At 37.3% G+C, this 72,089-nt stretch overlaps 2 protein-coding genes across 4 annotated transcripts; one reads left to right on the top strand and one right to left on the bottom strand.

The window, feature by feature from the left end:
• Window positions 1-19,027: 19,027 nt before the first annotated feature.
• LOC100791478 (wiskott-Aldrich syndrome protein homolog 1) lies at window positions 19,028-49,123 on the top strand. 3 transcript variants are annotated; one of them, XM_014775556.3, is made up of 9 exons: window positions 19,028-19,271; window positions 19,354-19,486; window positions 21,736-21,853; window positions 39,177-39,421; window positions 40,420-40,575; window positions 40,685-40,841; window positions 45,781-45,920; window positions 45,996-46,031; window positions 47,613-49,123. In XM_014775556.3, exons 3-9 carry the CDS (start codon window positions 21,775-21,777, stop codon window positions 48,435-48,437), a joined length of 1,638 nt encoding a protein of 545 aa, XP_014631042.1. In that variant the 5' UTR covers window positions 19,028-19,271; window positions 19,354-19,486; window positions 21,736-21,774; the 3' UTR covers window positions 48,438-49,123. The 3 variants fall into 3 exon arrangements, with proteins under 3 accessions (XP_014631042.1, XP_025984194.1, XP_006579831.1); XM_006579768.4 differs by lacking the exon at window positions 19,354-19,486 and having other exon boundaries at window positions 19,029-19,271; XM_026128409.2 differs by lacking the exons at window positions 19,354-19,486; window positions 21,736-21,853.
• Window positions 49,124-65,529: 16,406 nt separating this feature from the next.
• LOC102662058 (protein MAIN-LIKE 1-like) lies at window positions 65,530-66,903 on the bottom strand. The gene is made up of 4 exons (XM_014775988.1): window positions 66,706-66,903; window positions 65,976-66,443; window positions 65,784-65,894; window positions 65,530-65,697 (listed from the first exon to the last, which is right to left on the bottom strand). Exons 1-4 carry the CDS (start codon window positions 66,901-66,903, stop codon window positions 65,530-65,532), a joined length of 945 nt encoding a protein of 314 aa, XP_014631474.1.
• Window positions 66,904-72,089: the final 5,186 nt, after the last annotated feature.

Below are 72,089 nucleotides of genomic sequence, written 5' to 3' on the forward strand. Positions count from 1 at the left end.
TCACATGACCATAAAAATTTGACACTTGAGTGTCCGCATAGGTGCATGCATAACCAGTTTTGCATAAAATTTCCAAATCATCATTTTTACATTTGTGTCATGGAAATAATGTGGGGCATCCCTTTTTATCCTTGAACCAAACCAAACCCTGACATGTATCATGTCTAGCCATTCTACAAGCCTTGAGCCAAAATCCTGACTCACCATAAACCTTACCCTCGAAAGCAAAAAAAAGGAAGGAAAGGAAATTCCCAATCAAAGAATGGGAGAAAGAGAAAAAAGAAAAGAAAGGAAATTCCCAATCAAAGAGTGGGAGAAAGAAAAAAGAAAAGAAAGAAAATTCCCAGCCAAAGAATGGGAGAAAGTAAAAAAGAAGGAAGCTCCTGGTCAAAGAAACCAGAAGAAATGTGCAGAGAGGTCTTTGGACCGGACAATATCTGAACAATACAGAATTGTCACCAAATGAACAAAAAAGGAAGGAAAGGAAACCACGACCTAAAGTGGTCTTCTCCCTTTGATTACCAACCAAAATCCCGTGCGCTAGCGACTTTTTTTTCGCCCCGCACTAAACAAAAAAAAACAGAAAAAGGAAAAGCCAGAAAAATCAAAAGCCAAAAACACACAAAAGCCGAAAAAAAAAAAACCACCAAAAGAACCCATTCCCAAGGGAAGCCCTATTGATCCATGATCATGCATGTAATTTTTGATTTGATAGGAAATAATTTGCAAAGTCAAGTCATGACATATCTATGGTTCGGAATTAGGATGAAACACTTACCTGTGCAAGATTGATACACTTTGAGTGATTTTCTTCTATTTTTGTCGAACCCGGTGTTTCCTCTAAATGGTCATTCAGAAACGAAATGCTAACATCCAAAATCTCATTTATGGTTATGGGGGATCCCATCGGCAGACTCTCCTTCCCCGGTAGACGCATTGTTTTTCACTAAAAAAAAAAAGGCATATGCTGCTCTAAATCAGTTGGAATATTTGTCTCTTTGCTAAAGCATGTTTGCATTTTAGTGGAGAAAACAACGAGACTTTTTCAAGTCTCACAAGTTATCCAGAACTACGTAGGTCTGAGTTCCTCATTGGAGGATACGTAGGAGCAAGAGCCTCGCTTTTGTCGACCACACCGCCTTTTGTTGCCATGACTCAAGAGCTGGTAGCCCGCGGAGACACCTTACGGTTATCCGCACCTCGTCATTCAGTGACCCCAAGTGTGATTGATGAGCAGAGGCCAATGTGGTCATCTGCGCCTTTTCCAGAGATGTTAGCATTTTCCGATGGAGACTTTTCAAGTCTCACAAGTTATCCAGAACTACGTAGGTCTGAGTTCCTCATTGGAGGATACGTAGGAGCAAGAGCCTTGCTTTTGTCGGCCGCCCCATAATCTTTGTCATACTGACCCTGAGGTCATGAGACATGCACCCTTGTATCATCCAGAGGCGGCGGGCCCGATGATACGCGGAGATACCTTACGGTTATCCGCACCCTTTTGTCATCCAGAGGCGGCGGGCCCGATGACAAGCAGAGACCAAATTTGGTCATTCTGCACCCTTGTATCATCCAGAGGCGGCGGGCCCGATGATACGCGGAGATACCTTACGGTTATCCGCACCCTTTTGTCATCCAGAGGCGGCGGGCCCGATGACAAGCAGAGACCAAATTTGGTCATTCTGCACCCTTGTATCATCCAGAGGCGGCGGGCCCGATGATACGCGGAGATACCTTACGGTTATCCGCACCCTTTTGTCATCCAGAGGCGGCGGGCCCGATGACAAGCAGAGACCAAGTTTGGTCATTCTGCACCCTTGTATCATCCAGAGGCGGCGGGCCCGATGATACGCGGAGATACCTTACGGTTATCCGCACCCTTTTGTCATCCAGAGGCGGCGGGCCCGATGACAAGCAGAGACCAAATTTGGTCATTCTGCACCCTTGTATCATCCAGAGGCGGCGGGCCCGATGATGCGCGGAGATACCTTACGGTTATCCGCACCCTTTTGTCATCCAGAGGCAGCGGGCCCGATGACAAGCAGAGACCAAGTTTGGTCATTCTGCACCCTTGTATCATCCAGAGGCGGCGGGCCCGATGATACGCGGAAATACCCAAGTGGTTATCCGTATAAACATTCTTTTGCTATCTGTAAGACAGAACGCTTGATAGCATGCAGAGGCTGACATAGTCTTCTGCACATTTTGTTCCTCCGGGAACAAAAAGTCATTTACATGCGGAAATTTCATGGTCGCCCGCGACTCTCGTCAACCGAGAGGAGCGAAATTAGTGTCATACCCTAATTTTCGTCCGGGGACCTTTGCTTGATGACATGCGACCATTCTTTGGTCCTTGTGAGGTGCTTGGCACCCATCATTAGGCGGTTTGTGAAAATTCTGGGAACAACAAGTCATTTGCATGTGGAGATTTTATGGTCACCCGCGACTCTCGTCAAATCGAGAGGAACGAAATTAGTGTCTTATCTTTACTTTCCTTTTATCTCCAATAAAAGACAAGTAAAGAGGGGCAACTGTCATACCCTAATTTCGTCCGGGGACCTTTGCTTGATGACATGCGACCTTTCTTTGGTCCTTGTGAGGTGCTTGGCATCCATCATTAGGCAATTTGTGAAATTCCAGGACATGCCGAAAAACCAAAAAAATATATTGATGCACAATCCGTGAGTTTCCGTGACACACCGGAAATCAAATGGAAGCATCGTTGCATAATTAAGTGAGGTTCCGTAACATTCCGTAAGTCAAAAAGGGGATGATTATGTAATCCGCAAGGTTCCGTAACATTACGGAAAGAAAACAAGTATCGTTACGAAATTCGTAAGTTTCCGTAACTTTACGAAAAAAGAATCACCAAAAAAAGCAGAGGGGGGGTGTACTTAGTAAAAATGGGGGTGCAAATAGCACCCAGGCCCACTTGGGCCCTCCAGAATATTCCTCCAGAAGGCTGTTGCTTCTGGAGGAAGCAACCTGGCTCGCCTGGGCGAGCTGGGCGGCAACCACCTCCCCTATTTTGCTATAAATAGGGGAGGAAGTGAAGAAGAAAAGGGTTCAGCCCCTTTGGCACTTCTCTCTCTTTCGAATTTGCTTGGAAAAATCGTTTCCGTGAAGAAAATCTAAGCCGAGGCGCTTCCGAAACGTTTCCGTAACGTTTTCCGTGAAGAATTTCGCAAAGGTTTCAACCGTTCTTCGACGTTCTTCATTCGTTCTTCATCGTTCTTCGATCTTCAACGGGTAAGTACCTCGAACCAAGCTTTTCGATTCATTCTATGTACCCGTAGTGGTCCACATTGTGTTTCGTGCATTTTTATTCTCGTTTTGTTTACTTTTTATACCCCCTGTTGACGTGCTTAAGCCATTTTACTTAAGTCATTTCTCGCTTAACTTAAAAATAAAATAAATTTCCACCGAACGTTTGAATTGTATTATCCATTAACTTCGGTTAAAATAAATTCCGACCGTTCGGTCGTGCCGTAACCACGTTGGAAATCAAAAAGAGGTAAAAAATAATATAATAATCAAAAAGACATCTTTTAGTAAAATAAAGCGGAAAATCAATCGGACGTTTTCTCTTTGGGATTTCTCATTCTTAATCGAATTGATTAATAACTAAAGTGAAACTAAAGGCTAAAATCAATTCGCCTAGTCAAGCTCGTCCATAAAAATAGGCTTTTGAAGTTTGTCATTTCATTTTCTCACTAAGTAAAATGGATCATTTTTAAGGTCCAACGCCTTAAAATGATCACCTCTTAAAGTAAAAAAGAATCACTTGATAAACAAGAACTACGTAGGTCTGATTTCCTCATCGCAATTGAGGATACGTAGGAGCAAAGGGAAACACCCTTGTCGACCACAAAAAGAGAAAATATAAAAAGGGTATAAAGGATATAGAGACATAAAAAGGGAACATAAAAAATCAAAGTCATGTTTGCACATTCGATTAAAGGCTGCCGTCCCTTGGGGCGGACGTGTGGGGTGCTAATACCTTCCCCGTGCGTAAATACAACTCCCGAACCTTTCACTTAAAAGTTCGTAGATCACGTCTTTTCCGGTTTTTCCGACGTTTTCCTCAAATAAACGTTGGTGGCGACTCCGCACGTATTCCTTTCGTGGAACACGCATCCCGCGAGTCACGCGTCGCCCTCCCGCCGAAGGGTAGGTTGCGACAGTGGTCGACAAGGGTGTTTTCCTTCGCTCATACATATCCTCAATTGCGATGAGGAAATCAGACCTACGTAGTTCTTTGAGAACTAAACATTGATTAAGTTGTTTTTATCTTTTTTGGCAAGATATATTTTAACCGAACAAAAGGTCATTTAAGGCGTTGGACCATTAAACGATCTTTTGATTTTGAAAGGAGAGAAACGTTAAGGCATTGGACAATTAACGATCTCTTATTTTTTGAAAGGAGAGAAACGTTAAGGCATTGGACCATTAACGATCTCTTGGGGTGGTCGACAAAAGCGGGACTTTTGCTCCTACGTATCCTCAACTGCGATGAGGAAATCAGACCTACGTAGTTCTTGCAAAAGCGGTAAAGTTACATGTTGATTTCATGCTTTTGAATGGTCCATGTTAACTGATAAAAGCAAAGAGGACCGTTTAAGGCATTGGACCTTAAAATTGTTTTTAGTGATTTTTGCGGACAAAGCTTGATTTGTGAGTTGATTTTAGCCTTAGTTTCACTTTGGTTATTAGTCAATTGATCCAAGGAAACTTCCAAAGAAAAACGTCCGATTGATTTTTTTGATTATTTTATTCAAAGATATTTTGATTATTTTATTATTATTTTTTGAATATATTTTGATTATTTCATTATTATTTTGCCATTTTTTGGTTTAACCATGGTTATAGTGTGAACAATCGGTTAGATTTTGTTTTAATAGTGATTAAACGAGATTACAACGCAAATGATCGGTTGAAATTCATTTTATCATTTATTAGGCAAGATAATGACTTAAACGATCGGTTAAAGCTCGTTAAAAATGAAAGAAAAGAAAACCGAAAATGAACGAAATGAAGATAAAAGCTAAAAATACAAGAAATGAATTAAAAGTCTCGGATTCGAAAACTTACCCCTTGAAGAACGAATAACGAACGAAAAACGAATGAAGAACGGTGAAAAATGACGGAAAACCTTCACGACTTTGCTCACGAAAATGTCTCAGAAGCTTTACGGAAGCACCTCAGCTTGGATTTTCTTCACGGAAACAATTTTTTTCACCCAAAACAGCTGAAATGCATAGCCAAGGGGGTTAGGGATATTTGGAACAGCATCCCTTCGCCTATTCATAGGAAAATGGGGGAGGAAGTTGCCGCCCAAATCGCCCGGGGGAGCTGGGTTGCTTCCTCCATAAGTAACCCCGCTTCCAAAATATTCTGGAAGGACCAAATTTGAAATTATGAAATTTTCTATTTGCACCCCCATCTTGATAAGTTTAGCCCCCCTTCTTTCGTAATTTACGGAAAAGTTACGGAAGCCTTACGGAAGCATATAGGACTTGACTTTCTTCTTTTTTTCTCTTCCTTCTCACCAATATTAGGTGAAATATGCTTATTTAGGGTTATGAGAATTTTACGAAAGCATTACGAAAACCTTACGGAAGCATATAGGACTTGATTTCCCTCTTTTTCCTCTTCTCTTTCATCAATATTAAGTGAAATAGGCTTACTCAAAGTTTTAAGAATTTTATGGAAGCATTACGAAAGCCCCGGAAAACCATTTTCCAACAAAACGTGGAGGATCTTGATAAGTTCACCCCCCCCCCTTTGCTAAATACACTCTTGTTTATTTACACACACCCCCACTTTGCTAAATACACTCTCATTTTCGTGTTTTTGACCGGTTTCTTCCCAAAACATCTCGAAACTTTACGGATTATGCAACGATACTCTTTTTGCCCCTGTAGAATGTTGCGGGACTTTACGGATTACGCAACAATGCTCTTTTTGGCTTCCGGAATATTGTGGATCTTTACGGATTGAGCATTCCATTGAGCATTGTATGACCCTGAAACATAAGATGCAAGGTCTGATTGATGTAGGCTGGCTAAGATTTGAGGAGGAGAATCGCTTGTGAATTCTGATGTCATCAAGCAATAATATGCATGATGTTTAGGGAAATTTGAAGGCTGTTGTTATATGTCTCCAAGGACTCATTAGGATTTTCAAGTTTATGCTATTACTGTAAATAACAGTCACAATGTTAATAATATGGATGAATTTGATGTCGTTGTCTCTCTTTCTCTCACAATTATTGTCTCAATCTTTGCATATTTATTTAACTTTCAATAGAATGTGAATGTACATCATTGGTTTGTTTGCTCAAGTGACTTGTGCTCCTGAGTTGATCACCAAGTCTGCCCAATCAGAAATTGTGTGTTTTACACATTTGGTGGGAGGTGTCGTAAGTGACAAGTAAAGTTGAAAAAACATTTGATTGACTGTGTTTCCAAATCAATAAATAATAAGTATAGACATTCATGCGACCTCATCTTATCTTTCTTAAAAAAAAGATTTGTGAAGAGTAAGAGTCATTTGACTTAATCTGTCAATTGAAAATACTTTAAATATTTCTTGTCCTTGAAAATTCTTTTTTGAGAACTTGCATAGTTTCTTTCATTTCTTCTTTCATGTAACCCTTAAACACTCTTTGAGCCTTTCTGATCCTTTCTTTCATAGCCCTCTTATCCCCTGACCATGTTACAAGCCCAATAAAGTCCATGTGGATCAAGGAATGACTAATTTTGCTTTTGAGTTTGGATTCTAGAATGGAACCCGCACACTAGTGATTGTAAAAAAAAATAAAGAAGAAGAAGAAAAAGAAGAAGAAGCCTCGAGGTTTGCACTTGCACATTTGAGAAGCAAACTTATTCAACCAGGAGCTCATGGAAGATGCCCAAATACAATTGTGATAGTAGGGTACACCTGATGTTAGTCGCTCATGCAAACTCCTTAGGATTCCTTTCAAATCCAAGGGTAGCCTTTGTTATATAAATTTTTTTCGGGATTGGCCCATGTCATCAAGTTTTAGTGAGATCGACAAACCCATGGCATCACTCAATGATCTTAAATCAAGAAAGTTTCATTTGGTCATATACCAAAGTGTAATAATCCTGTCATCCTTCAATGGTGCATGCGGTCGATCCCAAAGCTTTATATTTCCTTGTTGTGTAGAATAATCGATGTTTTCAAACAAAAAGAAAGGGACAAATCCTTGGATCAATATTTCAGTTAATCGATAAAATGTCAAATGACTTCACTACCGTCACCCAAAAAATTGTCAAGTGTAATCAAAACATACACTTTGAGGGAGTCCCTGAAGAGATTTGCAAAAGATACGATAAGGTTGCATGAATTATCACATCTTTCAGAAAGAGATAGTCAATCTGTGTTTTAAAAAAAACAAAAACAAAAAAAACAAAAAAAAAAGAAAAAATATAATAACAGAGAAAGAATGTCACAAGCATTGCACAATTTTCATGATTCAAAACCATTTGCATTGCATTGTTGCGTACAAAACCTACATTTACTGCATTTTAGGGTGAAGTTTGCATGCCTATGCATTCCAAAACTCATGCTTCATATTAGGCTGTAAGGGCATAGATTTATCTTTATATGCCAATTTCCAAAATCCAATGTCCTATCTTTTGAGTTTGGGATGAGAGACCCTCTTAAAGAGTCAACATCTTGCTTTCTTATAAGGTTGAGCCCTTGGGTACTAGTTCCTATTGGCATGTTTCATAGGACTCAACATCCTCTGTCTTTATGTTTCCATAGGACTCAGCGTCCTTTGTCTTTATGTTTCCATAGGACTCAACGTCCTCTATCTTTATGTTTCATAGGACTCAATGTCCTCTGTCTTTATGTTTCATAGGACTCAAAGTCCTCTATCTATATGTTTCATAGGACTCAATGTCCTCTGTCTTTATGTTTCCATAAGACTCAACGTCCTTTTCTTTATGTTTCCATAGGACTCAACTTCCTCTGTCTTTATGTTTCATAGGACTCAACGTCCTTTGTCTTTGTTTTTTCATAGGACTCAACGTCCTTTGTCTTTGTGTTTTCATAGGATTCAATGCCCTCTATCTTTATGTTTCATAGGACTCAACGTCCTCGTCTTTATATTTCAATAGGACTCAATGTCCTTGCCTTTATATTTTCACACGGTTCAACGTCCTCTATCTTTATGTTTCGCTAGGACTTAACATCCTTTGTCTTTATGTTTCATAGGACTTAACGTCCTCTATCTTTATGTTTCATAGGACTCAACATCCTCGTCTTTATGTTTCCATAGGACTCAATGTCCTCGCCTTTATGTTTTCACGAGGCTCAACATCATCTGTCTTTATATTTCCCTAGGACTTAACGTCCTCTGTCTTTGTCTTTCATAAGACTTAACATCCTCTGTCTTTATGTTTCCATAGGAGTCAATGTCTTCTATCTTTATGTTTCATAGGACTCGACGTCCTCTGTCTTTTATGTTTCATAGGACTCAACGTCCTCTGTCTTTATGTTTTCATAGGACTCAACGTCCTCTAATTTATGTTTCATAGAACTCAAAGTCATATGATTTTTTGTTTCATGAGACTCATTTCTTTGCTTTGTCGTTGAACTCAAAGTTCTTTATTTAGTTGGTACATCAATTTTTTTTCCAAAGATTCTTCATTCTCATGTTGTAATTTTATGAAGAATCATCCGAACAGAATTAGTGTCTTTATCTTTACTCGTCTTTTACTTTCAATAAAAGATAAGTAAAGATGGACAACTATCAGACCCTGATTTTGTCCGGGTCCAAAAAAAAGAGAAGAAAAAGTAAAAAAAGGAAAAGAAAACATATAAATAATAATAATAAAGAAAAGAAAAACAAAAAAAAATGAATGAGCAAAAAAGAAAGAAAAAAAAAGAATGTGGAAAAAAAGAAAAGAATGAAAACATGAAAAAGAAGAAGAAGAAGAAAAGAAAGAAAATGTGAAATAAAAGAGAGAAAAGAAAAAAAAAAGAAGAAAAAGAGAGAAAAAGAACGTGAAAAAAAAAAGAAGAAAAGAAAAGAAAAAAGAAGGAAAACATAAAAGGAAAAAATCACTGCGGTAAAAAAATACTTTGTAATCTATTGGGCCCTTAAAGAGAGCTCGTTAGGTCAAGAAAAACACAACATAGCCAAAAAAGGAAGATATATGGGGGAAGGCACAAGGGGGCTCTATGGGAAGGGTCTGCAGGCTGTTGTGAAGGAGGAATGACGTGAGGCACGTCGTAATAAAAAAAAAGTGAAAGAGATTTATAAATGTGAAGCACATTGGGCACAAAGAGCTGCTACTATGTCTCGTCCTTCTTCCATTCATCTTTTGTAAGTTAACATTTACAAATATTGTTTTGTCACTCGTGTTTGTGTGTCTGCTATTCTGCCTCTGTGAGGCTTGTGAGGTTCTATGATGATGCCTTCATACATCATTACAAAGTTTTGCCACTTAAAACATTGTGCATGGCTGTTGTGAGTCTTTTTTTGTTTTCCCTAGCAAGAATGCGCATAGAGAGTTTTGTTTGGTACTGGAGGGAAGGCTTTTATTGTTTTTTTTCTTATTCATAAGGTTTACCAAAAATCTTTATTTTGTTATTGTTGAAGTTATTGTTTTTTAGTTGCTTTAGATTTGTAGAACAAGGTTCGGCAACCGTATACTTTTAGTTTTGGCCTAAATTACACAGGAGGACACGCAAATCATTTTAATTGCAAAAAAAAAAAAAACCATTGCTATTTACACCACTTTTTCTAATATATGCACCTTTTTTCATTTTCGGCCTAACCCATTTTTTGTGATGTAAAATGAAGGAAAGGCTATTTACACCCTTGTTTTCCACACATACACCATATTCATTTTGGGCCCAGCTCGTTATGAAGTCTGAAACAAAATAAAATGATGGTTACACCCCCCCTTCTTTATATGTGTACCCCCTACCACTTAGGATGATGACTAGGTCTGTCATGTCAACACTCTGTTAGTGTTGACTAAGTCCAAGTCAACCCTTTGACTTTGACAAAACAAAAAGAAATAAAAAAATAAAAATAATTATACATATTAGCGAATAGTTCTTTTTTTTTTGTCTCTATTGTTTATTCTTCAATGTAATTTTTTTTATCATTGCCTAACTAGTTAGTTTAATGAAAAATGCATTGTAAATACCTTGTTATCCATTTTATTTTCCCCACATTTCAATCCTGCATCCTTAATTACTAAGTGTACTCCACACTTTTATTATATCCCTTCCTATTCTTATTCTATTTATTTGATTTCATATCACTATGTCAATTATTTATTTATTTTTACAAATCTACATTAGCATTCTCTAGTACATGCTTTATACTATGTGCATTCCATGTTGGGTCTCTGACTTGCTTGCTGGTGTTTCAATATCATGTGAGTGAATTTTGTGAATAACATGTTGGGTCTCCGACTTGCTTGAGTTCACAAAGTTTACCACAAAACTAAAAATTTTTCTACAAATGGTAACATTCTCAAATAAGTAACCCCTTAACGTTACACGCACTTCATGCTGGGTCTTCGACTTACATGGTAGTGTTTCAATAGAATGTGAGTAAATTTTGTGAATATCATGTTGGATCTCCGACTTGCTTAACTTCACCAAGTTTTCTACAAAACCCAAAATCTTTCAAAATAATAATAAAAAAATATCAACCCAACATACAAACTTTTTTTCTAAAAAGAACTACGTAAGTCTGATTTCCTCATTGCACCTGAGTATACGTAGGAACAAGGGCAAATCCCTTGTCGACCCAACAAAATCCTTTTTTAAATAATAAAAATTTGATTTGATTTTATAAATAAAAAATATAATTTATGTTTTCAAGGGAAGATAAATAATTAAAAGTCACTTTATTTTTAGTGCACTCGATTAAAGGCTGTCGTTTTCATGACGGGTGTGTGGGGTGCTAACACCTTCCCCCATGTATAAACAACTCCTGAATCCTGTTTTTCAAACCGTAGACCATTCCTTATCCTTTTTTGTTTTTCTGACATTTTCCTTAAATAAACGTTGGTGGCAACTCCTCAAGTAAGTTTTCCTTTTTTTTAAAAAAAAACTATTTATTTATTTATTTATTTTGAATAATTTTTATTCCATCGTGACCCACGTTGTGACACTCCTAAGATCCAATTATTTACTTTTTCTAAAGAGGATTAAATCGACAACAAATTATCATACGCAAAATAATCTACAGGCAAACACTTACAAGTAAATAATCACAAAAGAACCAATCATATAAGGATTTATCATTCGCAATAAAAAAAACTTAACACTGTGATTTTTAAATAAATCATAGTCCACAATCAATTTAAACACAAGCAACTACTTAAGAAGGACTAGTCACACACATACTGAGTTGTAGTTTTTAGGGCATTACAATAGAAGCGGGATTGCCTGAGTGGTTGGTGTGGGCCATGGAACGTAGCAAAGGTGGGACTTGGACAAAACAAGTCGTTGGAGGGTGGTGGAACTGAACGTAGACTTACAACGAGAAAGAGAAGCATAGTGGAGAGGGAAAATGGGGTTGCAATGGTCGCACTATTGTTCATGTGTGGCCATTGTTACACAGGAAACCAAAACTGTGTGATGGAGGCAGTGGCAGTCACTGTAAAATTCATCAAGAAAGAAGAAAAGGTTGTTGGAAAAAGGTCAACTAGTAGAGAGGTCCACCAGAGACCGGAGAACCACTTTTTTTATTCCTTTGTCAAGAATAACCTAGCTTTGATACCATATACAAAAGTATTTATTGTAATTGTGTGTTTAGGATGACCATACTAATCCTTTATTTATAATGAGCAAATAGGATATACATTAATTACATAGAATCAATCTAATCTTAGTGATAATGAACAAATCCCTAATTTCTCTCTAATCATGAATACAATATCAAGATGTACATAGAAAGAATAACAAACAAAATAAGTTGGAAGTATGCATCTGATGGATCAATCTATAGCAAACAGACATTGAGTTTGTAATCCTTATGATCATTTGATGCTTTGTTCTTTTAATCCTATGTGAAAGGAATGTCTTGTCAATCTTCATAGGATTTATCAAAGAACAAGAAGAACGAGAAAAGCCAAAAGATAAAGCTACCTACTTGATAATTGCCTTGAAGACCTTATTTTAATGACAATATTAAGGACAATTATCTTAATACTTCAATGCTTTTAAAACTTGTTTGACTTTATTAATAATTAATATGTAAATAAATTAAAATATCATTAGGATAAGTAATTTGGTAATTTTTCATTTAATTCAGTTTATTTTGAATGTAAAAGCAAGGGGATGAAGATGGCAACTGGTGGTGGGGTCAAAGAAAGGGAAATTTTGAAGAACAAGTCTCATTAAGAGCTTGCTTAAGCAAGAATTCCAGTAGCCTCCCAAATGTGAATGTCAAGCCTTGTATAAGAGAGCCATTATGGCGCTAAAGCGAGGATTCCAGAAAGGCTCAATTTTGTAATTGAAGTCTCACTTAAGCGAGCCTTATCTCACACTTAAGCGAGACTAGTCTTAGAGGCCAAAGATTAGAGCAGCTATCTCGCTTAAGTGGGATAATTTTGCCTGATTTGAGGAGCTTCTTTATGCTCTCTTCTTCAAAACTTTGCTTCCTTTCACCATTTTTGGAGCTTCTAGTTCTATGTGTAGCTAGATTCCCCTTATGTTTCGGGTTGGATGTAAATCATTGAACCTCTCATATTTCTTTTAATATATATTCCGTTTAACAATCTTTTATTTCACTCTCTTCCTCTCTATTTTAATTAGGGATTGATCAACCACTTCTTTGTGGGTTTTAAAGCCAAATTATCATTCAATTTCAATTATTATTTAGTTTCTTAGTCTTAGTTATTGAATTGTGAACAATTTGCTTGATATTACGCAAGTTTCTTGGGAGACAACTTAGAACACTCATTGATTACTTGCGTGATTAGTACACCTGCCATATTGTGAACACTACTGTTAAATCAAAAGACATTTATGTATTAAAATGAACTAAGACTCCTAACTATTTTGATACATACAAATATATACGAATGTTAAGAGTTGCATCTTATATGATATTGGAACGTGGTTCACAAGTCTGCGTTTGAACTATTAGATGATAGTTAGGTAAAGCCATGATTTGATACAAGAATTAAGACTTCATTTAATACTCTGTATCTGAGATCTATTTTGTAGAAACATTCTCCTAGGATCTATCAAATCCTATGAAGAATAATGAAGTTTAAGATCTAGAAGTTACCAATCTTCATCAAAAGACATGCTCTATTGAGTAGACTTGCTCTAACGCCAAAAGAAAATGGTTTCCTACTAAATTTTTCAACATGATAGCTAAGAAGAGTGGTTTCCCGCATGAAGAAGTATGTGCATTTAATGCAAGCATTAAAAGCTCCAACAACCACATTTTTCAGATGCAAGCTAAAGTGAAGAAATTTATCCGTTTAGAGACAATGGACACTTGTTGAAGAAGACCTATAAATACTAGAAGCTTTGAAGATGTAGAAGCAAGCTTCATGATGATGAACCAAGCAATCTTGATGATGCCAAAAGCCCAAGTAATTGATTCAAGATTGATTCAAGACTTCAAGATCAAGCATCAAGAATCCAATCCAAGATTCAAGATTCTAGAGAAGAAATCAAGAAGCAACAAGTCAAGACTTCATATAGGATAAGTATTAAAAGATTTTTTTTTCAAAAACTAAATAGCATAGTTTTGTTTTATAAAAGAATTTTCTCAAATTTTCTAAGTTACCAGAGTGATTACTCTCTGGTAATCGATTACCAGTTGGCAGTAATCGATTACTAGTGACCAGTTTGGTTTTCAAAATGTTTTCAAATGCTTTACAATGTTCCAAAATGATTTTCAAATAGTGTAATCGATTACACTATATTAGTAATCGATTACAAGTGAATATGAACGTTGGAATTCAAATCCAATTGTGAAGAGTCACAACTTTTCATAAAATGAATTGTGTAATCGATTACACCTTTGTGGTAATCGATTACTAGTGAACAGTTTTGAAGAAAAAGTTAAGAGTTCTAACACTTAACATGGTTTTCTCAAAAGTCATTACTTTTCCAATAGTTTCTTTGACCAGACATGAAGAGTCTATAAAAGCATGACTTTGGCACACATTCAAAATATATATATGATATTCTTCCAAACAATTATTTTTCACAATCTTTCTCTAACCATTGCCCATTGCTTTTCCTTTGCCAAAAAGCTTTCTAAACTTTGTTTCAAAAATTTGTTTTTTTGCAAGTGGAAATTCTACAGAAAACAAAAGTGTGTTATCTTTTCATCCCTTCTCCATCTTGCCAAAAGATTCAAAGGACTAACCGCCTGAGAATTCTTTTGATTCTCCCTTCTCCCTCTTGACAAAAGATTCAAAGGACTAACCGCCTGAGAATTCTTTTGATTCTTCCCTTTCCCTTAAAACAAAAGATTTCAAAGGACTAACCGCCTGATATATCTTTTGTTTCCCCTTACAAAGATTCAAGGGACTAACCGCCTAAGAATTCTTTGTCTTAACACATTGGAGCGTACATCCTTTGTGGTACAAGTAGAGCGTACATCTGCTTGGGTTGTAATACTGAGAACAAGAGAGAGTACATCTCTTGTGAATCAGTTCAAGTGGAGCGTACATCCACTTGGTTGTTCAAAGAGAACAAGGGAGGGTACATCCCTTGTGGATCTTTGCTTGTAAAGGATTTTACAAGGTTATTGGAAATCTCAAGAACCGGTGGTTTCTTGGGGACTGAATGTAGGCACGGGTTGTGGCCGAACCAGTATAAATCTTGTGTTTGTCTTCTTCTTCCCTACACTCTTTATTTTCCGCTGTGTACTTTTTATTTCCACTTTACTTTTGTCTAAGTTATTGTTTATGTTCTTTGCTTTCACATAACTTAGTAGTAAAGCCTAATTGAATCTAGTAATATTAAGAAGGATAAATTTTTAATTAGTCAAGACACGTTCATAATTAATTCAACCCCTCCTCCCCTTCTTAATTATCCCGAGGCCACTTGATCCAATAGAAGACATGAAGAACTAACTGAAGTGCTCATATTCAAAATTCTTTTATAAAAAGCTCTCTGTAAATTCTTGTAAAGTTTAGAAAAACTCTTACAACATCTTGAACATCTTGAGAGAAAAGACTAAGTGTTGAGATTGTATATCCTTCTATAAGAGTATTGAGAACTGGTCATTATGCAATCAAACAATAAATCTATCTAATTTGTGTAGAGCCAACAATGACTTGGTAGGACAAAAAATACTGGGTTGTATCAAGCTTGGGGTAAAGCTTGAGTTGTAGAGCCAAAAGTAACAATGACTAATACTTGTAACTGTTAAAGTTAGTGGAACTTGGTTGTTTGTTAAGAATTGGACATAGTCTCAATGATAGAGATGAATAGTATAAATCTTTGAGTCTTATATGCTTTCCTTATCTTTTTGCTTTAAATTGACCTAGGGTTTGAATTTGATTTCTTTTTGAAAACTTTGTCTATTTTGCAAGATCTGTTTTCATCATCTGAAAGTGTTTTCTATAAAAATTTGTTATTTGTCTTACAAAGTTTCTCTCCAAATGATAACTTTGTTTCTTTCAAAAAAGGCTTTGAAAATTTTCTAAAATTTCAATTCAACCCCCCCTTCAGTAGGATAACGTTAAATAGAGAAAAACACATTTTATACAACAAGAGAAATTCAGTATGACACTCCCCAACGCTTTTAACTTGATAGTTGTCACTTTTTATAACTTTAAATATTTTGTTTATGTTCAAATAGATTCTATAGTATAGAACTCAACATTTGCCTTGTTTTAATCCTTATAAGTGTTTACATACTGAATATACATGATTTAGGTGAAACAAATTCCCTAAGGATACGATACTCGGTCTTACCGTTTTATACTTCTTGTGCGAATCGGTACACTTGCCGACTAGCTTCAACAACAACATATGTAAGAAGAAGATCATTTAGAGACAACAATCTCTTCCTCAGCAAGGCTATAAATACTAGAACTTTTGAAGTGCTCAGGTTATGAATTTTGAACAATCATGTCTCTCTCAAGCTTTCAACTCTTGTAATAGTTTTCTAAGTGATTCAAAAGCTCTAAAAAAAACTCTGTTTATCCTGAGAGAAATGATTGTGAGCTATAACTTGTATGTCCATCAGTAAAATGTTAGATTAGTCACTATGCACTTGATCTCAAACAAATCTTTTGATTTTTTGAGGGGTCAAAAGTGGCTTGCTATTAAACAATACTTGGGTTTTAGCTTGGAGAGACTAGTGTAAACACTACTTGGGTGATGTTGGAAGTAGCTTGTAAAAAATACTTGTATCTTTGTGAAAAATAATTTGGTGGGTTGCCAAGAACTAGACGTAGTCTTAGTGGTTGAAACAAACCAATATAAAACTCTTTGTTTGTCTTGCTTTTATTTGCTTATATCTAACCTTGAATTGTGAACTTTGGTTTTTGAAAATGTTTTTGATTTTTTTATAAGTGCTAAAACCTTCTTCTACTACTTTCATATTAAGTTTCTTTTCAAAATTGTTTTTAACAAACAATAAGGATGTTTACAAAAAGATTTGGAAATTTTTTAATAATAATTCAATCCATTTTTGGTGATTTTTACCTTTACAATTACATTTTGATATCCTATGAATATTTTTTAAAATTCAAATCAATTTAAATAAAAAAATAAGTAAAAATTGTAATACCCCAAAATCTAACATATTAGAGATAAGCCATAAGAAAATCCTTATTAAGACTTTGTAGTCACATTATTTTATTACCGTTATGATTGTTTGATATTATTGTCATCATTAGTATATTATATTATATTATATTTGGTGTTGTCAATACATGATCATGCCAATGTTGTATTTATTATACTTTATTTGTGTTTTATTATTATTGTTGTTATCATGTTGTGGTTGTTATTATTGTTGTTGTTGTTGTTGTTGTCATCACCATACCTTAGTTTAGGAATTGGTAAGAGTAAGGAGATAGGACCAAAGAGCAACTAAGGTCCATTAAGGGACTAAGCCCACCCAAACATTACACACATCCAAGTTTTGTTAAGAAGGAAATTAGGTTAGCCGTCCTTAAATATAAGGGGAAAGAGAAAAAAGGAGGCGAAAGAAAAGAAGGAAAGGCATTAGGGATCCAAACCCTAGAGATCGTCTTTGCGCTTCCCAGGTGAATGCTTCCCCTTTCCCTTCCTATGCCTTACCTTTGTGATTTATGTTATTTCCTCCCCTATTTCCTACCACTTATATTACTAAGATTAGGGTTTAAGAAAAGGGTTTGAAATAGGTGCTTGATTGTGAGTACAAGGGTTAAGCTTAGTCCCCAAAGTAATTGGGTATGTTATATTTTGATTCATTATAATTGTGTTTTAATTCAATTGGATAGGCTATGAATACCTCGAAGCCCTTAATTTTTATCATGAATTGATAATTGAGTGTCCGATGTTTTATCCCCTTTTTGTTGTCATTAGGATTGAATCAAATTGAATTTTGTGAATTTGTGTTGGATGCATTTAATTAGTGTTTTCTACGCTTGGGTGTGGTTTGCAATGGTCGGAATAGGTTGAGTTTCGGGTCTTGTACACTTAGAGGGAGTTTTAGAGTGTTAGGAACACTTTGGGGAAATGTTATATTGAAAAATAGAATCGTGACTTTTTGTCCGTGAAAATTTGTTAGGTGAAAATATGATTCAGTTGGCAAATCAAAGACAAAGGCCATGGTGAGCCTCTCGAAGTATTTCACTAGAGAAATGCAAAATTCATTGGGCAAACACATCCTCATCTAGCACTAACACTAGAGTCTTATTATCCTGTCTAGCACACTTCTTACTCGTATCTAAAATGAAATAATTCTACCATGTATGTTTTGTTGTGTTGTTTATCGCATACTTGTCCCATTATTTTAGTTACCTACTTTGTATTTTGAATACCAAAACTATTGATCCTAAGTTCTAATGTCGTCAACCATTACTTTCTGCCACTTCAACGTCATTTGGCCAATTTACATAACTCACGTTGCCACCCTTACTATAAGACATATTTAATAATGTATGATTTAACGATTGAAAATAATTAAAAAAGAAACTGAATTTAAATTTCCATGAAACATTTAATTAAGTGAATTTGTGTGATTTTTGTGTGGTTTCGTTACAAAGTTTAACATAAAAAGTTGTATAGTGTAGGATGACATAGTTAGAGTGAACATACCTCAATATTTTTTACACACTTAGGGCTACAATTTTTAGCATGAAAATCATATGAATCGGTTAAGAAATGACCAAGATAATTGAATCTAAAGATGAGTGAGGCATCCTTTGTGTGTTGATAACCTCTATGTATTAGTTTGCTTCATTTATGTTGTTCTAAAAATGCTATGAGAAAACTAATTACATGGTTGAGAACTAGACTGAGGGCTTTCCATTGATGGATCATTACACTTCTTAACTTGCCCAATTGATATAGTAAATTTTGAGGAAAAGTTAAGACATGTGCAATGGCTATTTTGTTTTTCATTTTCAATACGTTTTAGTAAAATGATTGTTTTGGTGGGACATCCTTCCAAGTTTTATTCGAGAGGATTTCTTTAGGAACAGATTCTCTCCCTAATTATAGGTTCAAATAGTTTTGCATGGGTCTTGGTTCATATCCTCTCATGATTTTGCATTTCTTTTTCTTTTTTGTTTTAATAATATCAGGCTGGTGGAGCTTTGTTGGGTGAGGTCAGTGGTGCTAACTTAGTTGGGATTACAACCCTCATGTCTATCATTTGCTCGTCTATTTCATAAAAAAATAAAAGATATATTTGAATTCATTCCGAACCATTTTACCTTTAATTCAGAGTGCACTGAAAATTCTTAAAAAAACTCCTCAAATTAATATAATAATAATATAATGATATGATATCCCAACATTTTCATGTAGGAAGGGCAAAATCATAATTTTAAAATTTATATTTTCTCTCTGAATTTTCAACACAAGTAAACAACCACCGGAAAAGCATTTTTCTCTCACCTTTCCAAGTTCAAACCCAACACAAACCCGAGCACAGATTCTCTTTGTATTCCCTTTTGCTTCTTTCTTCTCCCCCCTGTTCATTTTTTCAAACACTGAAAACGCATCACCAGCACCAGCAGCAAGCACGTAAGGACGTCGTCGAGAGAAGCTCGTTTCTCTCACTCGCTACAACCCTCGTAAGTTCTGGATCTAATCATCCCTTTGCCTCTGAATGTTGTTTCCTTCTCAATCCAAAACCCAAACTCATTTCCTTTTCAGAATTCTCGCGTTTTCTCCTATTAGAAACCGAAAAATTTTTCGCGTGTCATACAAAGAAAGGGGATAGAAAAGAACACGTTTACTCTGCGAGGACGTATATGTAGCTTGCTTGTTTGTTACAGCTTAATTTTCGGTAATATAGTCGTTTTTATTCTCTTTCAAAAATCTTAAAGATTATTTTCCTAAAATAAGTTAATTCAGACACACTGTTACTGTTATTGCTGCAAAATTGGAAGCATCACCTTTAGTAGGTTTTGAAACTGTACAAGAATGATGAGAAGTAGTAACATTCTACTCTCTAGCACTCTTTCGAATACTCTTTGTTATTGGTTGAAATTTATTAGAAATCACTAAATTTTGTAGGTCCACCTATTGTTTAATGAACTTCACTCTTGATATTGAATTTAATAGAAAGTGTGATAAAAAGAGTGTGTTGCTGGCACTCCTCTTTATTTAATATTATAGGTAGTGCAATAGATAACAGATACAGCTATATGTCAATATGTCGTCGAACCTGAAATTATGAAAAGTGAAAAAAAAACACCTAAAATTCTGCTGGAGCAATAGCTGAGACAAGGATGGGTTAATTACTCTGGTACTTGTCTTTTTCTTTCCTGGTAACTAGGGTGAGCTGTGAATCATTTATTGGGGTTTGATTTGATTTTGTTTAATTGGGTTATGACTTATGAAGTTTATTGTAGAAGCAATAATTAATAAATTTTTGATAACACTTTTTGGGTATCAGACTCATTAGGGTACTGTATCTGCTACCTTTTTGAAGTCATGCGAGGTTGATAATGGAATGAATATTTTGAGTTTTAGGTTTATGCCGTGCTTACTTAGGAAAAGGTTGATTTGTATTTTCTGGTTAATCAACGAGGAATGTTATCTATGATGCATTAACAAAATGTAACAAATGGCATTGCATTGTCTTTTGAGAATCTGATTCTAGACACAAGGAATGGATATGCGATTTTTTTATTTTTATTTTCTAGTCACAAGAAGAAATCACCAATCGGAAAGTTCTCCTTACTTTTTCCATTATATAATCTGCAGTCTTGTGATTATCTGGGTCCAATGGCATTGAGTGACCTATGTTGTCAACCTCACCTAGTAGAATAAGACTAATGTTGTCGTTGTATTGATATAATCTGCAGTCCTTGGCTGGATATAAATGTAGTAATTCCATTGAAGAGAGAGAGTTCCTGATGCTTTGACAGTTCTATTCATCTATTGTGTTTTTTTTTTTGTTTTTTTTGAAGAATTAAATGGCCCTTGGTCTTGTGATACTGACCTTGTCTACTTTTATGCCATATCTCTTTCTTTGAGATGTCATTCTGTACATGTTTGATTTGGTATTTTTTCCATTGAATATATGCTTGATTGATGCCGTCCATAATACACAGGTGGTAGCTACAAGCTGACCTTCACTGGGATCCTAAAAGTTGCATGATTAGTAGTTTAGTACTTCTTTTATCTTCTAGTTACAGTTGGATGCTGTTCTTGACTTCTTGTATTATAAGGTGTCTATTCTCTTAATGGGACAATTTAATATATATATATATATATATATATATATATATATTATATTCCTTCTTTTTTTATGGAGGGGGGGCCGGGGGGGGGGGGGGGGCAGGGTGCACTGGTAAGCGCAGTTTTGCTCTTCTACTTTGGAGGAGTTTTCTTTAAGGCTTCAGTAAAAGCAAGGCAGTTAATATCTGAAACTGAAAGTAACAGAGGACGAAAGTGATAGGGAAAAATGATGACACCAAAAATATGGAGAGTGTGCTAGTTAGGAGAAGGTGTATACATAACAGAAATGTATTGGGAGAATTATGTTTTGGTAGGACCAGTTTTGTACCGAGCAATTGCTTTGGTGTAAAGGGGAATTTCCTCAGAGGAGGTTTAACTCCTTGACTCATTACTCATCAATAACAGAAGCATTCTGGTTCCTTCTCCTTCACTCTCTGTTCTCATTTCTCACTACTCAGTTTCCTCAAGTTCTAACAAAAAAGTAGAAGAAAATATTTGGGAGAAAAATGAGAATGATTCTTGAGTCTTAAACTTTGGGAACGAAAAATCTTACACAGCGATCCTCTGTTTATAGAAGAGTAGGATCAACTAACTGAATCTTCCAAATACAGTCTTGATATCCTTACTGAAATTGCTGATACAACATAACAAAGCTAACTGCCAGCTGTCTACAGTTGGTACACAGTTAATATAACTAGTAGAGGCAACATAGCAATGCTTGTTATACGAGAACTCCTTATTAAATGGTTTTTCATGATTAACTTACATGATTCTGATTTTACCTTTTTATTCCATTCCATGTGCATCAAATCCCTTATTTACTTGATGTCCATTTCCTGTGAATTATAGGAATATCTCTGGGATATGTGAAACTTGGCAACAAGCAGTATGGGAAACAACGTATTTGATGGGCAGATATTAACAGAAAAGTTGTTGAAACTCAACAATTCGCAACAAAGCATTGAATGTATCCAGCATTAGTCACTCTTTTTTTTGGTTGTTTTTGACAATATTTCTTTTGGTTATTTCTGCATTATCTGCTGCCAGTACTCAAATTATGGCTTTAAAACCTTCCATGGAGCTTTTGGTTCATTACACTGTATTCAGTTACAGTAAAACTGTGCATTGGTTTCTTTTGACATTAAAACATATATCTAACAAACTGTGTAGTGGTTTCTTTTGGTTCATACTTCTTATCTTGCTCCACAATTTTTTGAAAGCAAAACACTACTGTTGCTAATGAAACTCATACCCCTATTGTTGGATCGTGTCGCTAATGGAACTCATGAGTCATGCCCTTATTTTTGGATCATGCTACATTAAACTCCAATCATCTCTAATCTTGAACAATAGCCTCTATGTTCCCAAACTATCTTATAATCTTGTTTGTTGTTTCTATACATAAACATCCACAAAATTTTAAATATAAAGCAATATTCTTCCACTCCCACTATGTTTTTCAGGACCTTGCCATGGTGTTGGAAAGTCACCTTAATTGTGGTCACTCCTAGGCTAGAAATGACTATCTATGGAGGGGTTAACTAGAAAGGCCAAGTTAAGCATTTTAGATTGTAGCCACTGGAATGGATCTCTTAGGCAGTTGAGATCCCACATTGGCTAGTGAAAGATTTAGAGAGAAAGTAAAGTAGATTTTCCGTTTATCTGAAAAATGAATTATTCAGTTTGTTACAAATTCTGAACACTCTTTATATGGAGTGTTGATACTCTAGTCTAACTAAAGGTAATCTATAGTCTATAGCTAACCTGAGACAGACTACAGCTGTTACCAACTAGAGTTAGTAACTGACTAATAGAAAGAAAAGAGTACAACTCACTTATGGATTAAGACTACTCTAATACTCCCTTGCAAACTCAGGGTGAGGCCGAAGTGAAGCAGAGGAATCACACATTGTGAGTTTGAATCTGAGCAACTCAAAATTACTGGGTGAGAGGGCTTTGGTGAGAATATCAACATATTGAGCTGAAGTAGAGACACGAACAACTTTGAGCAGTTTGTTTGGCACCTTTACGCAGGCAAAGACTAAATCAAACTCCATGTGTTTAGTGAGAGGATGAAGAACAAGATTATGGGCCAAGGAAATAGTGCTTATATTGTCACAATGAACGACAAGAACCATGTGCTTGACTCTAACTTTAGAGAGAAGAGATTGAAGCCAAGAGATTTCAGTTGTGACCAAAGCAAGGCTTCTTCATTGGAGCAGGCCACAACTGTTTGTTTCTTTGGCCACCAAGAAACAAGGTTAGGTCCAAAGAACACACAAGCACCAGATGTAGATCTCCTGTCATCCGGATCAGAGGCTCAATCAGCATCATAGAAGGCTGTGATTGATAATGGAGCAGAGGCAGGTTTGAGATGTAAACCCCAAGCTAGAGTGCTTTAGGTACAAGAAAATTCTCTTTACTACTCCAATAAAGAAACAATTTACTTATCGAGTAAGACTACTCTAATAACTAGAGATATGGCCTAAGTTATGTTTATAGGGCTTGGGCAGTCCTCACCTGATTTTGTGGGATTGAGTTATGTCCTAAGCCCAAATTCTAAGATAGTAACAAAGCTTATCCTAGATTCATTGTTCGGTCACATGCATTGCCAGTTTGCAACACTTCAAGCTTATAGCCTTGGGCATGAGGGGGGATGATGGAAAGCCACCTTAATTGTGATCACTCTTTAGCCAGAAAGGGCTACCTACGGAGGGGTTGACCAAAATGGCTATTTTAAGTGTCGTAGAGTGCACTACAACCACTGGAATGCAGCTCTTAGGCGATTGAGATCTCACATTCACTAGAGGTATGACTTAAGCTGTGTTTATAAGGATTGGGTTGTTCTCATCTTACAGGTTGATTTTGTGGGTTGAGTTAGACCATAAACCCAAATTGTAATACATGAGGAGGACAATTGGATACGGTAGGGTTATACTATTTACAACATATGGAGACTGATTCTAGTAAAAAGGTGTTGTCTTCTTGTCATTAGGGTAGCTTCCCACATTTGGCTTCAATGTAAACGTCTTGGACATCTGCCTTTTGGTATTCTTATGTCTTTATTTGCTCACCTGTTTACAAAAGAGTTAGTCATGCATTTTCATTGTGATTTTTTTTTAATTTGTAAAACACCATCGTGCTTCCTTTCCTCCTAGTAATAGTGAGTCTTGAACCTTTAGATCTTGTTCATTTTGATGTCTGGGGTCCTGTTACTACCTCTACTATATTTGGGGCTAAGTGATCTGTGTCATTCATTGATGATTGCACTCGTGCCACCTGGATAATTCTTATGAAAACTAAATCTTGGGGTTTTTCAAGTGTTCTTAAATTTTTTCATCTTGTTCAAAATCAGTTTGGAAAGTATTAAAAAATTACAGTTTGACAATGAGACTGTATGTGAATCAAATATTTTCCAAATTTCTCAAAGAATGGCATAATTGTTGAACTAACTTGTGTTAATATGTTAGGCTACCTATTAAGCAAGTGTATGAAGGAAGGACCCATGGCAAGTATAAGCAAAAGCCTGAGCAGCAGCCAGAACCAGAGTTATCTGTAACTGACTAAGATCAGTTACAGTTTACCAGTTAGCCTTGTAACTTTTTAGGTCAGTCAAAGCTAGTTAGTTAGCTACTCTTTAGCTATAAACAAAGTCTAACCGCCTGGAATTACTCATTTGATGATCACGGTGGTTGGTTGGGGAGGCTAGTCTCTAATCCCTAGATGTATCTTTGCACCATGAGATTAATAAAATGAGAGTTTTGGCCAGTTCCATCACTGGTATCAGAGCAAAATTTTGATCTTGAGACGTGAAGATATTGATGGTTTCAATGTGAGGAAGCATGGATGTGCTTGTGGAATTTTTGGAACGAGACTGTGAAGGTATGATTAATACATGTGAGGACATTGTGAGTTTGAAGTAGTTGTTTGAAGATGAACGCATCGCGCGAGCGGAGTTGAAGGAACAATTGGTGGAGCTAATGGTGACGGTGCGAAACTAGTCGCCCATCGATCATGGAAGCAGCAATTGCGACCATGCAAAACGCCAGAATCACGATTATTGCAATCGTGATTGGGATGCGAAATGGCGGAAACTCGAGATTCCAATTTTTGACGGAGAAGACGCGTTTGGCTGGACGAATAAGGTGAAGCGCTATTTCGAGATTAAAGGAGTGGAGGAAGAAGATTGAATCCAGGCAGCCATGGTCGCAATGGAAGGGAAGGCGCTAACCTGGTACCAGTGGTGTGAATTTTGTGCAAAAAACCCTAATTGGACAAATTTCAAGCAAGCTATGATTCAGTGATTTCAGCCTTCGATGAACCAAAGCCCTTACGAGCTACTACTCAGTCTGAAACATGAAGGAATAGTAGAAGAATATTGCGAAAAGTTCGAATTATATGCAGGTCCACTGAGAGGAACAAAACCCGAGTAGTTGAAAGGGATTTTCCTAAATGGGTTGAAAGAGGTGGTGAGGGTAAAGCTGAAGCTGCATCCAGTTTTTTTTTTTTTTTTAATTTTTTATCAGAAAAAGTATATACATATACACACACACACACACACACACACATATATATATATATTATATAGAACATTAAAATTAGTACAAGTGGTACTGTTATATATACATCCTAGCATTTGTAGGGTGCAAAATTATGGTGACCTAATACATGCTAACCAACCTGAATTAGGAAACCAAAGATCTGGCTAACCATGAGGTACCCAACCAGACAAAATTCTATTCTATAAGCTATTCCACCTCAAGACAAAAAACTATCCCATGTTATTGGACCAAGAGTGAAACAGGATATCAAATCCTTTCTCCCAATTTTTAAGCCAGGTCCAACAATAAAATAGTGTCCTCCATCACTTTATGGCTGTTGAAACTTTCATTTTGGAAGACAATCATATTCCAAGAATGCCAAATACACTATGTCAAAGCAATCCACCAGGTCTGCCATCGCTGAGATTGCAGTAGGAATGTTGAAAGAAATGTTGTTTTGGATTTTCCAAGAAAGCACCCTCTACATTTACCTAAGATTGCGATTCCCACCATAACGACAAGATTTTAGCACAAGTGAAGAATAAGTGAGTCTCATCCTCATCCTCATCATGACTTCTGCAAAATGGACAGCTGACATTATTAGTTTCCACATTCCTCCTTCTTAAGTTATTCTTTGTAGGCAATTTTTCCCTGATCAATCTGCTAGTGAAAATGGATGCTTTACTTGGGACTTTTATCTTCCATAGTGCTTTAAATGTTTCATCCTGACTCTCCATCGACAAATTACTATTGAGTAACTCGTAAGCACTCCCCATTGTATACTTGCCGCTTGAGTCTCCCTCCCATCTCCATATGTCTTGTTGCTGCACATGTACTGTCAAACGCTGTAAATCTTCCATAAATTTTGCAACATTGTCTATTTCAGCCTCCAAGAAAAACCTCCTCCATTGAAACTTCCATTCCCAACCTGTATTTGATGTTATCCCCATTTGTTGGATGCGTTGATGTTGTTGAGAAATATGGTACCGTCTTGGATACTTCTCCTTCGGCGACACCCCATCCTCCAACCATCCATCTTCCTAGAACAAGACCTTTGATCCACATCCTATTTTTCATTTTGTCCCATTTTTAAGTCAGCTACCCTCCTTAGACAAATTGCAACAGAGCTAAGATCCCGCCACCAAAGAGATTCTCTGATGGATCTTCTTGTTGCATCCAAATTCCTCCAATCGCCATTGTTTGATTCCAAAATCTGTGCCCACAGCTCCCCATGATGGTTGAACAAATTCCAGCGCCATTTCCCGAGTAAAGCAAAGTTAAACATCCATAAATCCCTTATACCCAAACTCCCTTTCTTCTATGGTAGACAAACTGTACCCCAATTCACCCAAGCAATCTTCTTCTGGTCTGAGTTTCCACCCCACAAAAACCGCCTCTACTGCCCCACTAGTTTGTCCACCACTTTCTTCGACATCCTGAAAAAGGAGAAAAAAAAAGATAAGGATCGAGTTCAGGACTAACTTTATTAGAGTTACCCTTCCCCCAAAAGAGAGATATTTTTGTTTCCACTTTGATAGTTTTCTCACATTTTTTGACTACTGAATCCCATGTCTCACTACGCCGTGGGTTTGCCCCAATAGGGATACCCAAATAAGAGAAGGGTAATAACAAAACTTTGCAATTTAAGAATGTAGCAGCATTGAGTATCCATTGCTCAGTTTCCCCGATCGCGCCAAATCTGCTTTTGGCAAAGTTTATCTTTAGTCTCGACACCAGCTCAAAGCTCCTCAACATCACCTTGATTGCTCTAATATTTTCCCACGTTGCTGTCCCAAAGAAAATTGTGTCATTTGCATAATATTTTTCTTGAACCTTATATCCTTCAAACAAGTTCTTCTCTTGTGCTTCTCTCATCAAACCAGTTAAGCCTTCAACTACAATGTTGAACAAGAATGGGGCGAGTGGATCTCCTTGCTTGAGACCTCTTTGAGGAATGAACTCCGCAGTTGGGCTCCCATTGACCAATATAGAAATGGAAGCTGATTTAAGACATCCTTCAATCTAGCTAATCCATTTAGTGCAGAATCCCTTCCGCCTCATTATATACAGGAGGAACTCCCAGCAAACTGAGTTATATGCCTTTGCGTAATCTACTTTGAACGCGAGGCAACTTTTATTGCACCTTTTTGCTTCATCAATCACTTCATTGGCAATAACCATGCTGTGGAGCAGGTGTCTACCTTCTACGAAAGTGGTTTGTTGTTCGTCTATGATGGTTGGCAGCACCTTCTTCAACCTTCTAGATAACACTTTGGCCACTATTTTATATACACAACCTATTAATGAAATAGGTCTGTATTTGTTCAGACTCTGTGGATCATGGACCTTAGGGATCAATGCTAAGAATGAAGCATTGGTTCCCTTTGGAAAAACTCCATTGACATGGAACTCATCCAGAAATCGCATCAAATCTGGTTTAATAACATCCCAGAATTCCTTTATGAACTTGAAATTCAATCCATCCGGTCGGGGGCTCTTCTCGCTGCCACAATCCTATACCGCATCCCTCACTTCTCCCTCATCAAAACGCGCCGCCAAGAGATTATTATGTTGCTGTTCGATAGCCTTAAATCTGACCCCATCTAATTTAGGCCTCTCCCATTTAGTTTCTTCGAATCTCTTCCTGAAAAAGTGTCTGATTTCCTCTTTTACCCTGCCTGGCTCCTCTAACCAGCGCCCATCTACCAACACTCCTCTAACCATATTGTGTCTACGTTTCCAGTTTACCATCAAATGAAAAAATCTGGAACTGCAGTCCCCTACTTTGATCCACCTAGTCCTTGCCTTTTGCCTTAACAGTGATGCATTTGAAAGTGTTGCTGTCCATAATTCCTCCTGTAGTTGTTTTCACCTTTTGATCTTTTCATCATTGAATTGCCTGTTCTCACCTTCTATTTCCAACTTGTTCATCTCCATCTCCATTCTTATTTTTTGCGGCATATCACCGAACTGGGATTTATTCCATACTTTTAATCTCTTAATCTTTTCTTTTAAAACAAAACCCCCCAACCACTTACATCATTCGTTGTCCAGCTGTCACGGACAATCTTCCTAAATGACTTATCCTTAAACCAGTAATCCAGAGTCCGAAATGGCTTTGGGCCCCAATTTGCGCAGGTAGATCTCAACAGAATTGGGCAGTGATCTGAGAAGTTATGATCCATGATAAGCTGGGTGCTTCCTTTCCATTTAGCAAACCATTTAGTGGATACAAGAACTCTGTCCAATCTGCTTTTGGCCGTCCCATTTGGTCTATACCAAGTGAATCTTCGTCCCACAGAGGACACCTCCTCAACCCCTAAATCTGCAATCCATTCATTAAATTCCTTCATAATACCCTCATCCTGCATCCTTTGACAAGTGCGTATTCTTTCTGAGGGTCTTCTAATACAATTAAAATCTCCTATTATACAGCATAAGTCCCCGATATTTGCATGCTTTATCTGTCTGATTTGTTCTCGCGAATTTCTTTTCAAAACTGCATCACATGGCGAGTATATATTCACTATCAGGACTTTGCCACCATCTGCATGCCATGTCCCTTCCAGGTAAATGAAACCATCTCCAATCAACTTGTTTTCTAGTCTGAATGTCTCCTCATTCCATATACATAGTAACCCTCTAGCACTATTACATGCTGGCTGTACCTCCCATCTAGCCTCAGGATCTCACCACAAAGCTTGACATACCTTGTCTATCACTTGCCTTTTAGTCTCTTGTAGACATAACATATTTATTCTTTCTTTTTTCACTAGTTTTCTAATTGAGGCCCACTTTAACCCCTCCCCAGCCCCCTTATATTGTATGTTATAATCTTCATTATTTCTTTGGGTCCATTTGTCTCTTTGGGTCCAACTTCCTTTTTGCACCTCCAGTTTCTAGAATATACCTTCCACTTAGGGTCAGACCCATTTATGTCAGAGCCCACCATCTAATATTTGTCTCCCTTTCTTTTCTCATTTATTTTCTTTGTGGGCCTTGTAATAGACATAGCTTCTTCTTTTTCCTTTGAACCAGCACGTGCCTCCCCCTTTAATTCAAAATTATGGGTCAGTTGTGGGTCCCTTTCTTCTCTATATTTTCCTTTGTTACATCTTTCTTCGATCTACTCTTCAACAGCCACGGTACCATTTACCATTCCTGCATCAACCTCCGTTGCCCCTACCTCCTAACATCTGTCATCTTTTTCGTATCTGTCCTTGCCACCAAGTTGGCTCGCTAGGGTGGGTGTTTGGCGTCTGCCAGCATCACATAGAGACTCAACCCCATGGCTAGTATTGTTGTCGCTAGGCCTGATGTTGATTGGTCTACTTGGTAGAGGGTCCTGACTAATGTTCATGGATCTTTGTTTAATACATTGACCAGTGGACAATAGATTCTCCCCTTTGCTTCTATACTGATCACTCTCTATTGCTCCCATGTCCATGGCTGCCGCCAGTGACTCGCCGACAAACGTTTTGTATTTCGACATCAAGCTCAGCCCCGTGTCACTCTTGTCTGACGATATTTCCTCTGAGGAACCAGTGAAGCTATCCCTATTGCCTTTACATCTACAGGGGTTGTAACATGTCTCCTTCACGATATTATGACATATTTGACCTCATTAATGGACGCCAACACCCTATGGTTAATTCTGGGGTGCCATGGTGTCTTAGTGAGCACTCTTGCCCTGTCTAGGCGTTGGAAGTCTATAGGGCCGTCATCAATCTTGACCACTTCACCCTGCACCCCTGCAGTCTTTTTGATATTTTCTATGCCCCATGCATGTAACGGGACTCCCCTAGCATAGGACCCAAACCATCCTAAAACTAGACTTCATGGTTAGGCTCCATTTCTCCAATGTATGAAACATGGACAAACCACTTTCGTCTTCTTCCCTACACAAATTTTCTACTCTGGTATCACTAAGGCCCATGAGTAGTACCATATCACCACCAAGGTACTTAGGCATAATGTCCTCACCTCTGTCCCACATTAGTTCTTCCTCTAATTTGTTGACCATCGTTAGGTTTCGTAACCTGCCAACCCATGCATCACTGAATCATTTCCTCTGTTTGATGGGTATCGTTAGCTGTATTGACGAGTGGGATGGTTGTGTCATCGCCTGTTTATGTGTCGGCACCCATCTCTTTGTCATCATCTTGCTACCTGTCGCAACCGCTTTCGCATACGAAATCGGAAATGTGTTTCGTTTAGGATAATGCTTCCAGGCTCTTCTGTTCCACACTGTGTTGTTTTCAGCCTGCCTATGTCCTCGTCTTGCTCTGCCAGCTTATCCCTGAGATGTCCCTTCTTGAATTGATCAGTGATGTTGGTTTTCCTTGTCAGCTTTTGTTCCCTTTCATGTTTCGGGAGGTTCGCGTGCAGTTTCAGTCCCGTGATAATCAAGTTATCCAACTGCCTCTCAAGTTTTCGAACATCTTCAACCCTTTTGAATCGCATGAAACCATATCTTCTCCCACTTCTGTTTTTATTCTTTGCGATGAATATCTCCCTGACATCGTCCTATTTTTTAAATTCAAATCATAAGTACTTTTCCCCCATATCTTCTGAAAAACGCGTGAAGTAGAAGGAAGACACATCTAATGCATCTCTCCAGTTTTTCCGCCTCCCCTCACCTCGTCGTGCCACCACTATCGCCACATTGCATTGCTCGTACCCTTACTCGGCGTAGCCGAGACATGGTCACTCTCTTACCCATTGACTGTTTTGCTCCCTCACCCACTCTCTCTCTAGACTCTCTAGACATTTCTTTGGGACTCTATAGTGAAGCTGCATCCAGTAAATTCTCTCCCTGAACTGATGGATTATGTGCACCAAATAGATGAGAAAAATTCACTAATGGAAAAAGGTAACTCTGAAGGGAATAGAGGAGGTTCAACTAGAAGTTACAGTTCCTCAAGAATTGTAACATGGGATCCAGGAAACAAAGGCACCACGACAAGAACAAGAGAGATGAGCTCGAGCTTCGAATCAAATAGTGTGAAGTCCACTGGATCATACAAAGGTAGGCCTTTTAGGAGGCTTTTAGATGCTGAGTTCTAGGAGAGGGGTTGTGATGGGAAATTTAGCCCTGGTCATACATGTCCCAATAAACATTTCCAAGTCCTTATTGTGAGAATAGGACAAGATGAAGAAGACAAAAAAGAAGAGTAAGCAAGACATGAGAAACAACTATAGAGCATTCAGCTGTCCCTATACAGCATGTCAGGATTAACTTAAAAAAAATCCATCAGACTTTGGGGCAAAATTGATGTAAACAGAGTCATTGTATTAGTGGATTGTAGTGCCTCATAATTTCATTTCTGCTGTAGTAGTGAAACAACAACAAATACCAGTCACAACTACTAAACCATATACTGTGGAAGTAGGAGATGGACGAAAAATCAGGTGTGAGGGAGTCTGCAATAATGTAAAATTGCAGATACAGGGAGTGAAAATCCAGCAAGATTTATTTGTCTTTGAAATGACTGGAGTGGATGTGGTATTAGGGATGGAATGGTTGGCATCCCTAGGTGAGATAAGGGAAAATTTCAGAGAATTAACTCTGAAGATACCTACAATTGAAGAGTCTTTCACACTAAAGGGAGAACCTGCCATGGCCAGATCTGCTGCTTTGTTGAGGTCCATTGTCAAGGTCCTGCAAAATGAAGGAAAGGGATTCCTGTTGTGCTGTCAAGACCTGTAGTACAGGAAGCAAACATATTGCCTACTTGGATGGAAGGTATTCTTAAGGAATATAATGAGGTATTTCAGGACCCTAGTGGTCTTCCTCCTTCAAGACCATAGCATTGAATTAAAAAATGGAGCAGAAATCCCCAACATAAGCCCCTATAGGTACCCTCATTATCAAAAAAATGAAATTGAGAAGCTAGTTGATGACATGCTCAATTCAGGGGTTATTCGCCCTAGTATAAGCCCTTATGCAAGCCCTATTATACTAGTGAAAAGAAAAGATGGAGGATGGAGATTCTGTGTGGATTATAGGACTCTCAATAAAATAATTGTCCCCAATAAATTCCCTATACCTATTATAGATGAACTGCTAGATGAATTAGGGGGTGCAGTAATCTTTACTAAACTGGATCTCAAATCCGGTTATCATCAAATAAGGATGAAGGAAGAAGATATTCCAAAAACTGCATTTAGAACCCATGAGGGCCATTATGAGTTTGTAGTAATGCCTTTTTGTCTTACGAATGCCCCTTCCATGTTCCAAGCTTTAATGAATGAGGTCTTGTGGCCATACCTAAGGAAGTTTGCCTTAGTATATTTTGATGATATCCTCATCTATAATAGAAGTAAAGAGGATCATGGGACTTATGTGAGAGTTGTCTATCCCTATTGGCTGAGAATAAGTTGTTGGTCAATAAGAAAAAGTGCTGTTTCGGGCAGAGTCAATTAGATATTCAGGGCACATAATTTTTTGGGAAGGTGTAGCTGCAAATCCCCAAAAATTAGAGGTCATGAGAAGCTTTTTTTTTTTTGATCAGCAAAGATAAATTATATTTATATATATTGTGAGTACCAGAGGTACAAAACAGTACATGTAATTAGATTGACTTGCCAGCAACATGGTTCCAAGCTCAGACTGAGATCAGTCTCGCAAGGAACCATAGCTAGGTATTACAAAGACCTACTGCTCCCACTGTCTATGATTTCTACCCCGCTGAAAAGACAAATCCTGATGCTATGTTAGACGACCAATAGCTGTAGGTGAAGGCAAAGTCCTTCTCAAAGCTCTTCAGCCATGTCCACAGTGTAAAAATAGCATCCTCCATTAACTTGTTACCATCAAAAGTTTCATTTGAGAAGATGATTTTATTCCGGTGCTGTCACACTGTCCATGTGAGGGCCAACCACCAACTTCTCCATCTGTTAACACGAATTCTGTTAGGCAAACAAAACGCGTGCTGGGAAAAGTGCTGCCACGGTTTCTGCAGAAAAGCTCCATGAATGTTGACCCATGTCATGGATTCCCACCATAATGGAAGTATTCTATCACATATCAAAAATACATGTGCTTCATTCCCCTCAGAATTCCCACAGAATGGGCATAATGTGTCATTAATTGCCACCCTTCTCCTCCTCAGATTTGTCTTTGTTTGTAGTCTCTCCTTTAATAACCTCCATGCAAAAATAGTAATTTTAGTTGGGACTCGTATCTTCCAAAACTCCTCAAACACCCACACATTATCCTCCTCAACATCCACTCCTTTGAGCATATTATAGGTGCTTCTTACCGAATATTGTCCACTAGGTTCTGTTTTCCAGATCCACTCATCTTTTTTGTGAATCTGAATACAGCTGCCAGCAACATCATTAAGGAAGCAATCTGCCATTTCAAGTTCTCTGTCAAACAAGTGTCTTCTCCATTTAAAGTTCCACTCCCACCCTTTGTCCGTCTACTGACCCATCTCCTGAATATTCTTGTGCTGTTGGTCTGAAATTAGGTACAATCTGGGGTATTTTGCCAGAAGCGGTGTGTCTCCAAAGCTCCAAACATCCTCCCAAAACTTGATTTTGGCTCCATTCCCCACCTTCCATGTTAACCCTCCCTTTAACACCATCTCATGTTGAGGATTGTGAAGGGCTAATTTGAGATCTGCCCACCATAATGAGGCGTTAGTATCGCTCGTTGCTGCATCAAGACCCCTCCAGCCTCCATACTTTGAATCCAGAATCTTTGCCCATAACTCTCCATTGTGGTGGAATAAGTTCCACTTCCATTTAGCAAGTAATGCAAGATTAAATTTTGTGATGTCCATTATTCCCAAGCCTCCTTTGTTCTTTGGTAGACATACCGTGTCCCACTTGACCCAAGCGATCTTATGTTGGTCATCTCCGGCACCCCAAAGAAACCTTTGTTGTATGCTTACCAGCCTGTTTGCCACCCTTCTAGGGATCCTGAAAAATGATAAAAAATAGATTGGAATAGAGGTTAGTATTGACTGAATAAGAGTGACTCTCCCCCCCAATGAGATATGTCTTTGTTTCCATTTTGTCTCCTCTCACACTTGTGGATAATTAGATTCCACATCTGACCCTTCCTTGGGTTTGCCCCTATCGGAATCCCCAAATAAACAAAAGAGGTGGCCACTAAGCTACAATTTAAGAAATCAGCTGCAGATTGCTTCCACGAATCAGGCATGCCAATAGATCCAAAGCTGCTTTTGGCAAAATTAATTTTTAGCCCTGACACCATTTCAAAAGCCCTCAATATGACCTTGATTGCTTTAATGTTCTCCATTGTCGCCTCTCCGAAGAAAATGGTATCATCCGCGTACTGTAGGATATTAACATCCACCTTATCTCTCCCTAGTGAAAAACTTGTGTAGATTTTTCTATCAATGGCTTACCTCATCAGTCCATTTAGGCCTTCTGCTACAATATTGAATAGGAAAGGCGCAAGGGGGTCTCCTTGCCTTAGGCCTCTGTTGGGAGAAAACTCTTTGGTTGGGCTCCCATTTACAAGTATGGAGATAGATGCAGAGGCTAGACATCCTTCAATCCACATAATCCATCTAGGGCTAAAATCCATCCTTCTCATCATGTAGATTAAAAACTGCCATGACACGGAGTCATAGGCCTTTTCGTAATCTACCTTGAACACGATGCATGACTTTTGCTTTCTCTTAGCTTCCTCCACCACCTCATTTGCTACAAGGACACCATGTAATAAGTGTCTACCCTCAATAAAAGCAGACTGTCTTTCGTCAATAATGGATGGCATCACCTTCTTTAATCTTTTAGCTAAGATCTTACTAACAATCTTGTAAATACATCCTATTAACGAAATAGGTCTGTATTCCGACAGCTGTTGTGGATCAGGCACCTTAGGTATTAAAGCTATGAATGAAGCATTACCACCCTTTGGAAAGATACCATTCACATAAAACCCATCAAGGAAACGGAGGATGTCAGGCTTGATGATTTTCCAAAACTTCTTAATGAACTTGAAGTTTAGACCATCCGGGCCTGGACTTTTATCGCTTCCACAGTCCCAAATTGCTTCTCTCACTTCCTCCTCCTCAAATCTCCCAACCAACATAGCATTCTGCTGCTGATTGATTTTCAGAAATGGAATTCCTTCAAGAGTTGGTCTAATAGGCTCTGGTTCATTAAATCTTTGCTGGAAAAAATCTCTAACTGCCTCCTTCACCCTTTGGGGTTCAGTCACCCATGAACCTTCAAGCATGATGCCTTTTAGCAGATTTTGTCTTCGAGACGCGTTCATCATGAGATGGAAATACCTTGAGTTGCAGTCACCTTCTTTGATCCACTTAGAACGAGATTTTTGCCTAAGTAAGGATTCATGTGAGTGGGCAGCCACCCACAAGTCTTCCTGTAACTGCCGCCTGATCTTCATCTCCTGTGGTGAAAGCTATCTATCCATTGTCACCTGTTCAAGTTTGTTTAATTCCTCTTGGAGCTGCTTTACCTTCTTGAATGTATCCCCATATTGCTCCTTATTCCATACCTTCAATCTACTTTTCAGTCTTTTTATTTTTTCTTTAAGTACAAAATCTCCCCATCCACTTTGTTGACCTGAGGTCATGAGAAGCTGGCCTACTCCTAGCAATGTGAAATCCTTAAGGGGATTTTTGGGTCTCACGGGGTATTACAGACGCTTTGTTTAGAACTATGGTAGGATTTCAAGGCCTTTGTATAACTTGCTAAAGAAAGATGGTTTTAAATGGAATGAGGAGGCTGAGGAAGCTACCGGAAAATTGAAGATTGCAATGGCAGAAATTCCTATTCTCACTATACCTGATTTTACTCAACTCTTCACTATGGAGACTGATGCGTCTAATAAGGGATTAGGAGCAGTGCTTATGCAACAGGGGAGACCATTGGCTTTTCTAAGCCAAACTCTCTCCGATAGGTCTCAGAAAAAGTCAGTTTATGAGAGAGAACTCATGGCTATTGTGTTGACAATCCAGAAATGGAGACACTACTTAATGGGCCACAAATTCACTGTATTGACAGATCAGAAAAGTCTGAAGTTTTTAATTGATCAGAGATTACTTGGTGAGGATCAGTTTAAATGGACCTCAAAGCTAATGGGGTTTGATTTAGATATACTGTATAAGCTGGGATGTGAGAATAAGGCAGCAGATGCATTGTCTAGAAGAATGACATATTCAACCATTTCTATGATTGGATTTTCTGATGAGGAAGAGTGGGAGTCTTAAGTTTTCTGGCTGAGCCGAAACTGAAAAATTATGCAGGATTTAGTGGTACATAGATCTGCACATCCAGGATATTCCTTGCAAGATAAAAAATTATGGTATAAAGGCAAGTTAGTAATTTCTAAAATCGTCTCCCAAGGTAACACTCATGACAGAGTATCACAGTTCTGTTGTAGGGGGTCATTCAGGGTTTTTCAAAACATTTAAAAGGATAGCAGCCTTAGTTTATTGGGAGGGTATGAGGCAAGACATCTTATGGTTTGTGGCTGCATGTGAGAGTTGCCAACAGAACAAATACCAGGCCCTATCCCCGGCTGGTCTATTGCAACCTCTTCCTAGCTGTAAAGGCTGTCACAAACCACCCTACAGGCACAGTTGAAGTGCTCATCCAATGGATAGATTTACCTGACTTTGAAGCCATATGGGAATCGGTTTCTGTTATGAAGCAACAATTTCCTACATTTCACCTTGGGGACAAGGTGGCTCTCTTGGGGGGGAGTATTGTTAGGCTACCTGTTAAGCAAGTGTATGAAGGAAGGACCCATGGCAAGTATAAGCAGAAGCCAGAGCAGCCAGAACCAGAGTTAGCTGTAAATGACTAAAATCAATTACAGTTTACTAGTTAGCCTTGTAACTGTTTAGGTCAGTTAAAGGTAGTTAGTTAGCTAGTCTTTAGCTATAAATAGAGACTAAGTGCCTGGAATTACTCATTCCGTAATCACGGTGGTTGGTTATGGAGGGTAGGCTCTAATCCCTAGATGTATCTTTGCACCACGAGATTAATAAAACGAGAGTTTTGGCTAGTTCTATCATAATACCCCCAACAAAATGGGGTTATCGAGAAGAAAAATTGTCATCTACTTAAAGTTGCTAGAGCTTCACTCTTCTGTTTATTTGTTCCCAAAACTTACTAGGGGAAAATTGTGTCCTGAATGGTATTTGTCCTGTACAATAAATGTTATCATTCTTCCCTTCCTCTCCTATCATGTCAAGTCTCCAAACTCATATCTCTGGATGTGTTGCCTTTATTCATTATCACGATCAATATCATGGAAAGTTAGACCCACGTGTCAAGTCTACCTTTTCTCACAATGCTGGATGTTCAAGATTCCACTCCCGAAGAAGTCATTACAAAGGAAGCCATGACAAAGCAAGAGAGGTAGACTGGTTCTATCAAAACAAGTATCAAAGGCGAAAGAAATCCACTATGGTCTCATAGCAAGGTCAAATGTCCCATCCAAAGGTAAGTATTCTTACTTCCGAAAATGTTATTGAGGATTTAACTAGAAGTGTTACTGATGACTTGCCAATTGCCTTGAGGAAAGGAAAAGGATTGCATGACATTTATCCTATATCATAATTTGTGTTTATTGACCATCTTGCTGCGCAACATTAGAGTTTTGTTGCAGCCATTGATGTAATCAAAATATCCAATTTAGTTCAAGAGGCTTTAAAGGATAAGAATTGGGTTTGAGCCATGAATGGAGAGATGGGGGCATTAAAAAGAAACTTGACATGGGAGATTGTAGACTTGGTTGTCGGTGAATATACATTTTGAAGCATTGATCTAACGGCTCCCTGGATTGATATAAGGCAAGATTGGTTGAAAGGGATATGCTCAAACCTATGAGATTGATTATCAGGGGACATTTGCTCCAATACCAAGGATGATATAGAATTTGTATAGAAACTGCGTGTCTTGGATGACCACACAAAGCCTTTATTTATAATGAGCAAATAGGATCAATATTGATTACATAAGATCAATCTAATAATGAGTGTAATAAGGAATAAATCCATAATTGCTATCTAATAATAAATAAGAGAATATTATGTAATCTACCACTCCCCCTCAAGCTGGAGCATATATGTGATATGAACCAAGCTTGTTACAAATGTGGTAAACCTACTAGAAAGGAAAGGCGGTTCTAGCTGTGTGATTGTGCCAATAAATGATGGCTTGGCAACAGTCAACGGAGGCCTGCAGTTACGACGAGTACTGTTCAACCGTGAAAAGAGCAGGCATTGAAAGCGTGAGATGCATGTGCATGGGGGCATGTGTGGCGGTAGATGGCGGCGTTATTGCAGCGTCGGATCATCAAAGATAGGCGACAATGGTCATAGGTAGGCACTTCATCAAAGAGAAGCTGAACAATGATCTTATAGCAACAACCTACATCCGTTCAGGACTCCATTTGGCATATATGTTTTCACCAAGGGATATTCTACAATGAGATTCCAATAACTTACTAGCAAGTTGGGTATGTTTGATATCTATTCGCTAGCTTTAGGGGGAGTTTGAAAATAGAATAAGATATCCCTTTTATTTGTAATTATTAGGATAGATTTTATTTTCTTTCCTACTTTCCTTATTTTCCCCACCAACTGAATAATTTTCCATGAGTAATATTATTTTCAATATTTATGTGAATGTGATTTAGTTTTGATCTGTTTTCTTCTGCATGATTTTCCTCTTTCTTTTTGGTTTGAGTTTGATTGGTGTATTCCAATATGTATTTCTTAAACATTCTATCAGCATTATCCCGTTTGTGTATTTCTCACCGGAAGAGAGCTAAAGAAATAGTTGAAACATGGGATAAATTGTTCAGTTCTTCCCAGAAGGAGCAGTGCATCTCTTTTCTGTACTTGGCTAATGACATCTTGCAAAATAGTAAACGGAAGGGCGGTGAGTTTGTTAATGAATTCTGGAAAGTTCTTCCAGCAGCTCTCAGGCGTGTTTATGACAGTGATGAACATGGAAAGAAAGCAGTAACCAGACTTGTAAGTTCTATTCTTACTTGTGATCAATTGTATATGCACATACAGTAAATTTTTCTATTCTCAGCTTATATTGTCATGCTATAGATTTGTGGGTCCCTGGCTTGGGTGATTGTAAACGATGATTAACTTCCAGGTTTAAGAGCTGAATTCTATGTATGTGCTGTATGATTTGTTTGATTAATATGATTTTGTTAATGGTGTAGATGACTGATGGTCTAATGCAGCATATATTAATCAGAGCAAAGCTCTTGTTGACCTACATTTGGAAATAATTCTTTAAAAATTTCAAATTTATGTTGTCCTAAATATAATCAGTCAGATTACATTTTATTCTCTTATTTATTATGAGATAGAAATTATGGATTTAGTCCTTATTACTCAATATTAGATTGATCCTATGTTATCAATGTTGATTCTATTTGCTTATTATAAATAAAGTTTAAGTGTGGTCATCAAAGACATACATTACAGTTAAACCCTTTCAACATGGTATTAGAGCTTGGTTCCATCTTCCATGACCTGTCTAGCCACTATTCTGCATTGGGCTCCTAAAATTTTGGAACTCCAATAAGTCACCTCTTCCACTGTCTCTTCTTCCTCCAACGACCACCGCCAACCATTTTTTTTCCAGCACCTCTAAACTTCGGCTACTGCTCCGGTGCATGCGTTTCACACACAGCCACCACTCCAATTATGTGATTAATTGATGTGAAGGTTATCAGTGGCAGATGGTGGAAGGCCAAAATTCTGCCATATAAGCATGCCATTGTGGCCTATGGCCCTGCTATAGATGGCCTTCCTTCACAAATTTCCTATGGTGGAGGGGTCGAAAAATGACATGTTATAGCGTTATGGCAGTGCAGTAACAATTATTTAACAAGATGCATTAAAAATAGTAATTATCAATGAAATTTTTAGAGTCTTGTATTATTGTTTACTAATTTAAGTATTCTTGTTCTTTCTTTTACTTTACCATTTTGTTCTTCTCTTGTGTTTAGATTGACATTTGGGAGGAGAGGAAGGTTTTTGGTTCACGGGGTCAGGGCCTTAAGGATGAAATAATGGGTCAGAATCCCCTTCCATCATCTACAAGTAATGGGAAGAGTTCTAATCCTATCAAGATAGTGAAGAGGGATGCCCACTCTGTGAGATTAGTAAGCTAGTTGCAGCAGCACTGTTTGATCTTTGATATGTTGCCTACTATGTTTTGTTTTGATATTTATGATCCTGAGGTATATCATATCTTTGTCATCGTCATTGCAGAAACTGGCTGTTGGGTGTTTGCCCGAAAAATTGCTAACATCATTGCATTCTGTTCATGATGAACATCTTAATGAGGAATTTGCCTTAAACAAGTGCAATGCTGTTGTACACCAAGTGGGTAAACTTGTAGAAGATGCGGAAAATATATTGGCTCAAGGTAAGAGGACATGCAAGTGGGACTTGATGATTTCTGCCTTGACATAAATTACTTCATGAAGAATCTTCTTTTTAGTGTTATTCTGTGCAATTTGTTGATGCTCATAGACATCAGGGAGATGGCTACTGTTAAAGATCAGATTTGATTTATTGTAAATAGGGAAGGTTAGAAACTGTATAGCAGATTTGTAGGGATCTGATTTTAATTTTTCTTTTGTATCCTTAATTACTTCTTTCTCTGATTATAAATAAATTCTTCATGTGTGTGCTCTTAGACACAGTTCCTCTAAATCTCATATGGTATCAGAGTTCTTTCGGTTGTGATCTGCAATAGTGGAGTTCCTTATGGGTGAACAGTACCCACCTCATTGCATGCCCTCTTTTCCTTCCGCCGTGATGCTTTTTCTCCAGTGAGCCACCACAATAAAAGTGCCCTTCTCCAGCGAGTCCTACGCCATCAGACCTGCCGCCTACCACCGCTTGATACGCTGCCATGTGCCGCCTTTCTCTGGCACATGTACCTCACACACCTGCAACAAAAACGTGCGTGACCTTATTTTGCTGTCACCCAACTGCTGTCGACTCTCTTGCTGAACTTCTTAGTCTCTGGCGACCACTACCAGCACCTTTTTCTGGCGTCACCTGCTCTTTTGTGACCACCACAACATCTGTGTTTCACATCCAGCCTCCAAATAGGTGCTGCATCTGCTTTTTTTTTTTCCAGCATGACCCATCCGCTGAGACCTTCCAACTGCCTTCCCCTATCTCCAGCAACCCTTTCTGGCCATCCTGTTCACACATAGTCTTTGATGACACACCCTTCAACTCCCATTCTGCTATGACTTATACCAATATACTGTTGACCCCGTGTGCAAAATTAACTAGGACAGCCTAGTACGGCCGAGACTATGCCCCACCTGCTGATGTGACTTTCTGCCACTGAGTATTTTGATTTCCTCTGGTTCTGAGCTGCCCAACAACTTGTCTCGTCTGTGACTGTTGTGGCTCAGTTTGGTAATCCTATAGCCTTTGTCTCCCAATCCTCTCCACTCTAGGCACTTGGATACTTGATTTTGGCACCTTTGATCATATGACCGGTGACCAATCTTTTATTTCAATTGTCTTTTTTAGACTCACTTCCTTTTGTTACACTCGCATATGACTCTCAAATTAAAGTTTGTGGCACTGGTCAAACCCAACCACTCCCTAGCCTTCCTTTACAGTCTGTCCTATTTGCTCCTGGTTATCCTTTCAATTTAATTTCTATTAGCAAGCTCACTCATTAAAGTTTTTTGTCCTTTTGTTAATAATTCTGTTCTGGTTTAGGATTGACGTACTGGACATTGGATCAGGACATGAGTTTTGAGGATTGTATCAGTTAACACCGCCGGTTTACTATGTATCCACTTCCTCCCTAGATCTAGCTCACCAGTGCCTTGGTCATCCCAGTTTGGACAAGTTGCGTCTTTTGGTTCCTAGTGTCTCTACTCTTAAGTCATTACAGTGAGTCGTGTTAGTTAGGGTGTGTTTGGTTTAGAGGATGACAGTAAAAGAGAAATCTTTGAATCAAAGTAGAGTGTAAAAGGTGTGGGTTCCACAAAAAAAGTACAAAATTTCTCTCCAATATTATTTTTCTCTTCAATAACAAACACAACCTTAGGAAAACATGTTCGTCATTCTTACAGTCCTCACATCAATAAAACTGCCATGACACCTTTTACTTTAGTTCACTTTGATATTTGGGTCCTAGTCAAATTGAGTCGTAGTTTTCTTATTGAAAAATCATTTTGGTGTTCTCTGTCTTTCAAACTTTTTGGCATGGAATTCTGAATCAGTTTGGCACATCCGTTAAAATTTTGCACACTAATAATGATTGAGAATAGTTCTCTTCCCAATTTCAGTCATTTCTAACCTCACAGGAAGTGTACATCAAACGTCCTGTGCCCACACACCCCAACAAAATGGTGTTACTGAACAAAAAAATGCTATACCGCATGCCCTCGCCTATCCTTTGGAACCAAGTTCCATATTCTATCATCCATGGTGCTTTGGATTCTGTCTATTCCTATGTCTATAGGTGAAGCCATGGCTGATCCTCGTAAGCGACAGACAATGTTGGGTTTATATAATGAAGGTTGGTCCAGATGGCAATGGCAATATTGATCGGTTCAAAGCTCCCTTAGTGGCTAAGGGCTACACTCATATCTTTCACCTTGACAATGGGGATACCTTTTCCCTTGTGGCCAAGATTACCTTTGTTCGTCTATTTCTTGCTATGGATGCTATCTATCATTGGTTGCTTCACCAATTAGATATCAAAAATGCTTTTTTACATGGTGAGCTACATGAATAGGTTTACATGGATCAACCCCCAGGATTTATTGCTTTTGGTGGATCTCATCTTGTTTGTCGCCTTTGACACTCCCTCTATGGCTTGAAGCAATCTCCCCATGCTTGGTTTGGTCATTTCAGCTCTGCATTAATTCAGTTTGGTATGACTCATTGTGAAGTTGACCACTTTTTTTTTTTTTTTTTTTATTTTTTTATTTTTTATTGAGGATGCTTAATTCACCTTGGGTATTGCCATTTCGAAGAGAAAATATCTTGGAACATTCTTGTTAGGAAGTCCCATATCGCCTGCCTCAATTTTCAGGGTATCGCTTATATATCTATTGGACAACTTCACTTAGTACCAATTGGTTTTAAGATGGAATCTAACATGGTATCAAAGCCTATAGTCCATCTTGGTTTTTTCCTATTTTAGTAGGCTTGCCTGTTCTAGCAGGCATCTGCGGAGAGGGTGTTAGGAAGTTCCACATTGTTGCCTCAGTTCTCGGGGTTTAGCTTATATATCCGTTGGGCAACTTAGTGCCAATTGGTTTTAAGCTGAAATCTAACAATTCTCACCGAGACTGGTATGCTTAAGTGTTGTCCAAGTGATACTCCCATGGACCCCAATGTCAAGCTTCTTTCGGGTCAGAGGGAACCATTGAAAGACTCGGGAAGATATCACAGACTTTTTGGCAGACTCAATTATCTCATTGTCACCAGGCCGGAATATAGCATTTGTAGAAAGTCAATTCCTCAATGCCCTTTATGATGGTCATTGGGTTGCTCTCATGCACATTCTCCGATATATCAAGAATGCACCAGGCCACATACCCTTATATGAAGACAAAGACAATGCCAAAATTGTCTATTACTCTAATGCTGATTGGGTAGGATCACCATCAGACAAAAGGTCTACCTCTGCTATTGTGTTCTTATTGGAGATAATTCAATCTCATGTAGAGGCAAGAAGGAGAATAAGGTTGCTAGATCCAGTGCTGAAGTTGAATAGCATGCCATGGCAGCAGTTGCAAGTGAAATTACATGGCTTGGGCAACTTATCCAATAGCTTCAGTTTGGAGACACTCAGGGCACTAAGCTTATTTGCGATAATCAAGCCACTCTTCACATTGCATCTAATCCGATCTTCCATGAACGAACTAAACACAGAGATAGATTGTCATTTTGTGAGAGAGAAAGTTCTCTAGGGAGAAATCACCATTGACTTTGTAACAAGCTTGGAACATATGACATTTATGCTCCAGCTTGAGAGGGAGTGTTAAAGATGAGATTTAATTTATTGTAAATAGGGGAAGTTAGAAACTGTATAGCAGATCCGTATGGATCTGATTTTGATTCTTATTTTGTATCTGTAATTACTTTCTCTAAAAATAAATAAATCCATCATGTGTGTTCTTAGACACGGTCTCTCTAAATCTTATAGCTATATCATAATTGAAACACTTAATAGAAGTGCCAAAATAAGAAGTGGTGCATGGAGGTCACCTAGGGCTAGTGGCTGCCTTGGATGGTGGCTGCACAACAGGATGACTGGATTCTTGACTCTTGATCATGCCCACTGGACATACGCTCCTAAACATACCAACTTGTGGCCAGAGGAAAAGACTAAAAAATGTGTATATTACTGATTTGATTTAAATTTTACAAAGGATACACAAATATATAGATACAAGGAGAAGCCAAAAATAAGGAAAGAGTGGAGTTAAATCTAAAGATACAATCCTAATTACATAATGTACAATAAATCTCCTAAAAATAGGCTATCTACATATAGACAGATCAAATCTGATATAAATGGTAACAAAGTCAACTAAATCAAGTATGTATCATGTCTCCTGGGATATCTGTGTAATCTACATAATATCTCAACAATATCTCTGTCATATTTTAACGGTCTCATCGATGAAAACTGGGGTCATACTTGACTTGTCGCAAGTATGAGTTCCTGAAGTGGAATATTTAACATGACATCGGTTACTGGTGAACTCATTCGGCTCAAAAAGTTACTTCAGGAACTTTGATTTGGATAGGTTAGGGAAGATGACTTCTCGAACCTAGTGTTTCATGAGCAGACCAAACACATTGAAATAGATTGCCATTTCTTCAAATATAGTAGTATATGGGAAAACCTTTACCCAATCTGTCAATTCAAGTTACCAGTTAGCATAATAGCATCTCTCTATATTAAGTGTTTGAGGGTTCCTCACACAAGCTACATGTGTAACAAGCAACAAGCTTGGTGCATATGATTTATATGATCAAGGTTGATAATATTTGTATGACACAAATTTCACCATATAAATGACTTTTCCCTTCTCAACATAGTATGGTCAAGGAAATCTTGCATTTTTTTATAAACAAGTAGGTCTGGGTTTCTGACCTATATTTGAACATAGTTCTTGATATGTTGTAAAATAGGAATTAAGAGAGAAAGTAAAAAAAGTTACTCTAATGGGATGCACTAGTTATTCAATTGTAGTACAAGTGTATTTCATCTTGCTTTAATTATTTGTGATCAGATTTGTAGTGCAAGAGCTTCACCAATTAATTAATTTACTTTTATTGTTATTGAATTTTGATTTGTATATCAGGAAATCAGCTGGGATCCACATTGGTAAATGACTTGCAAGAACAGGAAAATGAGCTTAAGCAATATATGGTGCAACTTGAAAATGCCGAGGCTGCCAGGGCTACTTTACTTTCCCAGCTTAAAGATGCACTGCAGGAACAGGTATAAGTTATTTATGTTTATATTTCAAAGATGCAAATGCAATTGATAACTGCTTGCTAATGTCAAGTTTTTCAGGAATCAAGGCAAGAGCTTGTTCACACCCAGTTACTAGTAAGAATCTGTCATCTGTCTTTGCCGTTTCTCCATGCATGTCACACTGTTGTTTTCCCCTAATATATTGTAATTCTAAGTGTTTTTTGCTTCATGACGTACTACAGTACTAGCAAATTTCATTGATAAAAAATTGGCCCAACTTCTCATAAACTTTCTCTTTATGATACCATATCTGGATTGTTGTTTTTCTGAATATAGTTTAGGCCACTGCTAAATTTGAAAAAAAATATTTGTACAGTGTGTTCAGAATGTTTTCCTGTGACTTAATTGTTTAAATAAAATAGTGAATCAAATTCATTTTGGCTTTCTATGTAAAGGAATAATAAAAACCACCAAGAACCACATGCCTTTTGTCTTTTCATCGAAAGAAACTATTTCTCTTTATTTGTTATTACCTCTGCCTGCTCTTAACGACAACAAGAAAACCCTATCCCATTAGGTGAGGTTGGCTACATGGATCACACAACTGTACCTTCTCTCATGCCTTGTAATTTTATTGTAATAGTTAAATCCTGCAAATTTATTGTCCTGCACAACTGGTCATGCTGTGTATAATATTGAATTAATAATGTATACATGTGATGTTTATTCTTTCTTCCTCTTTCTCTTACATATGTTATAAATGATAAATGATAGATATACAAAGAGATGTCTGCATCATTTCTGTTTTTTGTCCCCATCATTTTTCGCCTTGTCTTCATATGCATCTTTCTAGGCACAAAAAGCTTAAGAAGTGGCATGGAATGGTTTTATCATTTCTTCTCCTAATTATTAGAGAGAGAATCAAAGCATTGGATTATCTATTTGCAAATTGTTATTAAATAAAAAATATGATTGAATAAATAATGTAAACAAATAAATAGTTAATTGTTAAATTTATCTATCTATTCTTTTCAACAGAGTATTTAATTGAGTTTACATTCTAGTCTAAAAAAATTTTATCAAAGAAGAAATCTTTCGAGAAAGAATTACAAAGAATGAGGAGAAAACATAATCATTGTACATATAAGAGCTAAAATTAAAACAAACGTGAAAATAGAGAACATCAATGTAATAAAGCTTCTGGATCCCTTAACAGTTAACATATTGGTCAAAGAAACCCCAGAAAATGGGCGGAGTTTTGCACTAAATTTGCTGACCACTTGTTAGGAACCAAGAATTGAAATGAGAAAGAAAAGAAAGGATTTTAATATTCAAATAATGAGTTAACTAACTCTCCTAATATCCTAACACCATCTTATCTGATTTCTAGTTATTTGATGTACCAAAGAAACCTTAATGATGAGAGTTCAGCTCCAACCAAATAAATTTTAATATTCAAATAATTTTCTATGAAATCTGTTCAGTGCGGATAGACAAACTGTAGAAAATCTTGATTAACCGGTTCTTTAGCACCCGATAATCAGTTTAAAGTTTGTTTCTCCTTGGTCATTGAACATAATAGATTTGGAAACTCCAATTCCCAAGATCCTGCAGCATATTTTTAAACCAAGATTCTTGGATGGCCAAGTAAGTGAAGTCTTGCATTTGTGTCAATTGATCCTATTTTAATGTTGTCTGCATTTTTCTATTGTGCAGGCTGCACAAGGCCAGATTGAGCAAGCTGCAAGTATCAGGAAGAGGTTTACCGTAGCACCAGAAGCTACTAGGGCGTTGGAGCAAAATCTTCCATCAGTTCAACCAAACAACACTCCTCTTCAGCCTTCTTTTACCCAACCACCTATATCATTTGCTCCTCCCCAAACCACTGAAGAAGATAAGAAGGCAGCTGCAGCTGCTGTTGCTGCTAAGCTTGCTGCCTCTACATCCTCTGCCCTTATGCTTACATCTGTTCTTTCTTCCCTTGTTGCAGAAGAAGCTGCCTCCATGAATGGTAGCTTAAACTCTACTGGGTTTACTTCAGGGTTACCTGTTTTCCGTCCAGAGAAAAGACAAAAACTTGAAAAACAAATGCATGCTTCTGAGTTTAACAGTACTGATATGGGGAGCTCTTCTTTTCTGGGCACTTTACAACAACCATCAGTAGCAAATGTGCCACTGACACACTCAATCAGCTTGCAACCCATACCACAACCCAACCAATCACAAGCTGCATTTGCTTCAGGTCCCCCACCTCCTCATTCCCCCGTGAACCCACCAGCAAATCAGTTTGTTCAATCTACTGGATTAATGGTTGGGGGAATTCCTTATGGATATGGATCAAACAACCTACCACCTCCACCTCCACCTCCTTTACCTCCACATGTGGCAATGGGGTTATCAATGGCCGGCATGCAGCCATCACAGTCACAGGCCCAGCAACAACAGCCGTCAGCAACTGGAGGATTTTACAGGCCACCAGACATAGGGTTTTATGGGCAAAGCCATTCATCAACACAACCAGCACCAGTACCTAGGCAGTGAGCGTTATTCAAACGTCAAAAATCAACAGCTAAGATTGCTGCCATCTTTGTATCAAGTTCATTTAGGAAACTTCTGTACACCAAGGGGAGGCTATGTAGTAATGTAAATCAGTAGAAAATTAAATGTGGCAAGAATTCTGTCATGACCATAGTCGACTGTGATCTTCATGACAACTGTGATCATTAGCTGACAACTGTGATCTTCATGACCATAATCGACTACTGTTTAAATCTGAGTAGTAGGTTTTGTCATCATTAGCTGACAACTGTGATCTTCATGGCCATAGTCGACTACAGTTTAAAACCTGATGGGCCCCTTGCAAATTGTTCTGAAACACTCGGTACTCTTGTCATGCATGGTGTATCATGTGTGTGGACCACCTCTGTCTTCATGAAGCTGCATATTTGCATGAACATTGGTGGCTGGGGTTAGTCACCTCTTCTATGAATTCCTAGGAGGCTTGCCATTGCTTTCCATTCTCCTAGAATACTTCTATTTTGGGAGGTAAGAGGTTAATGTAGTGCAGTATCAGATGACAAGATATGTTGGCATTTTTTGTTGGGATTTTGCATGATAACATGGGCAGTCCATCAACGTGGAATGCCCTGGTATGGTCTGCACGGGTCCTTCCCAATACAAGATGTCTTTAGGCCCTGTTATTTACACCGTTCCATTTCCTCTTTGCATTGTTTTTCTTTTAATTTTTTTTTATAAAAATATTCTTAACACTGCCAATTGACTATCGTAGGTTGACATTGACAATTAACTACACAACGAAAACTTAATTTTTTTGTGCTTAATGTTTATTTATTGATTAATTTAATAAGTTTTACGAGTGAAATAAATCATTAAATAAAATAGGACTTGCTCAAAGAAGGAAAGATGTGGCCACGTTTGAATATTCGGTTTTTTTGGACAAACCTAAACATTTTTCCATTTATAGCACCTTTTCCAGACTAAATTAGCTATTGGACAAGAGAATATAACGTGTGAGCAAGATTCTTCTATACAATGACAAAGCAAACACAAGTCTTGATCATCCTCTATAATACCTCTCTTGGTAAGGTTATCCTAGGTTGGAGGTCTATTATTGAGGACTCTCCACACAAAGATAATCTTATTTGGGACCTTGAAATCCCAAATGATAGAAAAAAGTCTTTGTTCCTGTGACAAGTAGTGCAATTCATGTAAGGCCTTGTATGCGGAGCTCACACTATAACTTCTATTTGGATCTTGAGTTCACCCCAACCATCTTCAACTCCTTTTTGGATTTGAATATTTGTCACCAAGAGCATAAACTCATCAACCACTTGCTTCTCCCACTTAAACCGTTCTCTTCCCCATCTAAACTTCCTTACCCAATCATCATGCTCCAAACCACCAAGATTTTTTTATAACGTCCTCCTTTTGCATTGAATTTTAAGAAAATCTAGTATGAGACTTAGCAAGACTTTCCCCTCCACACCAAGAGTGATGAGAATCAAACAAGGAACAAGGACATTGAAGCAATACAAGGACTTGGTGGACTAATGACAAGGACACATGCTAAGAAAACAAAGGAAGCCTTGAACCAAATTCACAAGGGTGTTGCTAGGTGCACCCAGCAACATTGCAAGTGCACCCAACACTTTTATAAAATGGTAATTTTGCCTCTCTCTTGTTTTTCTTTAAATTGGTAGTGTCGTGTGTTATATTTTATGTTTCACGCTTTCTTTCTTTCATTTTGGTCTGGTTTTTGCCGTTCTTGGTGGTTTTTTGCGAGTGTTGAGAGAGGTAGCGGTTCGGTGAAGGTTAAAGTCTTATTTGGTGGTGTTTTAATTTCGACGGAGGTACACATTTTTTCGTTTTTTTGGGTATCTTGTTTTTTAGTAGGATGTAACATACATAAGAAGTTCTTTCGTAAGATTTTTACGGAAGAACTTCTTTCGTAATTGTAAAAAGTTTCTTACGGAAGAAGGTATTCCGTAAGAGACTTACGGAAGAACATCTTCCGTATGCTTCTTACCGAAGAACTTCTTTCGCGAGAAGCTTACGGAAAAAATTCTTCCGTAAGTTTTGTAGTTTTATTTTTAAAAAAAAATTGTTTTAAATTTGTGAAAAAATTATATATATGAATATTAATTTTTTTAATTTTTGTATTTCATATTTTTTGAAATTGTGGATAATTGGTTTAATTAGGTATAATAATTAAGGTATAATAATTGTATTTTGTTGTAGTGGTAGAATGTTTAATTAGTTGTTAGTTATAGTTTATATATTTTGTTAATTAGTTTATTATTATTGTGTTTTTGTAGTATGTATTGGGTAATTTGTTGTAGAAATTTAAGAATATTTAGTTATTACAAATCTAATATATGATAAGTCAAAATTGAGATTATTTAGGTCCAAAATTTGTATTTAGTTTAAGTAAATTATTTAGTTTTAAATTTTTAGCGTAGTTGTATTGGTTTTTAATATGTATGTAGTTATTATTTAGTCTATTTTTAATTATGCCAATATGGTAATTTGTATGTAGTTGTAAATTTTGAATGTATTTGTGTATGATGTATAATTTGTTTATTTGTCATTAAGATGGACGAAGATCAATGGACGTATGACAGTACGATGTCTCAAGAAGTTGATATGGATTTTGAAAATAAACAACAATGTGGTGTGAATCAACCACATGTCGATTGTTCGGATGTTTTTAATACTTCTCAGGTAATCATGTTAATTAGTTTGAGTCATTTGGTTGAATGTTTGTTTTGTATTAAAATTAATATGTCAGGGTTGCGTTGTAGGTCTTTGGTACCCGAGATGATGTTTTGTAGTGGGCTTGAATGGTTGCCCATGAAAACGAATTTGTTGTAGTCATTATGAGGTCTGACACATATACTAGTAGTAGAGGAAGAAGTTCATTTGTGTTAATTGGCTGTGAAAGGAGCGGTCAGTACAAGTGTAAGAAGAAAGAATTTGTTAGAAGAGACATTGGGAGTAGGAAATGTGATTGGCCCTTCAAGCTTCGTGGGAAACCAGTGCATGAAGGGGAAGGTTGGATGGTAAAGTTGATCTGTGGGATTCACAACCATGAATTGGCCAAGTCCTTAGTTGGACATCCATACGTTGGGCGATTGACTAAGGATGAGAAGAATATTATTGCTGATATGACAAAGTCAATGGTGAAACCAAGAAACATCCTGCTAACGTTGAAGGAGCACAATGCCAACAGTTGCACCACAATCAAACAAATTTACAATGCAAGAAGTGCATATCGTTCTTCCATTAGAGGAAGTGATACTGAAATGCAACATCTAATGAAACTTCTTGAACGTGATCAATATATTCATTGCCATAGATTGAAGGATGAAGTTGTGGTACGTGATCTGTTTTGGTGTCACCCAGATGTAGTGAAGTTATGCAATGCATGTCATTTGGTGTTTTCATAGACAGTACCTACAAAACAAATAGGTATAGATTCACTACTTGACTTTGTTGGGGTGACACCAATGGAGATGACATTCTCCACTGGGTTTGCATATCTGGAGGGTGAACGTGTTAATAATGTTGTATGGGCTTTGGAATGATTTCGAGATCTATTTTTAAGACGTGATCGCCTCCCTGTAGTTATCATTAGAGGAAGTGATACTGAAATGCAACATCTAATGAAGCTTCTTGAACGTGATCAATACATTCATTGGCATAGATTGAAGGATGAAGTTGTGGTACGTGATCTATTTTGGTGTCACCCAGATGTAGTGAAGTTATGCAATGCATGTCATTTGATGTTTTCATAGACAGTACCTACAAAACAAATAGGTACAGACTCTCACTACTTGACTTTGTTGGGGTGACACCAATGGAGATGACATTCTCCACTGGGTTTGCATATCTGGAGGGTGAATGTGTTAATGTTGTATGGGCTTTGGAATGATTTCGAGATCTATTTTTAAGACGTGATCGCCTCCCTGTAGTTATTATTATTGACAAAGACCTAGCATTGATGAATGCAGTGAAAACTGTATTCCCCGAGCGTACAAACTTGTTATGCTGGTTTCACATCGACAAGAACGTCAAGGCCAAATGCAAATCTTTAATCGGTCAAAAAAATATTTGGGAGTATGTCATGGATAACTGGGGTACTCTGGTTGATTGTCCTTCTGAACAGTAGTTCCCTGCGTGCCTTCAGAAGTTTGAAATGGCTTGTTCACCTTGGCCAATGTTCGTTGACTATGTTAACGAAACATGGGTTATCCCACACAAGGAAAAATTTATTACAGCCTGGACGAATAAGGTCATGCACCTAGGCAACACAACAACAAACAGGTATTAAAATGTTTCATTTTTTTTATAGTAATGTCTATTAATTCATGGAATTTAATTGTTGTAAATGTTTACTGTTTTTTGTCTATTTCAAATGTAGGGTTGAATATGCTCATTGGGCTTTAAAAAGAGTGTTACATAATAGCCTTAAAGACCTATGTAGTGTTTGGGATGCCATAACAACATGATCACGCTACAACACACCCAAATTAAAGCATCCTTTGAAACAAGTACACATGTGGTTGGACATGTATTTAAAAAAACCTTATACAAGATGATGCAATCCTCCCTAGGAAGGGACCAGTCACTAGAGTCATGAGCAAGAGGCTCCAAGAGGATTGGGCTAGAGCTGCTGAAGAAGGCCCTAGGGTTTTCATGAACCTCAGGGTAGATCTCTGAGCCCATGGGCCAAGGTTGGGTCCAATTATCTTTGTACATATTAGACTAGGATGTCATTATATTTGGTCCTTGTATTTAGGGCTCCATAATGTAGGTAGGGTATCCTAGAAATATAGGATTTTTCAACCCTTGTATTTTAGGGCACCTAGACTAGTTTTTGTATTAGGGGTAGTTTTGTAATTTCACATGCACTAAGTGAATATTTGATGTGTGTGGTTGGAAATAAATTTAATTGAATTGGTAGAAGTCCAATCCAATTAAATTTTAGAGGGGGAGGTGAACATTTGCTTACTACACCCTATTGCCACATCATATAATCACACTTTGTGTATGTCCTTCATGCTTTACATGCCTCATGACACCTAAGCACACTTAGTGGAGAATCTTGGATTTGATCTTGGATTAGTGGGCCGAACCATAACTAAAATTCACTAATCATAATTAGTGAAATTTTGGCTCCAAAGTTTGGCTCCACAAATTCAATTTCAAATTCAAGTGAAATTTGAATTGAAATTCAAATTTCCCTCCAATTTTGTGTGACACTTAGGCTATAAATAGAGGTCATGTGTGTGCATTTTTTCAACTTTGATCATACGAAAATTAAACTTCAGATTTTAGAGCTCTTTTAGAGCACAAAATTTCGTGCTCTTCTCTCCCTCTCCCTTCATTCATCTCCTTCTTCCTCCAAGCTCTTATCCATGACCTCCTATGGTGGTGAGCTTCTTCTAGACTCATCTTCTCCTTGAAGTGGCGTCTCCTCTCTCTCTTCCTTCTCCATTCCGCTGCCATTCATCTTCCAAGAAGCAAAGGAATCCATTGATGAAGAAGATCCTAGGCCTACAAGCTCCAATGAAGCTTGCATCATGTGATATCAAGAGCATCTTCATCTAGGTGATGTTCTTTTGCTTCCTCTATCTTTTTGTTCGGTGAATTCTCTTTAATTCCTTGTTCTTCATCTTATCCTCCATGTATATCCTCCATTGTCTTGTGGTTTGGTGCTGTTTAGAGTAGATTCCAAAAAAAAAAAATAAACCGATTAAATCTTAGATCTATACTTGTTCTTGCATTTCTATGGTTCAAATTTTGTAGATCTACTCTTGAATCATGTTTTTGTGTTGATTTCAGGTTCTATCATTTTTCATTCATAATATTCTTGTGCTGAACCTTAGATCTAAATTTTCTTCCAAAATATTGATTAGAAAAAAAAACACAAAAATCTAAGTGTAAATCACTTAATCCATGTTGTCTTAGAGTCATGTTTAGTCATAGTAATTGTCACATTATGTTCTAAGTTTGTGTTGAATTTTTATTTTGTTGATTGAATTCTAGATACATTTGTTCATGTATTCTTGTATTCTTAGCCTATCTTTTGAATTTTGAGTCTAATTCATGCATGTTATTTAGTTCATAACATGTTCTAAATCAATTCCTAGAAGTAGTCTTGTTGTTGAACTCTTTTTTTTTTTGTTTTCTAGGTTTCCTACATGATGCCTATGATGAAGTTGAGTTGTGGCTGGATTTGTGAATCAAAATAAGTCTTAAGCTCTCTTTAATTTTGTTATTCAATATAATTGAGCATAAGCAAACACAAATTGTAACTATCCAAGCCTTAAGCAACATAAACACTACTCTTGATTTCTAGGTTGAAATCACTGGTGCTAGCAGCTTGAACATACGAACTTGTATAAATTATTGGGAATTGGTCACTACTTGTTTTGAGCTGAAATTTTTATTGAATTTTCTAGAAATTTGGAAAAAAATTATGAAAAAAGAACCAAGCGATTTGGATTAAAGGAAATAATAAGAAAAATCACACAAGTTGGCTGAAAAATCAGTGTCCAGGAAAAAAAAAGTGAAAGGGAAGTGTGCTTGTTGTTTTGGCTCAAAATTTGTTCTATAATTGGTGCCTATTTTATACCAATCCTAGTTCTGAAATTTTAGTTGAAAATTATTGTGAAAACAAGTGCCAAAACTATAGGTTTCTTGAGTTTTTTTTTTTTTAAGTTTTTCTACTCTACTCTAGAGCCATTCTAGGTTTCTCTTTGAGTCCTAGCTTGCTTTTATGTGTTTTTCATTGCTTTAATTGTTGAATCATCCTTGAAAATTTGTCTTGTCAAAACTCTTTTGGTTTAGCTTTCATCTCATTTTTTGGTCTTTGGTTATTGCTTGTCTCTTTGTTTCCTTGTTTGTAAGTTGTCATATAGGGAATTGAAAAGGAGGATTGGTGTCATTCCTTGAAGAATTTGAGTCAAGAAGCAAGGGGCCAACCACCTTAAGAGCTATTGGAATAAGAAGCACTCCAAATTGAGTGAAACACAAAAGAGAGAGTAGCCACCAAAATTGAGGATGTTTTTTTTTTTTTTTTGTAATTTGTAATTGGCAATTTTCTTTGCTTTCAAACTTTGTAACAAAAAGGTCTTTCATTGGAAGTAAGTTGGGAGCCTCCAATAGGTCACCCTACTTCCATGTATGTGTAATAATTTTAGGTAATTTTCCCTTAGGATAGTGAGTGTTTTGTTAGTAACCATAAATGAGGTTATCCAAACACTCTTAGGATCCGCCTAGTTTGCATTTCTTGCACTTTAGTTTCTTACTTACTTTCATAGCTTATTTCCTACTCCCTCCATTATCAAACCGCCTAGATAGCTTGCCTTTTACCAATTAGTTTTTACCTTCTTTCACACCTCTTTTAGTGTTTATTTTGGCTAGTTTCAACCATAGTTTCTTTTACCTTTTTTTTCAAACCTCCAACAAGAAAGAATCATAACTTAGGAACCAACATGAATCTTCATTTTTCATCTAGTGTTAATGGTGAGGGTTCTACTCCTAAGGACCCCTTGTATAAGATATTAGATGAGTTGAGATCCCTTAATTTGTGGAAAGAAAAACAAGAGAGAAAAGAAAAAGGTAAAAAAAAGAGTGGAATAAATAAGTCAAGATGAAAGAGAGAAAATAAGAGAGGAAGAAAGAAGAAAAATAATGAAAGAAATGAATAGAGAAAAACATGCCTCTTATAGTAGTCATGACTCTTGCAAGAGTTTAAGTGAAGAACTTAGCAACTATTATAGAGGCCGTCATAGTTCACATACTAAACATCACTCCCAAAGAAAAGAAAAGGATAGAAGGCCTCAAGAGGTTAACATTAGCCTCCCATATTTCCATGGAAAAGATAGTGTTGAGGCCTACTTAGATTGGGAAATGAAGGTTGAACAACTCTTTGCTTGCCATCATATTAGCGAAGAGAGAAAAGTTCCATTGGCTACCCTTAGCTTTCAAGGGTATGCCCTCTATTGGTGAACTTCCCTTGTTAGGGAACGAAGGATTCATGGGGATCCTCTAGTAGAGTATTGGAATGATCTTAAGAGTGCCCTTAGGAAGAGGCACATTCCCTCTTACTATGAAAGGGAGCTTATGGACAAGCTCCAAAGGCTTAGACAAGGGAGTATGAGTGTTGAAAAATATAGACAACAAATAGAACTACTCCTTTTAAGAGCTGGACTTAGGGAGGAGGAAAGAACAAGCATAGTTAGGTTCCTTAGTGGGCTTAATATGGAAGTGAGGGATAAGGTTGAACTCCTTCCATATAGGGACCTAGATGAGCTAGTCCAACTTTGTATAAGAGTGGAGCAACAACTTAAAAGAAAGCCTTCTTCAAAATCTTATGGCTTTCACTCTTATCCAAGGAAGGACCAAGCCCAAGGAATTTTGGGGGCTGCACCTTCAAAACCCAAGGAAGATAAAGGTAAGACCATAGAGAAATCCACCCCTAAGACTAGTTCCCAAGAAAGGACTAGCAACATTAAATGCTTCAAATGTCTTGGGAGAGGTCACATTGCCTCTCAATGCCCCACAAAGAAAACCATGATTATGAGGGGTCAAGACATTTATAGTAGTCGAGAGGAGACTACTTCTTCCCCTTCCTCTAGTGGAAGTGAAGATGATGTAAGGGGTGAAGAGTCTAGTGAGGAAGTCTACCCCCATGAAGAAGGTGACCTCTTAATGGTTAGAAGGCTCCTTGGAGGTCAATCTTGTGATCTATCTCAATCCCAAAGAGATAACATCTTTCATACAAGATGCAAAATTTTAGATAAAACTTGTTCTCTCATTGTGGATAGTGGATCTTGTTGCAATTGTTGTAGCACAAGATTAGTTTCCAAGTTGAACCTCACTATCATTCCCCACCCAAAACCTTATAAACTTGAATGGCTCAATGAGCAAGGGGAAACGATAGTTAACCAACAAGTGAAGGTACCTTTCTCCATTTGGACATATAAGGATGAAGTTAATTGTGATATAGTTCCCATGGAGGCAGGACATATTCTTTTAGGAAGGCTGTGGCAATTTGATAGGAAGATCATTTATAATGGCCTAACTAATGAGATTACCCTCACCCATCTTGGCACTAAATTTGTGTTGCATCCTCAAACACCTTCACAGGTGGCCAAAGATCAACTAACTATGAAAGATAAGAGGGATGGGGAAGAAAAAGTAGAAAAGAAAAAGAAAAGGAAGGATAGTAAGGCCTTGTCTTCAAAGACCAAGGGGAAGGAAAAAAAGGGAAAGGATTCCTCCAAGAAGATTGTTAAGAAGGAAAATCATTTTGCAACAAAAGGTGATATTAAAAGAGCCCTCCTTCTTAAACAATCTTTCTACCTTCTCCTATTAAGGGAAACATCCCTTAGCACTGCCACAATTCCTACATTTGAGACCTTACCCTCAAAGGTCCAAGAACTCTTACATGAATTTGGTGATATATTTCCCAAAGAGATACCCCCTGGGCTATTTCTTTTAAGGGGAATAGAACACCAAATAGATTTAGTCCCGGGAACAAGCCTTCCTAATAGGCCAGCCTATAGGACTAACCCTCAAGAAACTAAGGAGATAGAGTCTCAGGTTAAAGAATTGTTGGAGAAGGGTTGGGCCCAAGAGAGCCTAAGCCCATGTGCTGTGCCAGTGTTGTTGGTGCCAAAAAAGGATGGTACGTGGAGAATGTGTACAGATTGCAGGGCCATCAACAACATCACTGTAAAGTATAGGCACCCCATTCCTAAACTTGATGATTTGCTTGATGAGTTGCATGGTGCCAATATCTTTTCAAAAATTGATCTTAAACGTGGTTATCACCAAATCAGGATGAAAAAGGGTGATGAGTGGAAAACCACTTTCAAGACCAAGTTTGGTTTGTATGAATGGCTAGTGATGCCTTTTGGGCTCACTAATGCACCAAGCACCTTTATAAGGCTTATGCATCATGTCTTAAGGGATTTCATAGGTAGATTTATAGTTGTTTATTTTGATGATATTTTAGTGTACAGTAAGAGCCTAGATGATCACTTAGGACATCTCAGGCAAGTTCTTTCAGTCCTTGGGAAAAACACCCTCTATGCAAATATAGAGAAGTGTACCTTTTGTGTAGATAATATAGTTTTCTTAGGTTTTGTAGTTGGTAGAAATGGGGTCCAAGTGGACCCTGAGAAAATCAAGGCCATCCAAGAATGGCCCTCCCCAAAAAGTGTGGGAGATATTAGGAGCTTCCATGGGTTAGAAAGCTTCTATAGAAGGTTAGTTCCTAATTTCTCTACAATTGCATCACCTCTCAATGAGCTGGTGAAGAAGAATGTGACATTTACCTGGGTGAAAAACAAGAGAAAGCCTTTGCTTTGCTCAAAGAAAAGCTTACTAAGGCACCTGTTCTAGCTCTTCCTAACTTTTCTAAAACTTTTGAACTAGAATGTGATGCCTCTAGAGTGGGAGTTGGAGCTATATTGTTACAAGGTGGGCACCCTATTGCTTATTTTAGTGAAAAACTTTATAGTGCCACCCTCAACTACCCCACCAATGATAAAGAGCTTTATGCCTTAATAAGAGCCCTCCAAACTTGTGAACATTACCTTGTTTCCAAGGAATTTGTCATTCACGGTGATCATCAATCACTTAAGTACATTAGAGGGCAAAACAAGTTAAACAAGAGGCATGCAAAATGGGTAGAGTACCTAGAACAATTTCCATATGTTATCAAATACAAAAAGGGAAAAACAAATGTGGTAGCTGATGCCCTCTCTAGGACACACACATTGTTTTGCTCCCTAGGAGCTCAAATTTTAGGATTTGATAATATTAGGGACTTGTATGCTTTAGATGAACATTTCTTTCCCATTTATGAAAGTTGTGGGAAAAATGCCCAAGATGAATTCTATTTTGTTGAGGAGTATTTGTTCAAAGAGGGAAAGCTTTGCATACCCCAAGGATCCATTAGGAAATTACTTGTGAAAGAAAGCCATGAGGGTGGGCTCATGGGCCACTTTGGGATAGACAAGACCCTTGTCTTACTCAAAGAAAAGTTTTATTGGCCCCATATGAAGAAAGATGTCCATAAGCATTGCACTAGGTGTGTGGCTTGTTTACAAGCCAAGTCTAGGGTGATGCGTCATGGTGTATACACACCCTTACCCATCCCCTCTGCACCTTGGGTAGACATTAGTATGGACTTTGTCCTTGGGCTTCCTAGAACCCAAAGAGGTGTAGACTCTATCTTTATGGTGGTGGATAGGTTTAGCAAGATGGCACACTTTATACCATGCCACAAGGTGGATGATGCTTCCCACATCTCAAAACTCTTTTTCAGGGAAGTTGTGAGACTCCATGGTTTGCCTAGGATCATTGTGTCAGATAGAGATGCTAAGTTCCTTAGCCACTTTTGGAAAACCTTATGGGCTAAGCTAGGAACTAAAATTCTTTTCTCTACCACTTGTCATCCACAAACTGATGGGCAAACAGAGGTAGTGGATAGGTCTTTATCCACCCTTTTAAAGGCTCTTCTGAAAGGCAACCATAAGTCTTGGGATGAGTATCTTCCTCATGTAGAATTTTCCTACAACAGGGGGGGTTCATAGAACCACCAAGCAGTCCCCTTTTGAGTGTGTCTATCGGTTCAATCCCCTAACACTGTTAGACCTCATTCCCCTCCCACTAGACACTTCTTTTATACATAAAGAAGGGGAATCTACGTCAGAGTTTGTAAAGAAGTTGCATGAGAGAGTTAAGAACCAAATAGAGAACCAAACAAAGATGTATTCAACTAAAGGCAATAGAGGAAGAAAAGAGCTAGTTCTTAATGAGGGTGATTGGGTTTGGCTCCATCTTACAAAGGATAGATTCCCTACTAAAAGGAAACCCAAGCTTAGCCCTAGAAGGGATGGACCTTTTTAGGTTTTGGAGAGGATCAATAACAATGCCTATAGGTTGGACCTCCCAGAAGAGTATGGAGTCAGCACCACTTTTAACATTTCTGATTTAATTCCTTTTGCAGGTGGAGCTGATATTGAGGAGGAGGAACTAACAGATTTGAGGTCAAATCCTCTTCAAGGGGAAGGGGATGATGCAATCCTCCCTAGGAAGGGACCAGTCACTAGAGCCATGAGTAAGAGGCTCCAAGAGGCTTGGGCTAGAGCTGCTGAAGAAGGCCCTAGGGTTCTCATGAACCTCAGGATAGATTTCTGAGCCCATGGGCCAAGGTTGGGTCCAATTATCTTTGTACATATTAGACTAGAATGTCATTATATTTGGTCCTTGTATTTAGGGCTCCATAATGTATCTAGGGTATCCTAGAAATATAGGATTTTCCAGCTCTTGTATTTTAGGGCACCTAGACTAGTTTTTGTATTAGGGGTAGTTTTGTAATTTCACATGCACTAAGTGAATATTTGATGTGTGTGGTTGGAAATAAATTTAATTGAATTGGTAGAAGCCCAATCCAATTAAATTTTAGAGGGGGAGGTGAGCATTTGCTTAGTACACCTCATTGCCACATCATATAGTCACACTTTATGCATGTCCTTTATGCTTTACATGCCTCATGACACCTAAGCACACTTAGTGGAGAATCTTGGAATTGATCTTGGATTAGTGGGCCGAACCATAACTAAAATTCACTAATCATAATTACGAAAATTTTTGCTCCAAAGTTTGGCTCCGCAAATTCAATTTCAAATTCAAGTGAAAGTTGAATTGAAATTCAAATTTCCCTCCAATTTTATGTGACACTTAGGCTATAAATAGAGGTCATGTGTGTGCATTTTTTCAACTTTGATCATTTGAAAGTTAAACCTCAGATTTCAGAGCTCTTTTAGAGCATAAAATTTCATTCTCTTCTCTCCCTCTCCCTTCATTCATCTCTTTCTTCATCCAAGCTCTTATCCATGACCTCCTATGGTGGTGAGCTTCTTCTAGACTCATCTTCTCCTTGAAGTGGCATCTCCTCTCTCTCTTCCTTCTCCATTTTGCTGCCATTTATCTTCTAAAAAGCAAAGGAATCCATTGATGAAGAAGATCCTAGGCCTACAAGCTCCAATGGAGCTTACATCAAAAGAGGCTTCTTGGAATGGTTTCAAGGTACGCTTTAAATGAGATTGTTGTTGAGTTTGAGTGTGTACATTATGTTGGCAACAATCCCTCTTCTTATGGTTGTGTCATGAGAACCACGCACGATTTTCCTTGTGCACGTGAGCTATCTAGGTATGTTGTTGGCATCATCCCATTGGATTCAATCCATATGTTTTGGAAGAGACTTAGTTTTTCAGACCAAGGGTTATGTGAGGCCGAAGTCACCATCAAGGAAGAGATCGAGACCATATGTAAAAGATTTGAGGAACTTAATGTTTGTGGTAAAGTTACTTTCGAGAGTAAACTTCGAGAAATTGCATACCCTGATCAAAACTCTATGTGTCCTCCTCCGTCAAAGGTCAACACTAAAGGTGCACCGAAGAAACCGATGAACAGAAGCCAAAGATCCACAATGCGTGATCTGTCTTATTGGGAGTATGTTAATGCTTTTCATTCTATTTAGAACAACAACTCTTCAGTGAAACGTAGTGCATCATCTTTTTCTGACCCGCTGAAGCCACCGAAGCCAACAAGGATCATCCCGATGTTGGATCAATTTGAGCCTTTTATACAGGATTTCATTGACGACATTGTGGATGTGAAAGCGGACGGTAACTGTGGATATCGGTCCATTGCCGGTTTATTAGGTATGGGTGAAAATTCTTGGTCGTTGGTGCGCAATGAATTGATGAAAGAACTTGGCAAATGGTCACATGACTACATCAAGCTCTTTGGTGGCACAAAGAGATTTGAAGAATTAAGGCTGCCCTTACTTGTTGTAGGGTTTTCCATGGTATGTTGTTTAGGTAATTTTTTTTAAGAACAAACTTTAAATAACTTACATGTGTATATTTGTTTGATTCAGGTTAGTATGGACAAGTGGATGGATATAATGGACATGGGATATGTCATTGCATCAAGGTATAGTGTAATCATTGTATCGTTGTCCCAACAACAAAGCATGACATTTTTTCCAATTAGAAGTCAACCACCACCAGATTCTTCTGTGCACCGCATGATATGTGTCGGTCACATGTTTGGAAATCATTTTGTTCAGGTACATTGAATATAGTTAGTCTCATTTTCATTTGTGTTCATTTGAGTTAATAATGTTTGTTCATGTACAACAGGTTTATTTGAAAGACTGTTGTCCTTTACCGCCTCTAGCATTCTTGTGGTCTAGGAATTGTCATCCTCAGGCAAAGCAGTGGCCAACTCCATATATTAGTAGAATGCAGCAGTACAGTAGCTTCATGGTGTTCAAAAGAGAGTATGTCGACCTAAATGAAGACTGAACATGCATCGTTGTTATGGACTCTGACACTTGTTTATATAATTTTATTCATTATGTGATATAATTTGTTGTCAGACGTTTATCCTTAATTATTAAGTAATTGTTGTGTTAAGAAATAAATTAGTTGGTGCAACTAAAATCAATTATGCATGTATCATACATCATTGTCAAAATTGACAACACATAATCAAATGCATGCGTATTAAAGTTTGAGCGTGATACGACATTGAATGACTTGACAACACATTGACAACTTGACATGACACCACATTGGTTTAGTTGGAAACACAAACACGAAACATCTGCACGTGTCTTTTTTTTTTTTAAAACAAAGTGAAGCAATGTTGGTGAAAACCATCTATATATATGAGACAAGGCAACACGCTAAAAAATCAGACATTCTCTCATAATTCTTACAACAAAGTATGGTATTTTTAGGAGAAACTAGTAGTCAGACAATTGTGAACTCAAGTTTGGGTTTCATTTTTCCAAATGGATCGATTATTCACAACAATAGTGGTGTTTACTTTCAAACTTCCACTCCAGTACCCATTCGAGAAACACTTGTGATTTTGCAACGCTAAAAATCAGAATAGACAATATCCTTCAGCTAACCGACAAACAATTCTTGGATGAAATTTATTACCGGCAGCCATTCATAGATATAGGTAACCAAATTCGCTTTCAATGTATGCAATTGAAAAATGATGACGATGTCAACACAATGCTAATGTGTAATCATCAATTTTCGTGTGTTGGCCTGATTGAGTTATTATGCACCATTGGTAGAACACCAGATGGAATATTATACTTACTTGAAGACACTATGACCCCTACTCATGATACACTTCTGTATTACAACGGGAGGTGGAACATGCCACGCCAAAACAACTTTGTAGGTTACGCGTTCACCGGAAAGAATCCAAAAAAATTTGACATTCCTTCAGGATGTACCATTGATGAACTGAAGGATTTGATAAAGCAAGTTGCACCTCAATGGATTCCCCTTGATGGAATTCATGAATCACAAATGGTAAAGCGATTGTTTTTTCGACAACCAGGTCATTTTGAGTATTCAGACAAAGTTATCAAATTTGAAATTATTGAGCTCAAAACTAACGATGATGTGCTGAAGGTCTTTGTATAGTCTAACTATTGGAAACAATTTGGGCCAATAGAAATTTTAGCTGTTTTTACTAAACAGGTTATGGAAATAGAAGACGATGTGGCTACATCGCTACAGGATTGAATGCAAGTTTTATTTCTGAGTTTTTCATGCAAATTTTATTTCTTTCCAGCATGTTAAAGTTAATGTAATGTTTGAATTCGATAACTTGTTCACTACTTGTTTAGTACCTGTTCAGTAATTATTTCTACTATTTGGTTTACCCATGATTCAATGCGGATTAGAATATCTTTTCTAAATATTTACTTAAAAAAGTCAATTTCATCTCAACGATAGTTTAACAAAAATAGTGAATTTCATTTGAAGGAACCACAAAAACAGAAATATGAATAAATATGTATTGTACTACAACTGGCTAAATAACTTCTTCCAAGATTGGAATAAAACAGACCGAAGAGGAAAGGATGAGATTGTCTTGCATGAGTGACAATGAGTGGAGCGAGTGAATCGACACGCCTTAATTAAAATATAAAAAAACGTATCGCAGAAGTAATCTTCAATACATAGGATTATATTTCAAAGTATATATAAATAGTATATTAGTTGAACCAAGATTTTTTTTTAAGTTGAACCAATACATAGGATTATATTTCTAATTATATATAAATCGGCACGCCTTAATTAACTTTTATTTTATTTTATTTCTATTGTATAGTTTTTTACGTTATATTTTTGATATTTGTTTAACATAATTTAATCATCATTTTATTATTTATTAATTTTATCAATTCTGGAAGGTGTGTGATATAGAGTGCACAAAAAATAAAATAATGTAACAAATAATTTCAATAAAATTATAACCAAAATAATGTAACAAATACAAAAATGTTGTCAAATACAAGACATAACATGATCTATCAATGATCTGTGCACCGTCTTTGTCGTGCCCTAACATTTCCATCTGAGGTGTCACCCCTAGCGATCCTGAGGCAATCTTCCATGATCTGATGTAACTCTGTGCCTTCAGTGACCATCCTTAGGTTGAGCACACGCTCAAACCTTTCTGCGATCGCTTCACAACCTTCACAACCATCCCGTGACATTCATAAAAACACATTTATTACAAAATTTAAAATAAATAACATTTTATAAAATATTAAACCAACTAATCTTACCACTGCATGCATATGGGGATCAGATGCCACTGGAACCTCCGGGATATTTGGCTCGACGTATTCCTCATGCTGCGGGGTAGGTGGATGTCTGGGCTCATCACCTGCCTAGGTCGATGTGATGAACGAATGAGATATCAGGAAAAACCACTCCATGTAATCTGTTGATACCTACCCAGACACAAGACAAATCTCACCCACAGCTGCTAGATGGTTCGAGAAATGCATCCACCGGTCGTCTATATCCTCATATGACAAGGAAGCACTAACAGGCGGCAGAGGGATGGTCTGAATGTACCCGAACTTTCGTACCACCCTCTTTGGTCGAACATGCACCACAATAGGACCCCACCTACGCTGACCCTGGAAGCATGAAATGAGGTCAAACCCGCTAACTCCTCGGTGGTCAGCGTAAGGCATCTAGCACACGTCAATGATCGTCAAAGCATCTAAACGTGTCCGGTACGACGCTCCTGTTATTCCCTTCATATGAGCCTTCGTAGTAAGCCACCGAGAGGCACGTGGGGACGTCTTGTCGTAGCCATCATCAGTGACACAGTCATGCACACTAGGAAAGTGCTCATATATCTAGCACTACAAACATGAGGTGAACATAAAATAAAAACATTTTTACATCATAATTCAATTTAACATATTACAAACACAAAATTTACCTGTAATATAGTCAGGTACCCAGCAATCTGTCGTGTAGTGGTCTGAGAAGCTTCATTTAACTGGTCATACATATGCACCAGCGCGACAGCTACCCAGGCATAGCCCCCACTCTGACCTAGGTCTCAAAAAGCCTCCATATGCATTACATGAACATGTGTTAAACTCTTGTTAGCAAAAAGAGTGCAACCAACCAAGTGGAAGAGATAAGCACGAGTTGCTACAATCCACCGTCGGGCCTCGTATCTCCTCTGATAGATATCCCGAAGCCACGACAGGCGTACATATGCCCCATGCGCCCGTACCGTCTCAGCTCTAGCCTCCTCACCGGAGACCTCAAGCAACTCCATCAACAACACGACTGCCTCGTCCACAGGTAGAGGCTCAAAGTTGTGGAAGGAGTCTGTGATCGGTAGATGGAGGAGTGATGCCACATCACCCAGTGTGATGGTCAGCTCTCCTACTAGAAGGTGGAAGGTGCTAGTCTCCCTGTGCCACCTCTCAACAAAAGCGGATATAACTCCCGAATCACCGGTGACTACTGAACACCCTATCAAAGGAGTTAATCCTGTGGCAGTGACTAACCCTTCAATCTCAAACGTTGGCCTCCAAAATTTCTCAACCTTTCTTCCGTGGGAGACCAACTTCAACTTAGGACATTCCTGAATTCAAGAACACATAATTCCATATAACAGTTTATCATAAATTAATTATCAAAAACAACTCAACAATAACAAATAATTAACAAATAACTTTATGTAAAAATTATAATACCTCTCCAGTCCATATGCTATGTGCAACATGGTCGGCAAACGAAGTCAGCACTTATGAGTCACGTGGCCCACTTGGGAATCCCTCAGCATCATCAGCAGGTGAGCCCTCAGCACCATCACCAGCTAAGCCCTCTACACCAGGCGCAACTACGTCCGCAGTCATCTGAGGAACATCCTCAGTCATATGAGGAACATCATCAGCAACAACAACATGTATCCATTGCCTACGGGTGGATGCCGTAGGCCTACACCGCCAGGGAACATCATCTGCATGATGCTCATCCTGTCTACCCATGCCTCTGCTTATAACCCTAGCAAAGGCACGGCCTAAACCTCTGGTTCTAACCATGATCTGTAAATCATGAAGGACATGTAGTTTTTTTGGTCAAATTAACTATTCATATAATTAAAAACCTACATAAATCCTCAGCCCTACATTATAAACCCTAATCACACTACCGTAAGCATTGTCGCCTACGCACTACATAAACTAAACCCTACACACTTAACCCTAACCACTACATATCTATAATAACTACCAATATCAAACACACATACACTCAGCCCTAGGCCCTAACCCTAATAACTATTTTGATGCAAATATATTAAACATAAAAAACAAAATGTTACCTAATATATAATATTTAATTTAAATTTTTTACATACCACCATACAAGCATAAATTTTTTTATTATTAAAAAACAAAACATACCTATTTTTAATACAAATCAAAGAAATACAACTTAATTTTTACAAAAAATTAAAAAAAGTAATAAAAAATGGAAACCTTCTTACGGAAGAAGTTCTTCCGTAAGTTCTTCTTCCGTAAGAACTTACGAAAGAACTTCTTGTGTAAGTTCTTATGGAAGAACTTCTTCCCTAAGAAGGAAATTCTTCTTACGGAAGAAGTTCTTCTGTAAAAACTTACGGAATAACTTCTTTTATAAGAAGGTTAATCAGTTATTAACGCATACGGAAGAAGTTCTTCCGTATGCGAAAAAAAATTTCCTCTTCCATTTTTTCACAGAAAACCGAAATCCTCTAACCTAAAGCCATAAGCGTCTAAACTACAATAGCAAAGGCCATTAAAGGGGAGGGGAGATATGACGTACTAACCTCGACTGCGGAAACGCAGCAAACGCATCAGTGGAGCTCGCAAAAGGCACGGAAATCACACCATCGGAAGAAAAGGTTTCACGGAGAAGAATGAGAGAAGAAATAGCAGAAGAAGACAAAATGCAAGGTGGTGGGTGCGCGCGTTTGTTATTTTAAATTTAAAACAAGGGCAATTTTTCCCATTCACATAAGTGCTGGGTGCACCTAGCAACACTCAATTCACAACTACAAGGAATAAAGCCCAAGTTGGTCAATTGCATAAAGCAACTTGAGGAATGAAGATGTCTAGTTTTATTTTATTTTATTAAATAAAAGTTGTAATAAGATGTTTAGAATAATAATGGTTGTTGGTGTATTTTTATGTCTGTTGAGTGACTTAAATGATAATTAAGACACTTAATTGAGATAATTATCTCCAATAAATAATAGGAGTTAGACTTTTGGTATCCTATGTCCATCTATATGTATCTCCTGTTTTGTGAATGAAAGACACATTAGATTACAATTCTTCCATTGAGAGTGAGACTAGTTCTCTTAGGTTCTTTTGAGAATTTTTGAACTCATCAAGGGTGCTTATCCTTGTGGCGTTCATAGGCTTATCAATCCTTGGATTGTGGCACCTTCCAATTCTGGTTCACTATTTTCATTTCCAAATTTTCATTAAATCAAACCCTAATCCTCAAATTCCTAATTTTCGCCTCAATTAATCTCAGTTGTATCTCTCAAAATACTTGGGCTTTTTTTGTGTTTTCTGAGTCTATCGTGTAGTTTAGAAAGTGATGTTTCTCCTCATTTTAGAAACGCTCAATTCTAAGGAGTAAAACGTAAGATAAGGTCATTTGTTAACAATATGTGCCAGAGGTTGAATATTAGACTTAAATGGAGGTTATTATCAAAGAGTCTCTCCAAAAGCTAAAAATATCTCCCTCACCTACCTTCCACTCGACTAAACTATTGAACCACTCCATTTGGTTTTCTCCCCTAAAAACTTTCCTAAGGTCCCTCCACCAAATAGATGCACCCCTCAATGACTCCTCCTTCAAAAGGCCCCTCCAACCACCATACTTTTCCTTCAAAATTCCACCCATAAAGAATTTTTTTGGTGAAACAGATGTCATTTCCACTTAGCAAGAAGTGCTTCATTAAACAATTTCAAATCCTTTCCTATGAAGAAGATTTATTTCTCCCCAAAAAGCACTTTGCCTCTAGTCAATAAGCCTTGGAAGAACTTTCTTGAGTCTATTTGCTAACACCTTAGCTACAATCTTGAACATACAACCAAACAACGAGATTGCTCTAAATTCCTTAAGACTTTGAGGATTTTCAACCTTTGGGATTAAAGTAATAAATGAGGAATGACAACCCCTCAGAATAACACCATTAGCATGGAATTTTGTCAAAAATGTCATAACATCCCCCTTCATCAAATCCCAAAAAGTCTTGATGAATTTGAAGTTGTAACCCGGCCTGGGCTTTTGTCACTACTAGAACCCCACACCGCTTCTCCCTCTCTTCAAAGAAAGATTTCAACCCACAACTTTCTTCAAAAGTAATTCTTTCAAAAGCTACCCCATCTAAAGAGCAACATCTCTCATTTTCATCTTGGAATCTTTGTTCAAAAAAATTCTTCACTTCTTCTATGACCCTCTTAGGGTCCTCAACCCACTCACCTTCCACATTAAGCCCATTCAAAGCATTTTTTCTCCCTCTCTATTTTATCACGGAATGAAAATATTTTGTGTTGCAATCCCCCTCCAAACTCCATCTTGTTCTCAATTTTTGCCTATTCAAGGAACTAAAACTGGCTTCCATCTTTAGAGAAAATCAGCTCAAAAGTAGTCACTTGATCATGAAAAACACTAAGTCGCACATTTATCAAAATAACCTCATGAATATTTTTCTTCCCCTATTTATAGAGGAGCCTTAGGAGCATCAAAGAATAAAGTAGATTTAGTGTTAAGCGTGGAATCCCTCATAGTTAATATTTTTTTATCTTCTCCTTATAGTTTTCAAACTTAGAGCATATAGGCAGTGTGAGATCAATCATGTTTTAAATCATACTCATGTTTTAACCTTAGTAAGAGTTGTGAGGATTATGGTGGACAGCGCCACTACGTTTGTGTAGGTTAGTTGGAGTTTGTCTCCATGCTTTCATAGTGAGTGCTTTCCGCTATCATTCTAAAGCTATTCTCTTCTTTAGTTGTTGGTGTATACTCTAATTCCATACACAATAATAATTCATAAATTCATACATAGGAACATTATAACATCAATTAATAACATCCATTATTAATTTCCATTGATTTATATAAGTATATATATATATATATATATATATATATATATATATATATATATATATATATATATATATATATATTCGTATGTTATTACTACATATACATATATAACTAATGTAAGCACACCCACATAAATAAAATGCTTCAATGTATGAATACTAATATGGATTAGAAGTACCTATATCTATATATAACACATTTAGTTGCATCATGATTTTAGATGAAAGGTAAAGTTGAAGGCATATATAATATGATGTTAAATAGTTTGTGTGCCAACTTCAAAGAAATTGCAGCAAAATAGATTACTTTTATCAAAGTACTACATACCTATATAATTCAAGGACAAAGCTTAACGCTAGTTCCTTCGCAGGTAAATAATCGATGCATGAGAATTAACAAGTGTTGTCACATTAATCAATAAAATATTCAGGTAATTGCGATTACCATAGCAAGTCAAATATAAATAGTAAAATAAGTTAACCAACCACTTAGAGATCATATCCATAATCATCAATCAAAACCCAATCATATGATACAAACCCAAATTCTTTGTTTTGAGCAACCTAATAAAACATATCTTTCATTAAATATACCATGGAAGGTTTAAAAAGAATTATTTTACTCACCTCTTAAAGCATAATAATTTGCATTCTTTGCTTATTATTCTTCTCTATTTACTGGGTCACAATATTCTCTTTGTATCTTCCTTCTTCTCAATCCAATATGCTGTAATAATTTTCTATTTTCTATGATAGATTGTCTATAAAATTCAAGAAGAGAATCGTCTATCCTTATAAAAGTACAAGAATATATGATTTAATTTTGGATCACATGAGATATATTGTCAATAGATTTGACTGACTAAATCTTATTTTATCTTTTTCTACTATATTATCTAGATTTATCTAATTATTAACATTATCTATTATTTTATTTTCTTTGAAGATATGATAAGATAAAACTTGATAAGATTTAAGTCGTTCTCAAGAATCATAAATTCAAATATAACAAATATTTTATACAAACTGGATATACAATATTATATTATTACTATAATAATTATCTTCACAATAATAATTTTTTAATCCTTTTAACTAATATGCCATACTTTTTATAATTATTAAATAATCTCTATAATTATTATATCAATTGTTATTGATAAAATAATTATTTAACTCAATCAATTTTAAAATAATTAAAACAATCACACACACACACACACACACACACACACAAAATCATAACCACAATCATTTTAATTCAAATAAATTTTCATAGTAAAACAAATAATAATAATTATATAAAAATTTTAGAATTTTACATAGCCTATGTGGTATTTTGACTGAGAGTTATCTAGCCTATGTGGGGGCAAGAATGGGATTACTATGTGTGGTATGAAGTTCACATACATCATAAATGTGCATGTTTTAAGATGGGGGATGTGGTTGAGTTTTATCGGAGAGGACATGAATAAGTTGAAGTATGACTCCATCCTTTAGGTATCTAGTTTGGAATCTCCATGTGACTCATGTTGATCCCATGGGTTGGAGTATCCTTGCAAGTCTGGGTAACTTTAATGCACCATCGACAGTCTCATCTCAGTAAGAGTGTAGTAATGGATCATGTGGGTTTGTTACTACATGTCCTTCTAAGCTTCTTTCACAAATGTTTTATTGGTGCCACATGCATATGAGAAAAGAGGAATGAACATCATATTACATACATGCATTATGAGTTTGTCTAACTTATGTGGTTTATGATGTGGATGTCATGGATGCCTTGTGTTGTACTTATGTGATGTGTGAATGATCCCATCCATAGTTGTAATATATTATGAATGTATGTGTATCTATATATTAACCTATAGTGATGACTTTTAATGGGATGGGATGTGACTTTTTAATGATATAGAGAGAGTTGTACTTAGGATGACACTATGTGAGTGCAAGTCAAGATGTATTTTTCTATTAAGAAATAAATGTTGAATCTAATCCTTGGTTTTAATTATGATAAACCATTAGCAATGAAAATTTTAGGGATGATGGATTTTATGTGATGACTTACATTCTACTCAACTATTTTAGTCTTAAACTTATTAGGAAGCAAATATGTTCATGCA

This window comes from Glycine max, chromosome 5, assembly GCF_000004515.6.
Source record: "Glycine max cultivar Williams 82 chromosome 5, Glycine_max_v4.0, whole genome shotgun sequence".
NCBI lineage: Eukaryota > Viridiplantae > Streptophyta > Magnoliopsida > Fabales > Fabaceae > Glycine > Glycine max.

Bases quoted from the DNA above. Each gene is read 5' to 3' on its own strand.
- LOC100791478 (XM_014775556.3), top strand. From the start codon at position 21,775: ATGGGAAACAACGTATTTGATGGGCAGATATTAACAGAAAAGTTGTTG. The intron at 21,854-39,176 runs GTATCCAGCATT...ACATTCTATCAG, and splicing joins TTCGCAACAAAGCATTGAAT to CATTATCCCGTTTGTGTATT. The intron at 39,422-40,419 runs GTAAGTTCTATT...TCTTGTGTTTAG, and splicing joins AGAAAGCAGTAACCAGACTT to ATTGACATTTGGGAGGAGAG.
- LOC102662058 (XM_014775988.1), bottom strand. From the start codon at position 66,903: ATGGTTAGAACCAGAGGTTTAGGCCGTGCCTTTGCTAGGGTTATAAGC. The intron at 65,895-65,975 runs GTTGGTTGCACT...GACCTAGGTCAG, and splicing joins GTGCTTATCTCTTCCACTTG to AGTGGGGGCTATGCCTGGGT. The intron at 65,698-65,783 runs GTAAATTTTGTG...TTGTAGTGCTAG, and splicing joins GGTACCTGACTATATTACAG to ATATATGAGCACTTTCCTAG.